The following is a 64194-nucleotide window of genomic DNA, read 5'->3' as shown; positions in this document are numbered from 1 at the left end:
TAAATAAGTACGCTCAAGTGCTACGATCATGTGAAGGCTGTGCGAAATATCGCAAGTCACCTACGAGTCGGAACCACCTAATGTGGTTTGTACGACAGGTTGGTACCTATCTTGGATCCAAGGTGAGCGTGCTGTGCGGGAGGTGAACGATCACGTGAAGGCTGTACCTGGCCTCCGGCAGAGCACTAACACCGGGGTGCAGGATAATGGGCACTAAATGCATCTAAACATAACCATACACACTACAATCACTATCATCAATATGCACTCAACTAAAGCTTACCTGGGCATCCGCAGTGTCATGCAATAATATGCATATCTATATTAATGCATATACTAAAATGTAATGCAATTGACATGGCATTTAAAAACGTAAATCCATTTAAAACCATTTCTGGGAAAATGGAAAACATATATACATATATATAAAAAACAAAAATGCCACTCACCTGGAGTCCGAGCTACAACTCCCTAACACAAACATCAAGGCGTCACGAACGATCGATGCCTGGAACAATTATCAAATCATGTCTTAGAATTCTTATCAATAGAAATTTAGCCTAGGAAGGTCAGGGGATGTCTCAGCCCATGCGCCGCCGCAGGTGGCGGTCAGCCGGCCTGACTCGCTAGAAAATTCAACTATTTCTAAAAATTCTCAAAATTCATAGAAATGAAGATCTCAATGAGTAGATAACTTTCATACCTGTGGCCAAGGCTAATTTGCCCCAATTTCACTAAAACTCGTTGGAAACACTATAAAAAGTGATTCTTGATTCATCCTCCTATCGACTTCGACGCTTCAACCAATGATTGGGTGTCATTCCTAAGCTCAAGGGAAGGCTAATGTTGGTAGTGATCGAAGGTTTTGCCTTTAGAAATGGTGGAATTCCGCCGATCTCCCCTATAGTGCAGCCGGTGCTATCCTTGCGAAATCAAGACAAAAAACCGTCGGGTTTGGGGTAGAAATAGAAGAAGAAGGGTCGTGGAGTCATGTGCAGGTGATAGCGATGGTCAATTTTCCGGAAAAATGCTAGAATTGGCATGGGGTGTGTAGGAATTGGGTCGGGTCGACGGGGAAAAACCGAGTCAAGAGTGATCCGGTGCTTCTCCACTCCCCCATTTCCCCTCCCTTATTCTCTCCCCTATTGGTCACTTTCTCTTTCTCTTCTTTTTGATTGGGCGTCCCACCCCTCATATCTCTCCTTTATACTTCATCTCCACAGCCCATCTTTTCTGTCATTAAATCTGGGCCACACACGTGCCTCCACCAGATTTTGCTTCAAAAATCTAGAGCATTCTAGAAAATAACTAATTTACTAAAATGCCCCTGACTTTAAACGTTAATATCTCATTCGTTATAACTCCAAATCACGATCCGTTTACGCCCATGTGTCCGTAGGGATGAGTACTATGGGAATACACCAAGAAAATGAACCTTACGTGACACGACATGGTAGTCAACAAAAGTCAACACTTTGGGGCATTTTTGTAAATTCACTTTTGAAAATTATAAAAATCATAATAATTAAGGACAGGTTGTTACATTCCAGCTTCTCTAGTCGAGCGAGCACCCATCCCCTCTTCTTCTTCTTCCAATGCTTCGGCGATGGTGGTGGTCCCTACTTTCCAGTTTAACCCAACAACTGGGGAGATGCTACATTTCGTGGAAGATGATAGTGCCCCAGTAACTTTTTTAATCTTAAGATCTTCCTTAAATTTTCTTTTCAAGTTTCTTCAATAACTCATAATCTGTGTATTGTTTTTTGCCAGTCTTCTCTAGTGCATGAGGCCACCCCCCAACCAACAACAGCCTTCGAGGAACCCGTTGCCCTTGAGATACCTATTGTTTCAGAGGTAACTAGTCTGAAGGCTCCTTAAGCTCCTACTCAAGCTAGCGTGCTTGTTTCTTCTAAGGTAGCAGCATCAACAGAGGTCATTCATCCCAAAGCTTAAGGTTCAACTCAAGTATACAAGCTTTTGCTTTTCTGCTCTTCTTTTAGTTTAGTTATAGATTGATTAAACCTTTAACACACCATCCTTTTGGTTTACAAAGGCTTCTGGCAAGGGCTCGGGCAAGGCTCCTCAACCCGCAGTGTTCAAGGTTGTCATTCCTTGGCTTCTCAAAGCTTCTAAAGTCACAAGGATGCCTGTCCCTAGGCCCAGGAATACACCTATGACAGAGGCTCCTCCAACCATCTCATTTGAGGCTGCTTCCACTACTGTTGCCTCTGGAGGCGCTGGAGTTATGCCTCCCCCCTTGGCATCCATTCCTGCCACAACTTTCTTGCCTGAACTTGTTAGGGAGTTCAGGCAAATTAAGACAAAACTAAGGTCTCCTAGGTGCCCCTCTGAGCCTCAACATCTTTGAGATCTGCACAGAGTCTTCAAGGAATGGATGCAGAAGGACTTCATAACTTCCTTTAGCCTTAAGGCACTTCAAGATGCCGAAAAAGCCATCACTGAGTTGTACAAAACTCAACAGATGTCGAAGGTTCAATGAGTCTTTCCATTCCTTCTTCAAAAATCTGAGGACTCTGAGGGATCAGTATCTTAAGGCTAAGAGGCAAGCTAACTAAGTGGAGTGTTACAAGGAGAAGCACTCCAAAACCTCTACCTCTCTGCAACAATTAGTGGAAGAGGGCTCAGCAATGGAAGATCGGATCATGGTGGTTGATGCGGAGATCCAGAAGTTGGAGGAGCAACTTTCTGCACTGAAGGCTGAATAGATGACCATCTCGAGCAAATTATATCAGAATATTGAAGAAGTGAAAAGGGTCAATCTCGAAGTGGAGGATGTTGAAGCCCAACTTGCTAATAGCAACATAGCTTTGGAAGAGCTTGGTCAAATTTTCACCATTATGCAAACCTATCATTCTAGGATAGCTGCTCTTGCCAAGGATGTAAGCTTGATAAAATAGGATTTATGTAATTCCCCCATTATGAAATGAAAAGTTCTTTACTTGCTCCAATACTTGTTTATTTACCATATTCGCAATACTTAACTACTTTTGAGCATAACAAAGACTTCTCCCACTTTTCTGAATACTTAAACCTCATTAATGTAACAATCTCTAACATCCCAAAGAGTTGGTCGATATTTCTTTAAAAACTTGGCATTGACTGGATGTCTTTGCAAACTTCCTTCTAAATCTGCCAAGTAATACTCTCCTCTATCTAACATTTTGTTGATGATAAAATGGCCTTCCCATGTGGGACTCCATTTCCCAAAACCTCTAACTTGAGCTCCCAAGGGTAGAACTGCCTTCCATACCAACTCTCCTTCCTTGAAGGCTTTCAATTTTACTTTCTTGTTGTATGCTTAGGCAACAACCCTCTTTCTTTCTTGGACCTTGTTTAAGGCTTCAATTCAGGCTTCATCCAAATCTTCAATCCCTTGACACATAGCCTAGATACTATGTAGTCTGAACTAGTTTTGAAGTCTCACAAAACTTACATTAATCTCCATAGGGAGTACATCATCTTGTCCAAATGTTAATGCATAAGGGGTGGTCCCAATTACTGCCCTCTTTGAAGTTCGGTAAGCCCAAATATTTTCTCCTAAATTCTCATGCCATCTTTCTGGGCTATCTGCCACCATCCTCTTGATAATATTCACCAAGATCTTATTGCTAGCTTCTACTTGACCATTTGATTGGGGATAATAAGGACTAGACTAGATCATCTTTATCTTGAACTTATATACAAAATCTTCTACTTCTTTTGAGATAAAAGATGGCATTCTGTTTGTAATAATTGTCTCAAGCACCCCATATCTATGTAGGATTTTGGTTTCAATGAATTTCTTTACATCAGTTGAATTGATGGTTTTCACAGCTGAAGCCTCCACCCACTTAGTAAAGTAGTTAGTTTCCACAATTATGAAGGTGTGCCTTTTGCTAGAAGCTGGATAAATTTTCCCGATGAAGTCCATTTCCCATCCTCTGAAAGGCCATGGCTTTACCACTGGATTTAAGGGTACTGAGGGTACGTGCTGTAGAGCGTCATGTCTTTGACATTCTTCACATCCTCTAGCATAAGCTTTACAATCATTCTCCATGTTGGGCCAAAAGTAGCCATACCTTTTCAGCAACCACCTCATCTTAGTTCCAACTTGATATGCTCCACAAATGCTTTTATGTACTTTAGCCCTCACCCTCATTAATTCTTCCATGCCTAAACATTTCAACAAAAGGCTATATGCAATCTTTCTTAGTAAGGTATTGTCCCACATCACAAACTTAGTTGCTTGCTGCCTAAGGAATGAGTACCTATTAAATTCCCTTTGGATCAATGATGATAATCCCTGGTCCAGCAGCATGTTAAGTGCAAGACCCATCAAAATACAACTTCCAAGGAGTGATCCATAGACTAGTTATCCTCTGTACTTCTTGCTGGATCGATTCTCCTTTGCCAGAATGATCCATAAACTAGTTATCCTCCTTACTTCTTGCTAGATCGATTCTTCTTTGCCAGAGTGATCTTTAATATGTGGGATCCAAAGGCTAGCCACTTCCAGAGTTCTTGGGATGTTGATAAGTTCTTCCTGGGATTCTTGGTGCTCAGACAAGAAGTCTGCAATTGCTTGCCCTTTTATTGCCCTATGAGGTACATACTGAAAACTGAACTTTGATAATGCTAGAATCCACTTCCCAATTCTTCCAGTCAGCATTGATTTAGACAGCATGTACTTGATCCCATCAGTTTTGGCAATGATATAGATGTGGCATGCCAACATGTAATGCCTTAATTTGCAAACAGTGAAGTATAAAGCTAAAAATAGCTTCTCAACTGGAGTATATCTTGTTTCTACCTCAGTAAGGATCCTACTGAGGTAGTATATTGCTTGCTCATTCCCACCTTTATTGTTTTGAGCCAATAAGCTTCCTATCGACTCCTCATATACAGAGAAGGATACCAATGCTACCAAAGAGGTGGCAAGAACTGTGGCAACCAAAGCTTACTCCTCGATCGAGAAAGTCAAGAAGTTGAAATCTGAGCTTGCTACTTTGAAAGGGTCTAATATTTCTGCCCCCACTTCTCTGCAGCTTGAGACCGCTCGCCAATAAATTGTGGATTTGAAGACTAGGCTTGAAGCGATCCAAGTAAAGTATGAAAGTGCAGAGAAGGAGATCGGGTGTTACATACCTTATATTCAAGACCTTGAGCGTGCCATCTCTGAGCTTTGCTCCACTACTTATGCAAAGGATGAAGAACTGATCGATGCTTACAACCAAGTGATCCACTTCAAAAAGGCAGTTGATAGGCTTGAGCCTCAAGTGTTGGAACTCCATGGTTTTTTGAAGATCAACGATAGTCTGAAGAAAGAAGTGGATGAGCTGCAAACGGTCTGTGTTTGTCTGTTCAAGGAGAATGAGCAGTTGAAATTAGGGCTGGGCAAACGGGTCCTGGACCCGCGGTTAGGGGCGGGTCCAAGTGGATCGGGACGGGTACGGGGCGGGTCCTATTTTTAAAAATCTGAAACGGGACGGGGTGGGGCGGATCCATGTTATTTGCGGGGCGGGACGGGTCGTAATTGCTGAGGAAACGGGTCCCCGACCCGAACCGTTTCCACCTTCCAAAAATTTAAGATTTAATCTGATCCGTTGATTAAAACCACGATCGCACTCAAGATCAAGAGTCTCTCTGATCAGACTCTCAGTCTCAGACAGTCAGACCTCGACAGTTCCCTTCCCCCACTCCCCAAATCTCCTCTCCTCTCTTCTCTCTCGTCTCAGAGTCAGACCTCGATCGTCTTCCGCTTTCTCTGCGTTAAGGGTGTGGTTCGAAAAGCACAGCCCCCTTCTTCTTCCCTCCAACTTCCTCCACTTCCAGATCCGCGCTTCAGAGGTACCATTTTAGCGCTTTTCTCTGTTGGGTTTTCGTTTTCCTTGTCCTTCATGTTTGTGGTTTGATTATAATGTGAGCGGGCTGGCGGTTTGTGGGATTTTTAGGGGGACTTTATAAGTTTCGCTTTGGAAAAAATGAAAGATCTGGCAGGTTTAACTCGATGTGATTCTTTTTCGTTAGCATTTTCCCCTTGTGTTTTCTGATTTGACAAGTTAAATTCAAGTGTTTGGGTTTTGTTTCAGTAAACCTTGCAGATCTGATAATTTGTAGTTTTATGGGATTTTCATTGTTCCCTGTGGCTGTAAGTTTATGTATTCTGAAGATTTTTCGTAGACTGGTGTGACTTGTAATACTGTCCTTAGTAGAACCCTGTTAATGGTGGATATTTTAGTGAACTGCCCTTTATTCTTGAAGATGAGCTTGATGTTGTCATTCATCATATCTGTTTTGGAGTGCAGAATCTGTTGCGCTTTATATCTGATGTGATGTGATGCTTAAATGCTTTAGGGATATGTTTGTTCACTCTGTATTTGCTTTTCTGTGGGAATATTTACTTTTGTTAAATTCGAAAGTACAATTGATGTTGTTTTCAGATTTACGACAACTACGAATTTGGTGATATGCGGGTTTTTAATCTTTATTCTTTCTGTTGTTGGAGCTATGACATCTCTTTGTTGCTTATATTTATACGGATGTGTCTTGGTATACTTTTATCTTGTGTAGAGAATGGAGACTTTCCTATTCACATCTGAATCCGTGAACGAGGGTCACCCCGACAAGCTGTGCGACCAGATCTCTGATGCAGTGCTAGATGCCTGCCTTGCCCAGGACCCTGATAGCTTGGTGCTCGCCTCACTGAGGTCAGGAAGAATGGTACCTGCCCCTGGTTGAGACCCGACGGCAAGACCCAAGTTACCGTTGAGTACTACAACGAAAACGGAGCTATGGTTCCAGTGCGTGTCCACACCGTCCTTATCTCCACCCAGCATGATGAGACTGTCACAAACGATGAGATTGCCGCTGACCTCAAGGAGCATGTCATTAAGCATGTTGTCCCTGAGAAGTACCTTGATGCACAATATGGAGAACATTTTGGTAAAATGTCATGAATGGTGAGTGCATGCATGTTGCTGCATGTTACTGGCCTGCAGGCCCTGCACACGATTTGAATTTTGAAATTTGAAGTACATGAGAAAAACTGCAAACGAAACCGAGAACCTTCAGTGTTATTTATTAGGCTATTTAAGGACACTTCTGAATTCTGATTGCATTTACTTGCATTGCTGCATTTCCAATACATGGACAAGTTTGCAATCTGTATTCTGTAAAATTTTTTTTTTTTTTTTCAAACAACCAAAAAAAAAAAAAAAGGGACCCGTGGACCCGGCCCGAACCGGCCCGTTTCAACCGGGCCGGGTAATGTCCGGTTCTTATATTAAAAAATGTAATCCCCGGCCCGGCCCGCCCCGTTCCCTTTGAACCTAGGTCCGGTCCGGTCCCTTCAAAATTGGGCCCGGCCCGGCCCGTGCCCAGCCCTAGTTGAAATGTGAGAAGGTTGGGTTCGAGGCTTCACTAACTCAAAGTCAAGCTGATTTCTACAAGCTAGGTTATGTCGACCATCTTTTTGGGCGGCCATCTAAGTTTGAGTTTTCTGGTAAAGACTTCGAGACCTTATCTATTTCTTCGGAAGACTTGCTCGCCTTTACTTTTGATGTTTCTATTGGTGAAGTAGTCTGAAAGGTTGGTGCCCAGGTTAGGGCAGCTGGGGGTAAAGCGTCGGATGGTGCCGTTACAAAGAGTGTCGCGGCTGCTGAAGGTATGGCGACCGAGTAGTCGTGGGATGTCCAAGCTGCTTAAGAGTAGTCTTTTAGGTAACCTTTAGGATTTTCTTTGTTTTCCTTGTTGGTTTTACTTTGCTTGAACTTCTTCGGTCTTTGCTAGTTGTTTATCAATTTTGCTAGAAAATTTAATAAACTTGTTTCCTTCGCTTTTCTCCATCTTTGCTTCTTTTGTTCATGCCCTAACCTTTAGACTTTATAGACCAGTGGCAGGCATGCTATTTTTCTATAAGCAGACAGGCCCGCGTAGCCTATGCAGTCATAGGTGTTAGTGTACAACTTTGCAAAGTTGTTAGCCGTACGGTTGGCAGCCGGACGCCTTACTTAAAGAAGCAGACAAGTCTGTATAACCACTAGGCTATTAACCTTGTCTTTCTCTAATTTTGTAGGTTGTGTAGCACATATCACAACACTTTAGGACTTGGTGTAGGTCGTTCTGCGCTTGGCAGTGGTAAAGCTTATCGACTACGTAGCATGTCAGCAGTGGATAAAGCTTCATATATGCATGCTAGCTTGTTTAACCTTTCATAAGAATGTGTGGTTGTATAAGTCTAGTGCGACTTTACTGTTCGAAAGGCAAGCCGTAGGTAGTCTTTCAGATACTGTAGGCTACCTTATGCACTTGGTAGCATCTTTAGGGTTCCAGGGCAGCCGTCTATAGGGCATACTGCGTTATGTGCCCCCTTCGTCTCTAGGGTTTGATTCCTCACGGATTATGCCAAGAGACCCAAAATCCTTCAGTTAGCTAAGCCTTGAAAAAAACCATTATGGCTACTTCTAGGAATCCTGGCGCAAGCCATCGTGCATCTAGTTATACTAGGGCAGCCTGGCTTATCCACATTTGGATATTCGGAGTGTAGAGTTTATCCTCTCGCTTTGAAAAACAGACCCATGTGGGTGTTGGGGTTTACTCTCTCACATTGAAGAGCATGGTTGGTCCCTCGGGCGATGCAATTCATGTGATGAGTCCCTTAGAAGGGCACAATCTTCTTTTGAAGTGCAGGAGTGATCAGTTGTTGTAGCCATGTAGCTGAGCCAAGTTGTAAATTACTTCTGAATTCCTCTTCAAAAATCATGTGAAATGAACGAAAACTTAGCTGTAAAATAGAGACTGCATAATAACTGAATAATCCTCGGCTTGCGAGGTGGTGCCCGTTGAACTACTTGAGTTCTTCGGGCTTTGATGTAGCGAATGGTCACACATGGTACTTCCTCAAATTGTAGGTGTTCCACTGCTTTTCGATCTCTTTGTCGTTCATGGTGGCGATGGTATAATTACCCTTGCTGCCTACTCTGCTAATCTTGTACGGACCTTCCCATATGGGATCTATCTTTTTGGAGCCTTCTCTGCGGGTAGTGATGAAGGCTTTTCTTAAGACTAGATCTCCATGTTGGAATTGCTAGATCTTGGCACTTTTGTTGTAACTGGAGAGAAGCTGCTGCTGGTAGGCTGCGATGCAGGTGATCGTTTGTTCGTGCTTTTCCTCTGCCAGATCTAAGCTTGTGGCCATCTCTTTATTGTTCTACTCAATGCTTGGCAGTAGAGTGTTGATACTTGGCACGATGACATTGGGAGGAATGATTACTTCTGAACCAAATGCCAAAGAGAAAGGAATCTCACCGGTTGCCTCTCTTTTGGTGGTGCAATATGCCCGTAGACATCCCGAGAGTTTGTTTGGCCATTTTCACTTCTTGTCGGAGAAGGATTTCTTAAGGCAATCGAGGATCATCCTGTTGGATGCTTCGGCTTACCCATTGCTTTGAGGATATCTTGGCATGGACATGTGCTGCTTAATGCCATACTTTTTGAAGAACTTTGCCAAATCTTTGCCCACGAATTGCAGGCTGTTGTCGGTGACGATGGATTGACGGATGCCAAATCGGCAAATGATGTTTCTCCATATGAAGCGCTCTATGTCCGTTTAAGTCGTGGTTGTCATGAGCTCTACTTCTACCCATTTGGTGAAGTAATCAATTACCATGATCATCATGCCTCTGCCCCTAGTAGCGAGCGGCATTGGCTCTACCAAGTCGATTGCTCACTGCATGAACAGCCAAGGACTCATCTACGTGTGTAGTTCGCTGGCAAGCATTGCTGGTATCGGCTTGTAGCTTTGGTAGCAGTTGCACTTTTGCACTAACTCTTTAGCATCTTGATGCATGGTAGGCCAGTAGCAGCCTGCATTAAGAGCCTCAGGCAACGGAGATATGGTCTGATGTAGGATCTTCAGATGAGAATGTTGTTCCACATTTAGTAGCGTGCTGCCTTTATTTGGAGCTTTCTAGACTCCAATCTTTCCATGGGGAGTGTGCCATCAACCAGGTAATAGAACTTTGCTAGTTGGGAATTATACTAACCTGTGACACCTCGGCTGCCGACTTCACCTCTATGATTGGCTCGTCTAGATACTCCATTGGAATAAAGCGTTTGAGTTGGTGGTCAAGGCCAGAGCTTAGGCCGGCTAGCGCGTCTGTGTGGGCATTGTCTGTCTGCGGAACTTGAGTAAGTGTAAGTCTAAAATGCCTCAAGTTGCTTACGTACCTTCTCTAGGTATTGCGCCATCCTTGGATGTTTTGCCATATACTCCCCAATAACTTAGCTGGTGATTAGTTGGGAATCGGAATGAATTGCGAGCTTTTACACCGCTAAGTCTTTTTCCATTCGGAGGCCTGCTAGTAGGGCCTCGTACTCTGCTTCGTTGTTGGATGCGTTGAAGCTTAGAGTGATTGACTACTCGAGCATTGAGCCATCTGGGTGACAAGGACCACGCCTGCTCCCGAGCCTTTGTAGTAGGATGTGCTGTCGACATGCAAATGCTAGAAGTCTCCGTTGAGGGGAGCATGCGCGGCTAAGGTGTGCTCGGCTACTTCTAGGGTGTCGTTAGGCCGCTCTGTTGTGTCGCCTAAGCTAGGCGTGAATTCTGCTATGAAGTTTGCCAAGGCTTAGGCCTTTATCACCGTAAGGGGTCGGAAAACTAAACCATATTAGCCAAGTTCCAACACGCATTTCATAACTCATTGAGAAGCATCTGGACCATGTAGGATTGATTGTAGAGGATATTAAGTCATGGCGATGATTGTAAGAGCTTGAAAGTATGGTCTGAGCTTCCGAGTGGCAATAACTGATGCGAAAATTAATTTTTCAATATTCGGGTATCTAGTTACCATATCTAGAAGAGCTTTAGAAGTGTAGAATACCGGCACTTAGGCGCCCAGTTCTTCTAATATGAGGGCAGAGCTCACTGCTATTTCTGCGATTGCCAAGTAGATGTATAAGTCGTTCGTTGCTTCCGGCTTGGATAGTAAGGGAGATGATGTGAAATACTTCTTAAGGGCTTGGAAAGCTCTTTCCTACTTTTCATCCCATTTGTCTCGTTGTGCCCTCTTGATCGCCTTGAAAAATGGCTTGCATCGATCGGTGGATCACGAAAAAAAGCGGTCGAGGGTGGCTGCTTGTCCAGTTAAACTTTGGATCTCCTTCAAGGTAGTTAGAGATTTCATCTCTAGGATCACTCGGATTTGTTTTTGAAGGAAATATTTGTGAAAACTAGCTCATTTGAACAACATCTATGCATGCAATTAACAATTAAAAAGCAAAATCATGCTTGTATGCACTCAAAAACAAAATTTTACCCATGAAATTCAAGGCCTAGTAATTGTGGTGAACCAAGACTCAACTCAAGAACAAAGTGAGTTAAGAAATATTATACCTTTGTTGATTCCTCTTTGCATAAGCAAAGGCTAATCACCCAAGAGATAGGGCCTTCATTCCTTACTTCTTAGCTCCATGGATTTCTAGGATGAGGATGCTAGAATGGATTCTCCAAGTTCCCAAAATAGGGAACCTCTAAGTCTTCACACTAAGAAGGGACTTAAAGAAGAGATGAGTGACCTTAGAGGATGGAAGACTACTAGCTAATCCCCTGCAAGGGGGCCGACCTCCTAGAGAGAAAAAGGGAGAGACTTTTCTTTCCAATTTCCTTAAAAGAGAACCCCTAATGAATTTTGGCTATAAATTTCTTTATATAGTCACTTCACTTGAGTATCTAAAAGAACAAAACCCTATTTTTCATCACATGGTCGGCCTACCATAGGCATTGGGCTGTTTGTGCCCTTTTAAATCTTAAGTCATTTAAGTTGTTATTCAACTTAAGTTAATGGGCTTGACATTTGAAGCCCATTGGGCCTTGAAGCCCAAAACTAACCTGAGGTATAAAACGAACTTATTCGTTTGATTAATTAACATATTAATTAATCCTAGCCATAAACAATTAAATCATTTAATTGTTCTTACTCAATTTTGTTGTTTCATCAATCTCTACCTTACACAGTGTACGATCCATTACGTTCCTTTTAGCGAAACAGTGGGCGATTGTTACTTTTAGCAATCGATTGTGAATTGAAACATACCTTCAATTCTCGCTTTAGTGATTAGACACCTTTAGGGATTTTCACAAACCATGAGTAACACCTACCCAAGCTAATCAGAAGAGGTGGAGAACCTATTCAGTTTAGGATTACAATGCAATACGGTATTTCTCTAATACAATACTCTTGACCACATTGTTTGGTTTGATAGTTTATTCATGTCTACTATCCAATGTGATTCTTTTACTTATATGATTACCTTGAATGTAATTTGGAACGACTTCCTAAATCTCATTCATACTCTGGCCAAAAATTCTTAATCATATGATAAAGTATTCTCCCTTAAACAGTTTGAAGGTTAGAGATCCCTTGTTGCGCATTCACTTGCCTCCATGGCTAAGTGGCTTAACCCCAACTATGTCGTGGACACCCTTTGGTGGAGTGACTTTGACATTGTCAAAGATTAAAGACCTCACCACAAGAACTATGATGCCTCAGGTCAAAGGACTACTTTGCATTATCATAACCATGAGTTCTCATGTGACATGAGTATGAGAACTCCTTGTTGATCGTGTTTAGTGGACTCATTCTCTATTCACCACCTATATGCTTGTCTTGGTGTCAGTCACACCATTGACTTGAGACCAGTCACTTTACCTAAGAGAAAACATAGCAGGTACTAATCTTAACAGACTGTCAATGCCCAATTGGCAATCCTATGATCAGGAACGTTTAGGATATGTATACGAAAGAAAATGGTCTCATGAATCTAACTTCTTTAGATCACATTCTCCCAATTGCATATTCCTTGGACTTATCGTTTAAGCATATAACAATTATATGAGACGGCTTAAAACAATAATCTTTGCCCTTTATATTAAACTAGATTAGTTTAACATGTGAAATGTTTGTAAAGTATCATCATATGATTGGTTTTAGGGCACATTTCCAATAGTTTGGGATGTGCCTTGATTCCTGGTTGGGTTACTATGTACCCTAAGAATCTGCCTAAAGATACTCCAAATGTGCATTTGGTGGGATTGAGCTTCATCTTGTACTTTCTAAGGATGTTAAAAGTTTCCACCAGGTTGCCGATGTGGTCTGACTACTGCTTGCTCTTCACCATGATGTCGTCGACATAGATGTGATAAAAGATAACACTCAAATTAAACTCTCTTATTGACAATTGTAGTAAGGATGTAAGTAGGGATCATTCTAGACCGGGGATTATGAGGGATTGCTAATCTACTTAAAACTGACTTTAAAACATAAAACTAGGCTTGAAAACACTTAACTAGACTTATATGACTCAAAACAAACTAAAGAGACTCAAAACAGCACAAAACATTCAAAAAGACTCAAACTAGACTCTAAAGGGTGATTTGGACGAATTCTAACTTTAACTTGACTCAAAACACTTAAAAACACAATTTGGATAGATTCTAACTAATTTGACACAACAAAGTAAAGGGGATTGGGTTTTTGATGAATTTGAAGTAAAAACAAGTAAATTGCAGAAACTAAGTAAAGGAATACGAATTTGGGTGAATTTATGGGTGATTAGCTAGCTAGAGGGTCATTCTCCACACATGACACACTTGCATACAAATTGATTTCTAGTTGCTTTTTCAATAAATCATGAACCTCAACACCCCAGATTAACCGTGACATCACTAATTAACCCTCAGATTTTCCTTAACTCATTGAATTGGACAGACAACGCATTGGCAACCAAATTATTCTTCCCAAGTTCCCTACATGAATTGCATAATAAAGACCCAAGCAAGGATCATTAAGCTTTGTGAAAATCATAAGCATTGACAAGGCATTCGAAACTATGACATCATGATACTCATGCCAGGAATTTAACTTAACACGATCGTGACCAGCGACCTTCACTACTTATAAATATAAGTTCATAACAATTATGTGAAATTCCCTTATATTCTAGCATCAAATTCATGCATGCAAACCAAGTGTGCACCCTTAATCAACATACAAGAGTAAGTTCTTAATCCAACAGTTAAGCAAATTGTATTCACGATTTATGAAATCACAACTGGAGTTAATCAATTCATATTGCAAATATAATCATGGTTTCAAAGTCTCCTCTAGGTAAAACGAGTTTAGCCTCTCATGTTCACAGCAAAACAAAGAAAATATAAATTAAACATTGAAAACAAAGATTGAATACACCTAGAAACGTTCCAATAATCCAACAATCTTGAGTGGCAAGCACGACTCCAAGGGGTCTTCTCTCATTCTTCTTTGCTACGGCACAAGGGTGAAAGGGTGTGAAATTGGGTATGGTGAATGGATGTTGCGGAATTGTGGGTGTGGAAGGGAAGAATGATGGCTGAATAGGTGAATGATTGTGTGTATATGTATATGGGTGCGGCAAAGTGTATGTATTTTAGGGCAAGGATCATGACTTTAATTCAATGTTTTAGGAAAGATTTAGACCCCAAATCCTCAAGGCAAAGTGTAATTAAAGTCAGAATCCTAGGGGAGAAAGGATAGGAAAGTTGCGGCAAGGGATGAAAATAGGAAAGGTGTTTCCCTTGCACGGCAAGGGAAAGGGAAAAGGAGAGTTGGTGCGACAAGGACCCTTTGGCTGGGATTAAGGCTTCTAGAACTAATATTTAAGTGTCCTAAATTGATTAGGAACCCCTTTGATAGCTGGAACATAAGTAGGAAAAGATTAGGATTGACTAAGTCAAAATAAGGATGTTTGACTCATGTTTCCTTCTTTGTGACTGATTCCTTTTCTTCCAAGTCTTGAATTAATTTCTTCCATCTCTTTAGCAGATTCCTAGCCTCCTTTGGTCTTCAATTTCGTCCATCCACCTTGCTCCATGCATGTGTTATCCATTCCAAGCCCAAAATTGCTCCAAAATGCTCCAAATTGCCTTTTCTTGCCACTTTAACCATTTGGACCTACAAACACACGAAAATAGCTTAAAATACTAAAATAACTAAGAACTAACAACATAAATGTAAGAAAACAAGCTAACTAAGTAGCATAAAAATGCTCCTATCAGTAGACCTCCATGGTTACTTAAATTTGCTTCTTGAACATCATGTTTACTAACCTCTTCTATGAATCTGGCCTCCAGTAGCTTGTCAATTTCTGCTTTGATGATCGTCACTCATTCGGGTGCAAAATGCCTTCTTTTTTAGATCATCGGTTTGGCAGTGGGGTCAACGTATAACTTATGGCAAACTATCTCGGGATCGATGTCAGGCATGTCGGAAGGTAACCATACAAATACGTCACAATTTTCTCAAAGGAAAGCCGTAAGTTCTTCTTTCTCAGCTGGGCTTAGATGTGAACCGATTCTAGCCATCTTTTCTGGTTGTTGAGGATCAAGAATGATGTCATCGGCGTCCTCTTCGAGTTTCCATCTTATCTCATTTGCTTGGGTACCATCTTCTTGATCCACTTGCTGTAATTGCTATTGGGTAGCTTCTTTGTCCTTTTAGACCTCAGTAGCCTCTATGGTGGTAAAGGTCTTCTTCTTTGATTCCTTCAATACTTGCACAGTGCATTGTGGAGATGCGGCCTAGTTAGACTTGATTTCTCTGACTCCTCCTCCTGGGATACGGAATCGAATTTTTTTATACTTGATGGAAGTGACGACATCCAGCTTGATCAACCAAGGTCTCCCAAGAATCCCATTGTAGGGAGATGGGTCGCTTATGATTGTGAATGTCTACTTTGAGACAGCTTATGATTGTGAATGTCTACTTTGAGACAACTAGCGGTGTTTTCACATCAAGTGTGATGTGGCCGATGGTAGTCGAGGTGTGCCCGTTGAATCCGGTGAGTACCTTTGCTCGGCGTATGATTGTGTTTTCCAGGCCCATCTTCTGAATTACTGAGAGTTGAAGTAGGTTGATTGCACTTCCATTATCAACCATCATTATGTTGACTATAGCATGGGCTAGTTGGATAAATATTACTAGTGCATCGTCGTGTGGGAAGTCGACGCCTTCTGCATCCTACTCGGTGAAGCCAACAATGGGTCCAAGTTGGGTGTCGACTGCTTGGACCTATGAGACTAGTAGAGCCTGCTAGATCTTCCTCTTTTTGGAGTTGTTGGTGGTCCCTAAGTGTTCAGATTCGGCGAAGATGACATTGATCCGAATCGTCTTGGTTGGTGGCTCTTCGTTGTCGTCTGCGTTCCTTCTAAGCTGCACAGCTGGCTTGTCCAAGTATCTGTTGACCTTGCCTTTTTTCACGAGCTTTTCCAGGTAGTTTTTCCAAGTGTAGCAGTCGTCGGTTGTGTGACCGGGTCCTCGGTGGAATACGCAATACTTGGTATGATCGAACTTAGAAGTAACTCTCTTTGCTTGTTTCGGCAGCTTGAACCATGGCTCGTTCTTGATGTTGCAAAAGATTTGGTGGATCGAGATTGAGAACTTAGAGTAGTTCCTGGTTGTTGGGCCTTCCTTGGTCGTGGGTCGGTCCCTACGCTTGGCCTTTTACCTGCTTTTGATGGACTATTTCCCATCCTCCTTCGTTTGAGCCACTGTCGACTCTTTTCGAGGCTACTTGGGTGTCATGTCTACTTGTCGAGCCTCGTCCCAAAGTGCATGCTTCTTTGCTAGAGCGAAAAGTTTGCCAGAGTTAGATCTTCTTTCATGATTAATTCTTCGAACAGTGGGTGGTCTGCTAGGAGTCATTGTTGGAAGGCTGCAGTTGCTATCGAGTCGTCGCATCTGACTATCTTCGCCTTCTCTACTTTGAACCTCTCCACATAGTCGCAGAACGACTCCTTTAGATTCTTCTTCACATTGAGCAAATGGTCAGACTTCTTCTTAATCGAGCGGTAGGATGAGTATTCTTTAGTGAAAACCAAGGAAAGATCGTCAAAACTCCGGATGGATCGTGGCAGTAAGGTATGGAACCAATCTTGCGCTTCGCCTCGCAAAGTGGTGGCAAATATCTTGCACATAAGAGCATCATTGTTCCAGTAAAGGACCATTGTGCTTCAGTAGTGCTTCAAGTGCCTTTTCGAATCTCCATCTCCTTTGAAAGATGTGAAATGTGGCATGCTAAACTTGAGTGGAGGCTCTGCCTGCTCGATCTCGTCTGTGAGAGGTAACCTGCTCATGTTGGTCATGTCCCATTGTAGTGCTTCATTGGCCACTTCGTTGCATTGGAACTCACACAATCGCTTGTTTAAGAGTCTTTCTACCTCTTCCTAAATTTGCCTTTGTTGGGATAGCGGAGCTCTCGGCTGCCTCCGGTCTTGACCTGCTGGTCTAGGCTGCTCTTCTACATGCTCGGCTCATTTATGCTGCGGTGGTGGTGCATGTGGTTCGTTCTTAGCAGGCGAGAGAATTATTCGTTAGCTGTCGGTTGAACTTGAACCAGATTGAGTGACTGCTTCTCTCCGTCCGTCATGCTACCTACTCCAATGTGATGTGGAGGATGTTCCTTGCGGGCCTAGCCTCGAATGAACGCTTTGCCTGGAAGGCTGCTCATGTTGATTATCAAAGTGTGGCCCCAACCATGAGTGTATGCTCGTCCATGGGCCTAGTCGAGAGTGCACGCTCATTTGCAGGCTAAGACGAGAGTATACGCAATCTCGAGGGCCCAATCGGGAGTGTACATTGCCCGAACGCTTGATTCGTGGTTGGTAGAGTGGCTGCTTGCCGGGATACTGCTGGAGAGGCTCCTTATTTGCCCTTGTCCTACTTCAAGACACCTCGTGTGAGGCACGTTGGATGTCGGTGCACTGTAAGAGCTGATTCACCAAGGTCGTTTGCCGTGCAAGGGGGCTTGTCAAATCTATGACTTGTCGAGAATAGTGTTGTTCGCCATTTGGATTGGAAGAGCTTAGAAGAACCTTCAATGAATGTGGGGGCTTTGGCTGAAGAACCTCCGATGCCAAAGTTAGAGTTTTGAGGGAAAAGTGTTTGAAGAATTTAGAGAATTTTGCAAGAGGATTCAACTTAAGGTTTTAGAGAAAATGAAGTGGTATTTATAGGGTATGGTCGGCTCTATTAGGAGAATGAGGATCAGCCATATGAGGTATTTTTTGGTTTTAATTACAATCAATTAGCTAAATAATAAATCAATTAGTTAGCTAATTAATATAATTTGAAAGAAATAATTTGAGAATTACCTTGTGGGGAGGATTTGATGAAGATGGATGAAATAGGTTTTGAATAAATAACTATTTTGATCACTTTTGACCTTGATTGAGTGATGAATGTTTGCTGCTAGCGCGTAGAAGCTTCGTTGTGCCTCGAGGATAATTTTGTCTTTTCACCATAGAATCCACGTGTCGCTTCTATATTTTTCTTGATTATTTTTGGCTCCACAATTGCTGACGTGGACTTTTTGTACATAAAATCCATGGTAAAATTTGGGTCGAAAGGGTTTGTATATTTATTGTTGAATTTAATTTTCGGTTTAGTAATGGGCCCATTGAACCGGCTATAAAATGGCTAATTTTCCAAGTGTTGAGCATTCATTCATGTCTAGTCACTAGTCGAGTATTTATCAAATATAATAAAAAATTAACCCTTAATTTCAAAAATGTCACTTTTTATAAAATCTTTCAAATGTATTCAAAATTCCACCTAAATAGATACAAATACTCTCAAATTTAACAATAAAATAAATTAAAGGTTTTTTAGCCAAAATGATTTGTGACATTGACATAACTCCTTAATCTGGTTCTTAACAATTAATGATAATCAATAGTAGTGTTCTTGAATTTGTCTATTGTGAATTATTTTAGTTTTTCTTTGAAATTGTCCATCGTGAGCAATTTAGTTTTTTCATGAAATATCTATCAATTGCTCTGTTAGTGTGATGATGTGGTGCCACGTGGGTCTCACAAATACAATCATATAACGACATGTGGATTAACTTTAGAAACTATTTTTATATTTAAATCTAAAAATGATATTAGTAAGAAAAAAGGCTTTGTAGGCATGATTGAAATTCTGCTGCTCCCACTTGCGGTAATCACGACAACACTCAATGTCGGTGAGGAGGGGGTTGAAGGGGATAGGGTTGTGGTGGTGGAGTGTAGAAGCGAAGGTGAAGTTGGACCAGAGCTTGAAGCGACAGTAGCTAAAAAGCTTTTAATTTATTTAATTATTAAATTTAACGGTATTTGTGTTTATTTAAGCGAAATTTTAGATATATAATATTTGAAGGTTTTTATAAAAAAGTTACATTTTTGAAATTAAGCATTAATTTTTTGCTATATTTGATAAATTCTTTCGAGGCGGAAAGGAGCAGCAGGGAACAGAGAGGGAGAGAGAGAGGTGTCTGATTGTCTCCGTCAACTTGCCACCGGCGTTGAAGAATTCTCCACTTTCCGATCGACGGCGGTGATCGATCTGTAAATGCCATGAAAGAATTCGTAAAACCTTTCCATGTATTCCGTTTTCGGATAATTACAATTCCTTGTATTATCTATTTTGATTAAATTCTCTCTCTCTCTCTCGTCTCTGCTCCCCCCACTCTCCCATTACCTGCATTATCTGCCATAATACGACGACGTCGCAGTTGCACCTTCTGGCTTCCCTCAGTCTCCGCCGCGACTTTGCCTTTACAGCCAAGAAAGAAAGGTAAGCTTCACTTCACTCCCCGCATTTCAATTTCTTGGTATTGTCGTGAATTTTAATTTTGATTATCTGTTTGGCTTCCTGGAGAATCATAAGATAATAAATCAACAAAACCACAGCAAAACACTTGAATTGATTACGTCACACTCGTTTGTTACTGTTAGGGTTTTGATTTCCTTTTGTTTAATTTTTTGTTTAATCAACCGTCATTGGCCGTGCCAGACTGCCAGTGCCAATCATCTCTTTCGGGTTTTGTTGATTTTCATGTTTGTTTATTTAGGTCAGCGCCAGGAGGGAAGCGGTATAATGCTTCGTTTTAGTAATATACATCAAATGTAAATTACCTGAGTTAATATTATACTGCATTCAGATTTCAGAGGCTAGACTCAATATAGTTTAGATGGAGGACAAGGAAAAGTTGCACAATGAATCCAATACCAAACAGCACGAGTCCAAGGAGGATCAAACTGGGCAGCTACCTCAATTGGAAACCAACGATCAAGTTATGAGACATGTTACTGTGATCAACCCGCCTACTCATGAGGCAAATGTTGCTGATGTTAAAGTCAATGAGGCTCTTCTTAGTGATGTGCCCATACAACACAAGGACAATGCCAGCAATGCCAGTGTTAGGAATCAGCTCAAAACTGTAGATAAACAAGTGGGAGTAGGGGAGTTGAAGAATGGGTTGAACGATACCGAGGTATCCTACTTTGAGCATATATACTTATCCAGATATAATGTTTTGCTTCTGAATGACTTGACTCAAATGAGTATTCTGAGTTACGCAAAATTTCTCGATTGGATTTTTTTCTTTTCCCTTCAAGTTTCCTGTTTCCTTTTCTACAACAATTATTTTCTTTTCTAATTTGCAGATGGTTGAGGCTGAGGAATCTGGGGATGGGACACCATCGCAGCAAGCAGCATTTACGAAGGAGGTGGAAAGTTTCTATAGGGAGAATGCCTTAGAGTTTAAGGCCCCAAAGTTTTATGGAGAGCCGCTGAATTGCCTTAAGTAAGTTTCTGGTGATAATTATTTTCAGTATTGAATCATGTTTGTATTTTGCGTATAAAAAGGAGTTGTGTGTGTCTGAAGGCTGAAATCAGGTGTTGACTAGTTTCTGCAATCTTTCTGTGGGATGTAGGTTATGGAGAGCTGTTACTAGATTGGGTGGCTATGACGTGGTATGTATACTTCTTGTTGCATGTTGGAATAATTAAACTTAAAGCTCAGCATAATCTTACATCTGTTGGCAATCGTCGATTTCTGTTATGCATGTACACAGCATTGCAAAGAATGGTTGCACTCAAGTAGAATTTGATTCAAAGTTTCACAGGCTTTGCTGGTTTATAAGTTTTAAGTGTTTTTACCAAACCATGCCAAGCTCAATAAAGTTATGTTTGTCCTATCACTAATGCATTCTCTGGTGTCAAATGCTGGGATCATATGATGGATGCATGGTTTTTCAATAAATAGTTTTTGTTACTTCCAAATTGACCTGATTGGTTATACTAGAGTTGGTGGCAGTTGAAATATAGAATGCTCATTCATGGAGTCTAAGAGAAAATTTGGTAAATATATACAGTGCTTTTGGTAAATTTTGGTAACTTATTTTTATTTTTCTATCACGGTTGATGAAAGAAGCATAGAAAAAAGAGAACACAATAATGGTTCCTATCTAATACATTTTTGGGGCGTTTTTATATCATTCTCTTGTTGTTTCCACTCGTATTTGACTCAACTTTAACGATATACCTGGAGAAGAAAAAATGAAAGAAACAGGAAAAACAAGATGATGATATTTGATGGAACTTTGAGACAAATAGAACAATTCTTCAAGGGTATAAAGTTCCTATTGGGTATACAAAGTTTTGAAATTACTAGGGGATTTCTATTTGTCTTTAACCTACTCTAACCAATAAGTTGGATTTGTGTTAGAGGTTTTCTATCCCAAACACTTGGCTGTCAAAAGCATAAGTTTTGAACTACCTTTGTTGTAAGCTTAACTTCTATGTCTTAATCCATTAGATTGTAGAATGTGTTATTGTAATTAGTATTGCTGGATGTTAAAGCCATTAACCATCCAAGAATAGTATTGATTTGAATGGTTATCACATTTGGAGCAAAAATTTATGAAAGCTTCAAGTCTGATCTTGTGTTCTCAGTTTCAATAGGCGTAATAAGTATTCAGCGAAAATGAGTGAGTTATTTACATTGGCATTCCATATAGTAAGTTTCCCAAAATACCCTAAAATAGGAGGAAATCTTAATAATTAGACCTAATACCATAGAAAACTTCCTAATTTTCTATAAATTTAGCCAAATATACAGTCAACTCCTAAATTATTTCTAACACTTGAAAGCAAATAAAATAAGGGTGGTCTTTTTCACACGCCCTAAAATAAGGCTAATTGTTAGGCTTTTGCTTATGGATAGAATGAAGAGTAAACTCCCGAATTGCCCCTTGAACTATCACCCAAGTTGAAAATTTCAAAAAATGAAGGACCTGAAACTCTTAAAAACAGCCAATTTTTCTCCTTGGCCATTTGATTTCATTCATCTTATGTCAAACTGAAGGGTTTTTATTTTTTATTTTTTTATTTTTGTGTCTTCTCCTGTCCATTCCCAGCACCCACCCATAAAAAGGGTCCACGACTCCACGCAGACATAAAAAAATATTAGAGAAAATGTTAGAGAAAAAAAGAGAAGAAGAGAAAATGTTGTTTAAAAAAAATAATCAGAGAAAAAAATTGGGTTGCTGCAATGGAATGGGGATCTGGGTTGTGGATAGGTATGGGACAGCAGGGTAGTGGGGAACGGCAGGGGACAAGGAAGCTGGTGGTCAGTAAACGGTGTCCAAAATCTTGATTCAATTGTCTTGGAATCACTCCAATGCAAGTTAGGCAACCCATGCTGCACACACAAGCAGGGATGGAGCATTGTTCAGACCAAAATTTTCATGCATCCTTTAATGCGATTTAATAGATATTTATTAATAGAAGTTTTCTTGTGTTTGTGTGATCCTAATTGTGAATCTAGGATGGTGTGTGGTGTGAGGTGAAGTGGTTTGGTGGCAGGAAGTTTGTGTTGAGCTGTTTCTAAGTGCTAGTTTTAAACTTTTAGCAGAACTGAGTTGGAGTTCTTGAGTAAAAATCTTATCCAAGTTGTACCTACTCCTTACCCTTGTTTCATCTTTATGTCAATGATGGATATGAGTGGCACTTCCCTAATTATTTTTCAAGAAGATAGAAGATAGGTTTGAAGTTATCAATGTCTTTTCATGTTTGAAGTAAAAAAAAGAGTTTTTGAGTCACCTATCAGCAAGCCATTGGAACAGAGTTCTTTGTCTGAGTTGTGTTCTGGACACGTATGAACTTTATGCAGTGGCTTGAATGTAGTCTATTTAATGGTACTTTCCTTAATTTGTTTGGGAACTTTCCATTATTCGATGTTCTATTAATTGTGTTATTTAATTTGAATTTTATTCAATGTTTTAAAAGGCTCGCCTCAAGGCGTGCCTAGACGCCCTCTGAGGCTGGGCTTGTGGGTTGCCGCCTTTGTTTTGAGGGAGTGGGCGTAAGGCTTCACCAGAGCCGCCTAAGCGGCGGAAGGCATCGTCGGAGCTGCCTAGGCGGCAGAAGGCGCGCCTCAGGGCTTTTTTGTTTTTTTTTTAACTCACAAACCCAAAGTTTGGGTAGGGTTTTAATTGCCTCATACCTCTTCCTTGCACTATCGTCTCTCTGCCTTTTTATTTATTTTTTTATTTTTTATATAATGGATGTGAGTGCTGTTTGCGTGCATTGTTATATGTGTGCTCATTGTGCTTTATATGTATATATGTAATATAATATATAATATATATCTATATATGTGTGTATATATATTTATAATATATGAGTGTGCTCAGGGTGATTATTGGTTAATAATCTTCTGTTTTTTTTAATATAATATATTTGTACGCTTAGCGTATATATTAAAAAATTTAGGTCCTGTGAGGCTTCGCCTCACGCCTAGGCCAGGCTATCCCTCGGACACCTCGCCCACGCCTCACGCTTTTAATACACTGATTTTATATCACATTTTGATTTGGACTAACCTCTAGACTTCATGCAACTATTTTTTAAGACTGAAAAATGGGAAGAATGTTGACCAAAGAAACATAACTGACATGGAAGTGGAGTTGGACACAGACATCCTATTTGAATAGCCTTCTGTAGGAAGTTGACCATGGCCTTGAATACATAGGAAACTGTTTTTTTTATTCACATTCAGTTGTTCCTCTGTTAATCCATTATTCCATTGTAGTAAACTTTGCCTTTTCCTGCGCATGTCTAAACCCTAAACCCTATTAATAAGTAAGAGAATGTTATTATTTTATTTTATAATTATTTGCTAAAAAATTCTAGCTGCCGAAGCTTTACTATCACTAAAGCCATAATTTATAAGCTACAAGTCCTGAGGAGTATTTTGAAAATTTTCTGAACGCTTGGTCATATTTAATTTATGAATCTGGATTAAATTAGATTAATTTATGTGCTTAAGATATGTTTAAATATTTATTAATTGAATTATACTATGGCAACTGTAGGTGACTGCATCAAAGTTGTGGCGGCAAGTAGGAGAGTCCTTCCATCCCCCCAAGTATGGAACATTATGTTTACGGTTGACTTCTAGCAGTCATTTAGGACCTGCATTATTCTTACTAAAAATTCAAGACCTTGGTCACTGCTATAAAAATTTACAACCGGCTGACATTTGGGAGATGAGATGTTCTACTGTTGCAGGTTGTTGCAAGTTTTGGTTTGTAAGGTGCATATAGCCTGTGTCCTCCCCAATAATAAAGAAAATATTTATTTCTGCTTGCATTGCTTTGACATTTGTGTTTAGCTTTTTTTTTTTTTTTCCATTGGAGGCCATGGTGGATTTTGGTTTGTAACCTGCATATAGCTCATGTCCCTGAAAGAAAACGTTTCAAGACACCTGACATTATTACTGCTATATTTCTGCTATATTTCCATTCTTATCTTTTTATATTTTGGTTGCTAGCTTCATCTTATCCTATGTTGCTGGGTGTATTACATCTCTGTTTTATTTATTTTCATCTTTTAATATCTGCAAATTCAGAGTCCAATTTACTGTATCTCTTTCTCTCCCTCAGGACGTGCACAACAGTATCTTGGACATTCCGCATATTTTATGAGAAGGTAATGCCTTTTTCCAGGGATAAGATAAACATTAACTGTTCATGATATCGGCAACTACAAATCTTGCTCCCTTGGTAGAAACTTGATTTTGTGGTAAACATTAACTCTTCACGATCACTAGACAACGTGTGCTTCTATTTATTTAGAAATTAGTAATGGTAACTGGGTAGCGGGTACGTGCCACAATCATAAACATGACGTGGATTTTCTAGTTAATGATTTAAAATACTTAGAATAAAGTATATTTGTTATTTCATGGACATTATGGGGATATGAGCCCACTTAAAATGAATTCTATGAGTTTGTTGCTACTAGGGCTCATTTGGAAGTGCTTTTAAAATGACTGAAAGTGCTTTTAGCAAAAATGTTTTTGGGTTATAAAATCATTTAAAGTGCTTCCTGCAAGAAGCACCGGTTATGTGCTTCTTTCAAGAAGCACTTTAAGTGCATTTTGAGGATTCACTTGCATTTTTATAGAAGATTGGTTCCAAAAACATATTGCCCAGAAGTGCTTTCAATCATTTTAAAAGTACTTCCAAATGAGCTCTCTGTTTCTCTAGTATATGGTCAAGGGTTGTTTCAGTAATGGCATCAAATTGCTAGTTGTTGCGGAAGCTTTGGATTGTTTCACGCGTCCTCTATTCCCTAAGCTTATCAACTTGTGCAGGCACTTTTGGAATATGAGAAGCATAAGAGGAAATATGGTGAGCTTCGACTTCCTGTGGGACCCATCACTCAATCTGCAAGTGTTGAGAAGGAGGTGGATTTTCCATTTGTTTACATTTTAGTTCTCGATTGCATCTGGATTTTCCACTTTTTTGGCTAGGTTAATAGGATTGTTGAATTAACTGACCATAAAAATTTCATGGTGTTGTCACTTTTGTAGTTGCCTTTCTGAATGTTCAGCATAATGTTGTGTCACAGGCTCCATAAAAGTCCACTGCTAAGGCTGCCATGCACTGATATTGCCTCACTTAACCACCTAGGCCCAATCCTCTAGGTGATATCAAGCCCAATGGACCTTAGGTGTGGGGTTTTATCTCAAAAGGCCTTAATGCAATTAGAAGTGGAACACCTATATTTAAACCTTAGATTATTGTTGTACTTCTCTGATGTGCAATTCTCTACACATCCATCTTGGCTTATATCAAGCCAACCTTTTACACCAACAATCTTCCACCCGAGAACAAGCCAAGGTAATGCCATCCTTCACAACAACCTGCACGTTTCCAAGAATGGTATGGTCGCCGCACCCACAACTCTACCTCCTTCGGCAATGATTTTTCTTTAAGCCCCACTAGGAGCCCTTGCTCCACCTAGCTCCTGGCAGACTAGGATTTCCAGAGCCCTGCTCTACTAGCCATGCTCCACCTTTTTCCACCGGTCCTCCAAGAGTAATAAGGCTGTCATGCACCGATGTTGTCCCCACTGAACCACCTAGAACAATCCCCTGGGTGGTATCGCCCAATGGACCTTAGGTGTGGGGTTTTATTTAAAAAGGCATCGGTGCAATTAGAAGTGGAACACCTATATTTAAACCTTAGATTATTGTTGTACTTCTCCGATGTGGGATTCTCTTCACATCCATCTTGGCTTGTATGGAGCCAACTTTTTAGGCCAATACATAAGGTCTCTTAACTGCATAGTGTATACAATGGACACCTGTCCCTTCCTCTTCCAGTGACACTTATATTTTTCTTTTGTGTAGGCAAGTGCTCATCAAGCTCTTGGATCAGGCAGGGCACGAAGAAATGCTGCAGCTCGTGCAATGCAGGGTTGGCATGCACAGCGTCTTGTTGGATATGGTGACGTTGCCGAGCCTATTATTAAGGTTTGTTGATTCTCTCTGTCTCGCTATAATGATTGTACTTATTAATATTATTTAAGTTTTGTATGCCTGGATTGGAAAGGTTGGACACCATTTAATACATTTCAAAATTTTCTTTTGAAATTTCTTTTACTTATAGGACAAGCACTTGAGTTCTACCCCAAAGCGTGAAAAGAGTCTTAAAAGCATTGGTATGTTCCCCTGCAAAGAAAATCCTTCTGGCCAATCAATATTTTATTGCCAATATACATTTACTGTTTACATTGTCTTGTCAGGTTCGGTTAAACACAGGCCACCAACAAACATGGAGCTTGCAACTACAAATATTGAGGCAGATAAGCAGTTAAGATTGTTACTTGCTGGTCATTCCTGTAAATATATTTATTTTGCTATGATTTCCATGTTCTTGACCAACTCTTCTTCTCCTTACTTGTTCCAGTTGAATGATTTTACTTTCATGCATTGCTAAAATGTGATGGTATGTTAACATTCATTTGAAATTTTTGGAGTCTGTTTTGATATGCTTGAATTTGGAATAAACTTTACTAAGAATAATTGTGTGCACATTGAGGCTGCATTTAATTACCCTTCTGTTTTTTTTTCCTCATCAAATCAATGCGACATGGTTTTCATTTGGTAGGATAGTCACGACTGTTGTTGATCTTGGACCTCCAGCTGATTGGGTGAAGGTCAATGTACGAGAAACTGTAAGTGTGTTTTATATTACTTTTCCTAATATGCTTCCCTATATTGTAGATTTGATTGAATTGCTGGCTATCTTTTGTTGGTCCTGACAACTTTCATCTCTACATGCTCAGAAAGATTGCTTTGAGGTATATGCTTTGGTTCCTGGTCTTCTGCGTGAGGAGGTAAACCCTTGTTACCCTCTTCCTTCCACTCTTCTATTTACCTCTCTTTTGTGCTGGTTTATATACTGTATGATAACATGGGGATTTTAGCATGATCTTGTTTAAATAGTTATGATTGGATGGCTATGATTAATCAGATGCACTGTGGTGGTTATGTTAAGATATTTTATTACCACTCTGGCATTAATTCATTCACTAGTCTTATGGCTACTAGTGTGAGATCCCACATCGTCCAGGGCTGAGGATCTTATAAGCTTTATATGTATTTTTCTATCTCTACTTAGCGTCAGGCCTTTGGGGAGCTCACTGACTTCGGGTTCCATTGGAACTACGAAGTTAAGCGAGATTGGGCTGGAGCAATCCCAGGATGGGTGGCTCACTAGGAAGTTTTGCTCGTGTGAGTTCCCAAAAACAAAATCGTGAAGGCGTGGTCGGGGTCCAAAGCGGACAATATCGTGCTACAGTAGAGTCGAGCCCAGGATGTGGTGGGGGCCCGGGCTGGGATGTGACAATTTGGTATCAGAGCCAATCCCTGGCCGGAAATATTCTGTCAAAATGTGAATAACTAAGAACCAAGCTAACTAATTTACACTTAAGGAAATAAAAGTGCAATCCCGATATTTAAGTGTGGTTACACAATAATCAAAACATAGGTAGCCAAAGTGCAGTCCAGCAGGACAAATACTAATTATACAATACTAGAGGTGGTCCTACATTAGTGATAATCTGTCAGAACCGCAGTTAATTCCCCATAAGCCATCAACAAGCACTCCTACCTAAAACTTGGAGGGGCGCAAAACAAAAAGTGTAAGTGGGCAAAAACAAAACTTTTCAAAATTATTTCACTTATCAAAGGGAATAACCCCTCGCTGTAAGACCTATATAATTTCCCAGAAAATAGAATACATACGTATGTCAAAACCATGCTCGGAATAGTAAAATCCACATATGTGCCATGTCAAATATCTTAGCATAAAATATGTAAGCCAGGTGATATAAACCAATGCAAATGATATGTCAGCCGGAGTCACTTAATATGCCCTGTACGGCTGAATCTATTGCTCATCCATCTAGTCGGAGTCACCTAATTTGACCTGCACAGCTCAACCAGTAGCTCAACAAGTATGCCTGCATACGAGTCGGAACCACCTAAAGCGGTCTGTACGACAGGACTGGGTGTAAATAAATACACTCAAGTGCTACGATCACGTGAAGACTGTGCGAATGATCGCAGGGCACTTACGAGTCGAAACCACCTATAGTGGTCTATACGACAGGACTATGCACCTAACTTGGATCCAAGGTGAGTATGATACGGGAGGTGAACATCACGTGAAGGATTGTGGCCTGACCACGGGTGGGAGCACTAACACCAGGGTGCAAGTTTATGAGCTATAACACATCTCAACATAATCATGCAACTCACATCCACAATCTATAAACTCAATTGGCACTTACCTAAGCTTCTGCAGCGTCAAACATAAATATGTGAAACTACTAAATACATATTCTAAGTACAAAATATTTGGCATGGCATTTCAAAACATAAGTCCATTTAAATGAGTTTCTGGGAAAAATACCAAACATATATATATATTGAAAGCCAAAAGCCTGCTCACTGATGTGGCAAGGTCGTAACCCCCGAGCCTCGCCTGAATGCGCTCGTCCTCTAGAAACGTCTCACCTATATATGAAACAACTATTTTAATTTTAAGCACATAACCAAAATTAGGTGATAACTTCTTATACATTGCTCAATTGGGGTATTTGAATATATCATCGTGGCCTATTTAACCCTACGAACATCCCCATATTTTTAGAATAATTTTCTAAGTTCCCACGCGCCCTCACGCGCCGGCCAAGGCACGGCCAAACGCACCACCCACGTGCAAGCACATGCCTGGCACACTGACGGATTTCCTAACGGCATTAAGGAATATTCCGTTAAATAACAGCATATACCGTTAATTTTACCTGACGCTGTTAGCATATTCTGTCAAAATTAGACGGAATATTCTCCTTCTTCTTTGATGGTTCGCCAGATTTCGACGCCGGCCACCGCTGCACTCGTCGGTTTCTGGAAAAACTTAAAACTTTCGTCGCCATTTCTCAACCAAATTTCATGAAATTTGTACCAAAATGAAGCTCTAAACGATTAGAACTAGTTCTTTACCACTTTTACATCCTAAACCCAACGGAAAATGGCCAGTAAAATCCTTGAAAAACCAGCTATTCCTGCAATCCCACAACCAAGCTCATTTCGACGTCCAAACTTGACCAAAACTACCCTAACATGCTAGAGAAGATGAATTCTTAACTTCTTAAGTCTTAAATCCAGCTAACATCTTCTCGATCACACAGAAGAAAATTCCACTCCTTACCGGAGCTCGGGCATCTTGAGTTCTACTAGTCTTTTCCTCAAACCAAAGGCATGGCTCGACTCCAAGGCTTGCAAGGAGTTCAAAAACAAACTCTATTAGCTCGATCTGTAAGAGATGAAGCTAGTAGAGAGATTGGACGTACGAATTGTACGGACGAGGAAGACTCGAGAGAGGGAGAGAGAGGTCTATACATGTGTGTGCACGTGTGTGTGTGTGTCCAGATTGGGTATCCATATAAAATCGTTAAGCCCTAATTGGGCTACCAATTCTAGGCTAAGATTCATCCAAAACAATCCCAAGTTTCAATTGGGTCAAAAGAAGTAGGAAATGAAAATATTTAGTCCATTTTCTTAGCCCAATGATATATTCACAACTCAACGCTCAAGTGTAAAATAGTCATTCCACGTTATAAAGGATAAAATATATTATATTTCGGGACGGGTTGTCACAACCTACCCCCTTAAGAAAATTTCGTCCCCGAAATTTCATACAATAATAAACAACCATTAATATCCAATAAACAAGCGTGGGTACAAATCCCTCATACGATCCTCCATCTCCCAAGTGGCTTCCTCCACCAAATGATTTCTCCACAAAACTTTCACTAAGCGTATGGTCTTATTCTTCAAAACCTTATCTTTCCAATCTAAAATCGTCACTGACTCCTCGTCATAAGTTAAATATGGATTAATTTCCAATGGTTGAGGAGGTATCACATGTGATGGATCTGAGACATAATGACGAAGCATGGAAACATGAAAAACATTGTGCACTTTAGATAACTCTGGAGGTAACCCAAGCCTGTAAGCAACTTCACTGACTTGCTCGATGATCTGATACGGTCCGATGTACCTAGGACTTAGCTTACCCTTTTTCCCGAACCGTATTACACCTTTCCACGGTAATAACTTTAAAAACACCAAATCACCAACTTTATACACCTGATCAGTGGCATGCTTGTCTGCTAGACTCTTTCGATCGTGGACCGCTTTCAGGTTAGACTTAATTACCTGAATATTCTGAGTAGTCTCATCTACAATCTAAGGGCCCACCAATACTCTTTCACCAACCTCTGACCAGCATAATGACGTACGACAACACTTAGCATAAAGTGCCTCAAAAGGTGACATACCAATGCTCGAATGATGGTTGTTATTGTAGGCGAATTCCATCAAATCTGAACATTTATGCCAAGTATTACCAAACTGCAATACTGAAGATCTTAGCATATCCTCTAATGTTTAAATAGTCCTCTTAGATTGCTTGTCTGTTTAAGGATGATGTGATATACTATAGAGTAACCTCGAACCAAGAGCCTCCTGAAATGCCACTCAGAACTTAGAAGTGAACCTAGAATCCTAATCAGAAATAATACTAACTAGAACCTCATGGTATTTAACAATCTTTTATATGAATAACTCAGCTAATCGGCTTAAAGAATATTTCTCCCTTACTGGAATGAAGTGCGTTGATTTAGTAAGCCGATCCACAATCACCCAAATACCATCATAACCATTTCGTGTACGAGGAAGTTTATATACGAAATCTATGGTGATATCTTCCTATTTCCACTGTGGTATGGGAAGTGGCTACATCAATCCAAATGGCTTTTTCCTTTCAGCTTTGACCTGTTGATAAATGGCACACCACGTACATTCGTCTCTCTTGCATAAGCATACCATCAGACTCTCGAACTCTAAGATCTTTCTTTTTCCTTCGTGATAAAATCTGAATTAACTCTTGGGTTTCTTCATCATTCATCTGAGCCTCGAGCACACGATTAATTCAAATTGGTCTGACCTGGAAACTAGCAAGCAAAGCTTCCTCCCGATCTTCCACCCCTAATTTCACTTCAGTGGATCTCAAATTTGTAAGAAGAGGGATACAACAAGCATATAAAGCATTAATTCGGCCTTGAGACTTCCTACTAAGTGCGTCTGCCACCACATTTGCACGACCAAGGTGATACTCAATCGTGCAATCATAATCACCGAGCAATTCTATCCATCTTCATTGTCGAAGATTAAGATCATTCTGAGTGAAAAGATACTGAAGACTTTTATGATCCGTAAAAATCTTACATTTTTTACCATAAAGATAATATTTCCAAATCTTCAAGACAAAGATAATGACTGCTAATTCAAGATCATTAGTAGGATAATTCATCTCATGATGCTTCAACTGTACCATGCTGCATCAACACAACCCAAGCCATTCAAGGAAGCATCACAGTAGATCTCAAAATTACTATCATCTGGGAGTGTCAAAACAGGTGCATGAGTGAGACAATACTTCAGTTGCTGGAAACTCTACTCACAATTATCGTCCCACTCAAATCTAACGTCTTTTCTTGTCAACCTCGTTAGTGGTAATGTAATAACAGAAAAATCTTTAACAAACCGTCTATAATAACCTGCTAGACCAAGGAAACTTCGTACCTCTGTGACGGTTCGTGACTGCTCCCAATTCTCAACGACTGCTACCTTTTGATCTAACCAAAATTGGCATTTGCTAAACTTAGCATACAATTGATGTTCCCTCAATTTCTTCAACACCAAAGTAAATGTCGAACATGCTCTGCTTTAGACTTAAGAGTACACCAAAATATCGTCAAGTCCATAAAAGCTACAGGTGCATTAGTTAACCCGAATGGCATCACAAGAAATTCATAATGACCATATTGAGTCCTAAAAGTCGTCTTAAGAACATCCTCATTTTTTATCTTCAACTCATAGTAACCAGACCTCAAATCAATCTTAGAAAACACACAGGTGCCTCGAAGTTGATCAAATAAATCATCTATACGCGGTAACGGATAACAATTCTTAATTGTTACCCGATTCAATTATCGATAGTCAATACATAGCCTTAAAGTCCCATCTTTCTTCCGTACAAATAAAATTGGAATTCTTGAGGACGAATTACTAGGCTGAATAAAACCCTTATCAACTAGTTCCTGTAATTGAATTTTCAATTCTCTCAATTCAGCAGGAGCCATTCGATAAGGAGTTAAAGATATAGGGTATGTACTGGAAGTAAATCAATTGTGAACTCCACGTCTCGGTCTGGCGGTAGCCCAGGTAAATCATCAGGGAAGACGTCAGAAAAATGTCTGACTACTCGCACATCCTCCACATTACTAAGAGTATTATCATTCAACACCATATGAGCCAAATATCCTTGACAACCTTTCTTTAATAATCCTTTTAGCCCTTACGGCCGAAATAATGTCGTGCCTCATTCCACTTCGTTCGTCCACAAATGTAACCTTAGGCAATCCAAGACGATGAAAAGAGACTGTCTTCCCGTAGTAATCTATATTGGCATGATAACAATGTAACCAATATGTGCCAAAATAACATCAAAATCAACAATATCCAACGGAATGAGGTTAGCGAGCATAACATCCTCCACCAACACGGGACATCCTATATACACACAGTTAACATAACATGTCTCCCCTATAGGCATTGAAAACTCTAAATCATACCCAAGAGTTGTAGGAAGAGGTGGTGTCGTCTAAGCAAATGTACGAGAAATAACAGAATGCGTAGCACCACAATCAATTAATACTCTAGCAAAATGACCAAGAATATTCAACGTACCCATGGTCAAATCTAGATTATTTTGAGCATCTTATAATGTAATGTGGTGAATACGCCCCTGTGCCTGTTGTCGTCCTCCTCAACATTTGCTAGCCTGATTACCGCGTCCCTGCACACTACGCCCTTGACCTGGTTGACTAGGCTGCCTCGATGGTCCTGCACTACTAGAAGCAACCTCCATGTGCTGGGACTATCCTCCAGGATACCATTGAGACCCACCAGCTGAATAGGGAGGATACGACGTATAACCTCCAGAATACTGAGGGTAACCACTCTGATAATATGGATCCTGTGGATACTAATATTGCCCTGCAGAATAAGGAGCTACGTCGCCCTCATAATAATAAGCACCACCGCGACCCGTCTGAGTATAACTACTAGGTCCTGAAACTTGCTGGATCGGAACTAGTGGTGGTAAGGAAGAAAACTGGGGCTTCTGCTGATTCTGTGGACAACGAATAGCCATATGCCCCATCTAACCACAAGTATAGCATTCGCTGTTGCCTTGCTTACACTTCCCAAAATGCCTATTATTACATCTGCGGCATAAGGGAGCACCTATGCTACCAGAATCCCTGTCTCAGAAAACGAGGACCTCCAGAAAATCTACCACCCCTTCTCTGCCCGATGGAACTCAAACCCTTGTTAGAAGAACTGGAACTGGCACCACTTCTCTTAAAATTGAGTCTTACGAGGTCCCTGAGACGATTGACTCTTATCTTTATCATTTTTCTTCTGTTTACAATCTTTTTCTTCTTCCGCCTCACTATCATTAGGTATGTTCTCCAAATCTTTAATTTGAAGTAAAATCTCATAAAACTCCTGGTAAGATGCTCCTAGATGATAGTGGTAATTTTGAGATCTATAGTGATGCTTCCTTGAATAGTTTGGGTTGTGTGTTGATGCAGCATGGTAGGGTGATTGCTTATGTTTCGCGACAGTTGAAGCCTCATGAGATGAATTATCCTACTCATGATCTTGAATTAGCAGCCATTATCTTTGCCTTGAAGATTTGGAGACATTATCTTTATGGTGAAAAATGTAAGATTTTTACAGTCTTTAGTATCTTTTCACTCAAGAGGAATCTTAATCTTCGACAACGAAGATGGATTGAATTGCTCAGTGATTATGATTGCACGATTGAGTATCACACTGGTCGTGCAAATGTGGTGGCATACGCACTTAGTAGGAAGTCTCAAGGCCGAATTAATGCTTTATACGCTTGTCATATCCCTCTTCTTGCAAATTTGAGATCCACTAGAGTGAAGTAAGGGGTGGAAGATCGGGAGGAAGCTTTGCTTGCTAGTTTCTAGGTCAGACCAATTTTAATTGATCTTGTGCTCGAGCCTCAGATGAATGATGAAAAAGCTCAGGAGTGAATTCAGACTTTATAACGGAGGAAAAAGAAAGATCTTAGAGTTCGGGAGTCTGATGGTATGCTTATGCAAGAAAAACGAATGTACGTGCCGAAAAATGCTGAATTAAAGAAAGAAATTCTTGATGAAGCTCATATATCGGCATATGCAATGCATTTTTGGGGTACTAAAATGTGTCATACCATTCGACCATTTTATTACTGGCCTGACATGAAAAGAGAAATTGCTGAATATGTGAGTAGGTGTGCCATTTGTCAACAGGTCAAAGCTGAAAGGAAAAAGCCATTTGGATTGATGCAGCCACTTGCCATACCACAGTGGAAATGGGAAGATATCAACATGGATTTCATGTATAAACTTCCTCGTACATGAAATGGTTATGATAGTATTTGGGTGATAGTGGATTGGTTTACTAAATCAGCGCATTTTATTCCAGTTGGGGAGAAATATTTTTTAAGCCGATTAGCTGAGTTCTTCATATCAAAGATTTTTAAATATAACGGGGTTCCAGTTAGTATTATTTCTGATTGGGATCCTAAGTTTACTTCTAAGTTCTGGGTGGCATTTTAGGAGGCTCTTGGTTCGAGGTTACTCTATAGTATATCATATCATCCTTAAACAGACGGGCAATCTGAGAAGACTATTAAGACATTAGAGGATATGCTGAGATCTTCGGTATTGCAGTTTGGTGATGCTTGGCATAAACGTTTAGATTTGATGGAATTCGCCTACAATAACAGCTACCATTTGAGCATTGGTATGTCACCATTTGAGGCACTTTATGGTAAGTCATGTTGTACGCCATTATGCTGGTTAAAGAGTATTGGTGGGCCCTGAGATTGTAGATGGGACTACTAAGAATATTTAGGTAATTAAGTCTAACCTGAAAGCGGTTCAGGAACGACAAAAGAGTCTAGCAGACAAGCATGCCACTGATCGGGTGTATAAAGTTGGTGATTGGGTGTTTTTAAAGTTATCACCGTGGAAAGGTGTAGTACGGTTCGGGAAAAATGGTAAGCTAAATCCTAGGTACATCGGACTGTATCAGATCACCAAGCGAGTCGGTGAAGTTGCTTACAGGCTTGGGCTGCCTCCAAAGTTATCTAAAGTGCACGATGTTTTTCTTGTTTCCATGCTTCGTCATTATATCTCAGATCCATCACATGTGATACCTCCTCAACCATTGGAAATTAATCCATATTTAACTTATGACGAGGAGCCAGTGATGATTTTGGATTGGAAAGACAAGGTTTTGAAGAATAAGACCGTACGCTTAGTGAAAGTTTTGTGGAGAAATCACTCGGTGGATGAAGCCACCTGGGAGACGGAGGATCGTACGAGAGATTTGTACCCATGCTTGTTTATTGGATATTAATGGTTGTATATTATTGTATGAAATTTCGGGAACGAAATTTTCCTAAGGGGGGTGGATTGTAAAATCCCACATTGCCCAGGGGTGAGGATGTTGTAACCTTTATATGTATATTCCTATCTCTACCTAGCACGAGGCCTTTTGGGAGCTCACTGGCTTCGGGTTCCTTTGGAAATCCGAAGTTACGCGAGATTGGGCTGAAGCAATCCCAGGATGGGTGACCCACTGGGAAGTTCTGTTCACGTGAGTTCCCAAAAACAAAACCGTGAGGGCATGGTCGGGGCCCAAAACCGACAATATTGTGCTACGGTAGAGTCGAGCCCGGGATGTGATGGGGGTCCGGGCTGGGATGTGACAATTTGGTATCAGAGCCAATCCCTGGCCAGAAGTGTGGCGACGAGGACGTCGGGCCCCTAAGGGGGGTGGATTGTAAGATCCCACATCGCCCAGGGGTGGGGATCTTGTAACCTTTATATGTATATTCTCATCTCTGCCTAGCACAAGGCCTTTTGGGAGCTCACTGGTTTCAGGTTCCATTGGAACTCCGAAGTTAAGCGGGATTGGGCTGGAGCAATCCCAGGATGGGTGACCCACTGGGAAGTTCTGCTTGCATGAGTTCCCAAAACCAAAATCGTGAGGGCGTGGTCGGAGCCCAAAACGGACAATATCGTGTTACGGTGGAGTTGAGCCTGAGATATGGTAGGGGCCCGGGCTGGGATGTGACAACTAGTAATGATATTCTTTATTTATTCTTTTTATTCTTTAAATCTGTTGAAAGGCAACAACTGCAATGGTGTGCAAAGGCTAGGCTTAAGTCTTTCAGAACATGGATTACTTTGATAAGAAATAAATAAAGAACGCACGTTATTAACTGTCATTGAAGCATAATAGTTGGTCCTCAAACATAAAATACTCAATTAGTCATGCATCAATTAAATCTGAAAGAAACAGTCCAAGTTGAACCCTTGCTTCTCAAATAATTACGGACTATTTCTTTAGCAAGACAACACTGTCAACAAAACATTATCAACAGATGAACAGATTGAATTACTTATGTATAAATAATCAACATCAACAACACAAGACAGTGCTAAAATTAAAGTAAGATAAAAAATTGGGTCATATATTTATTCAGTTCAGTTCAGATTAAAGTAATAGTCATTTATACATGTTTGAGGTGGCTGGAATAGAAACATAAACAAAATATAAAGGAAAAACAAAGAAGGTATATAGAAGAGAGCTGTTTAGAAGCTGAGCTAATCCTATTGGAGTGTCAAAGAGGAAAGAAAAATAAGGAGTACGGTATGGAGGTGGGTGAAATGGAGATGGGACTTTGTTGGTTTACTTCTTGTGGGAGCGAGGCATGGAGGTGGGTTTGAAAGATCTGGCATGCAATGCAAAGGGGGAAAAAATAAAGGGGAAAAACTATATGTTTTAATGCTAGGCTGGGGGAGTGAGGCATGGAGGTGGGTTTGAAATCAGCTTGCTAAAAAGAAGACAGCTGTTAGACCTCAAGATTCAGTTTTAATAAAACCAATTGTTTCATTTGAAAAGACATGAGAAATGAACCAAATTGCGTTGTAAAGTATAAAAGTTTCACAATAAAGAAGGGTGTGGGCTCATCTTTGAGAAACCGTAAACCTCAAACTTTGCAGCTGCTTACTAATCGTGCCTTTAGTCGCCTTGCTGCCATCTTGTATGCCAAATGGGAAGTTTGTTAAAGAAATGGTGCCTAGAGGCAAGTTGTGGGTGCCTTGTCTTAATGCTAGGCTCAGTATTAATCTCCATCTTTGACTGGTCCTTCGCAATGCTAGGCCTAGTATTTTAGTTGGTGCTCCATGATTGGGTTTGCTAAAGATCCAGGGGATTGGTCCGCCATCATTCCTTTTAAAATTAACTTGTCAGTAAATCAAAGTCTACAATGATGGACATCTTCAATGACTGGCTGAATTTCTGCCACAATGAATGTTACTGACACCTCCATGCCTTGAGGTATTTACACTTGATAAGCGTTTTCACCAAGACACTTTTGTAGTTGAAATGGACTGACCACCTTCTATTAGTAGAGCATGCACATGAATCTCTTCTTGGGTTTCTTCCAATTTTCCCACATAGAAAAGCAGTTAGAACTTTTTCCCCTGTCCATGCCTTGAGGTAGTTATACTTGATAAGCGTTTTCACCAAGACGCTTTTGTAGTCGAAATGGACTATCCGCCTTCTATTACTAGAGCATGCACATGAATCTCTTCTTGGGTTTCTTCCAATTTTCCTAGATAGAAACATAGTTAGCACTTTTTCCTCTATCCATTTACCCACACTTCTCCATGATGGACCCAAAATTATGTTTCTTCAGTCTTTCAAGTTTGTTTTGATGATTTGGAAACCATGGTAGTGAGCTTCTCCATCATAAGAGATGGCAAGCATCAATGTGCACTAGGATCACACCATACTTCATCTTGATAAAACTTCAAAATAGAGAATGATACAAGACAATGAATATGAACATTTACCTCAATCCATTTTGTGAACCAAGAAAGCTTGTAAAAGTGGGTAATTCTTAGTTTTAAATTTGAGCTTGTTCAAGCATTTCTAGTGATATTATGTTATTTAAACTTCCATCAATTATCACGTTGCATAACTTCCTATTGGGAATCAATCTGGTGTGTTGCTTCACCAGTCTTTGCCTTCAACATATAAAGTCTTCAATCTTCATGCTTCATTGAATCACTAGAGTTTCTCTATTATAACTCCATGTATTCATTCTAAACGGGATCTTGATCCTCTGTTTAAGAATCTTCCAAAAATTGATCTCCGTTTTCTATGCAATATTTAAGCGCGCGTGTCTGAATATAGAAGACACTAAACGCCCATTTGATAACCATTTTGTTTTTAGTTTTTGGTTTTCACTTTGTTTGCCTGGGATATGAGGAAAGTATACGGGGGAAAGGTGGGACGAAGAGGGGTGATGCAAGAGAGGGGAAGAAGTAAAGAAGAATGAATGAAAACAAAAGTTTGGAAGTGAAAACAACTGAAAGTAGTTGTTGGTTTTTGATTTTTTTAGTTTTCATTTTGTATATTTAATATTTATATATCTTCTATATCTCTCTCACCATCTTTCCTGCACTCTTCTATATGCATCATTTCTCCCATGTATCTCCCCTTTCTCTCAAACAAAACAAAAAAACAAAAAAAATGAAAACTATAAGTTATTAACAAAATGATTTATCAAATGGGATCTTTGAATTGTCCTTAAATATGCATAATATGGCATCAATTGACGTACGCTTGAAAATTTTCCTCACCATCATTTTTGACATCTAGATAGTATGTGTCTTAATCTATGGTACTCCTACCAGGTCCGAGTTCAATCAGATCCAGCTGGACGTCTTGTTATAACAGGTCAACCAGAGCAGATTAACAATCCTTGGGGTATTACACCATTTAAGAAGGTATCTAATACTTACCATTAGCTTCTAAGGTTCGTGCATGGATCAGAAATAAATATATATATTACCTGTGGGATCCCAAAAACCCAAAGATGGTTTACTCATATTTCCAAATTAGCAGAAAAGATTAAAATAATGAAGGGAAGAAAACACCAAATTGAATGGGAGATGTATTGGCACTCCAAATAGTCATCATGGACTCCTCCCTAAAAAAAAAAAAAACACACAATGGAGGGAGAAGTGCATGATGACAATTTTGGAGTGCTAATAACATTGCCAAACTGAACCACAAGAGCTTTATGACTTTGAAATGGGTAATCATATGGGATTTTCATTGGGGAGCATCACATTTTTTGTTGGTATACGAAACTGATACCTAAAATATGTTATCAAACGATTATGTATGTAAAGAGGCATGAGGTTTTATAAAACTTAATGATAAATAAAAAATAAAAATAAAACATGTTTTATTGATGCATACAGTAATATGTAAGGTACTTGCAGGCATATATATGCAGTCTTTGTACAATAATGATTTCATAGTTTCTTAAGTTATGGACATCCCTGCAAAAAGAAAATAATCATCCAAATCAGAAACTGTTTGGTCACCTTGTAGTTCAGGCTGAAAAATTATCATTAAGTTGTTTATCCAAGAATAGGAGTCGGATCCTTTCCCAATCTTGCTCGAGTTACCAAAAGTGCAGGTTGGATCTCAGGTTGGTTGGGTTTGTCCAAACCAATGCCGACTCCAACGATGGTATATTTTGGACCAAGGCTTTGATTTGGTTATTTGTGAGCATTTGTGGTCTTTAAACTCTCCTATCTGCCATGAGAGTTGGAGGGAGATAAATATGTTAAGATTTAACAATATATTACAAGTTTTTTATTTTTGTTATCACAGTTCCATTATAGTTTATGTTGCGTTTTCCAGGTTGTGAGCTTACCTGGCAAAATTGATCCGCTCCAAACATCTGCTGTGGTTAGCCTGCATGGGCGGTTATTCGTGCGTGTTCCTTTTGAACAGTGATCGCTTTGAAATTTCATCTCATGGATCAGCTGAATAATTTTTTAGGGTGTTTGCAATATTTTTCCTCTTTTTTTTCTTTTGGGGTTGTGAAATAATGTTGCAACTAGTTGGTGTTAATTCATGCTAGTTTATCAACTTCAGTGCTAATTTATTAGCTAGTTAGATTGATTTACTGCTGCTCGTCGATGTCGAGTTGCAAATAACCCATTTCAATGTGTTATAAATTCCGACTCTCCTCTAGATCTTGTTTTTTATGTATCCAACAATAGACTAAACAAATTAGAGAATAACTACAAACGCACAATTGATTCGATAACTTTTTTCTACATCTAGTTGTGGTTTCCCCAGGTAGAGGGAAACCATGGCTTCTTTGATAATTAATGGAGTATACAGTACTTTTGCAAATCCTATAACTAATCCATTTTCTCTCGGATGTCTTTGGTTGTTCTCCTTTTTTTTCTAGCCTTGCGGCACCTTATTTATATGTATAGGGTGTTGGAAAGTTTTTACACTTTCTTTTCTTTTTCTAATTATGCTTCTAGGATTCCAATTTAAATTGTACAAAGAAACTTAATTCTTTCCTAATACAATCCTAAACAAAATAGGACACTGACTTTGACAAGCAATTTGCTTCCCCACCCCCAAAAAAAGGTTTCAGTTGTTTGGGCAATGGTGTCGAAAACATGCTTTGATTGAAGAATATATAAAAAAATTTGGCGAAAACTAAGGTCCAATGTGTTTTTTTCGCTTGTAGGTGAAATGTGAGACGTCTTAAGTTTGAATCTTATAAATGGCAAATTTAATACTAATTATGACTTTAAGTGAATGGATATGGAGTTTGATAGATGTTGCAACTCTCAAATTCAAGCGTATTGAGTATGGACTCTTATGAAGTCAATAAAAGTCATTGTATTGAATAAAGACATTTTTATGAGTTCGTGGATTTTAAAAGGGTAAATTACATTTTACCCTCTCAGGTGTGAGATCGATTTCAATTTCTTACAATATCTTTAAAACATTTCACTTTCATACCTTACCTACTATTTTATTTCAATATAGTACCTCCGTTACATTTTTCATCCATAGATTGGTTAAGAGTTGACGTGGTTGCAACATTTGCGCCACGTGGCAAAAAAAAAAATTTAATATTTTTTTCAAACCTGAATCTTCTCAAAAAAAAAAAAAAAAAATTGAAACTTCGAACCCACCCCACCTTCCCCGCAACCCCTCCCCACCCCTCTTCTCCCTCCTAAGCCTCCCAACCACCTCCCCTCCTTCGACCTGGAGTTCTCCCTCCAGCTCCACCCCTACGACGCCCTCTTCAATTCCTAGCACAAGGAATACAAATCCCTCACCCTTACCAGATTCGGCCGCGACTCGGCCCGAGTGAACTCGCTCCATACCAAGCTCCAGTTGGCACTCCAGGGGATAAAAAAAGGGGATCTCGAGCCCATGCACGCCAAGATCCAACCCCAGGACCTCTCCACCCCCGTCGTCTCCGGCGTTAGCCAGGGTAGCGGCGAGTACTTCTCCTGGATCGGCGTTGAGACTCTGGCAAAATTGTTCTACATGGTGCTCGACACCGGTAGTGATGTCAACTGGCTCCAATGCGGCCCCTACTCCGATTGCTACCAGCAATCTGACCCAGTTTTCAACCTGGCCGGATCTTTCACCTACAGCCAACTCTCGGGCTCGATTAACAAAATCGCGTCGGGATGCGGACATGATAATGAGGGATTAGGTGAAGAGAGTGGAGAAGAGGGAGGTGGTTGGGAGGCTCGGCTCTGGAGGGGGAAGAAGCGTGGGGAGGGGTTGCGGGGAAGGTGGGGTAGGTTCTACGTTTTTCAGTTTTTTTTTTTTTTTTTTTTTTTTTTTTCTTTTGTTGAAGATTCCGGTTATTTTAAAAAAAATAAAAAAATTTGCCACATGGCACATAGGTGGTAGCCACGTTAGCTCTTAATGGATTAATTGATGGAAAATGTAACAGAGGTACTATATTGATATAAAATAATAGGTGAGGTATGAAAGTGAAATGTTTTAAAGATGTTGTAAGGAATTGAAATTGACCTCAAACCTGAGAGGGGTAAAATGTAATTTACCCATTTAAAAAAGTTATGGACTTTGATAAACTTCGAGGGATTTTATGATATTGCATTGTCGTATCAAATCCAACATCTTCCACTAAGATTTTGACGGATTTCTTTTTCTCACTTCTTTAATGATATACTTCACTATAATGCAATGAGGATCACTACTTCCACTTCCACCACACCATGTGGTCACTACGACTTAACGATGACCATCCCCACTACCCTATTGTCGATATTGCCATCATCATTGCCACCATCATCACCAATGTTGCTGCCACCGCCACCATTATATCATTCTCCTACCACCACCTTGTGATACTCATCATCATATAAACACCTCTTAGGCCTATCACCCCCACTCCCAGGGGAGGATCTACTAAGGGACCAAGGTGGTCCCAGGACCACCCAAGTCTGGGTGTGCGGTGGTAATGGCGGCCAATGAAGAAAGAACCAACAGGCAGCCTAAAGAAGAAAGAGAAAAACTACTACTCTTTATTTCTTAACTCTCGATTGGATGGTGTCGTTTCTTCTATTCGTTTACTGAGTATTTGCTAGGCTGTTTATTTTTGGGCCCTAGCTTATAGAAACTAATGCCAGGTCACTTTATTTATATCTTTGCCTTTCTGTTTTTCATTGCTGATCAATTTCATCTTGGTTGTCTGTGTGTTCTTCTCTTTGGTTCCTTTTTTTTTTGTGTTTTCATTTTCATTTGTTTCCTTTGTTTTCTAATTATAGAGGATAATTCTACACTTATTTTACAATAAGAGAAGGAAAAAAGTTTGAATTGTTTGCTTCGTTTTAAAACCAGTCATAAAAGTAAAAGTAAAGACATTTAATTAGGTATAAAATGCTGAAATTGAAACCTTGTGGTCCAAAAAGAAATTCTCGCTTAATTATTCAAAAGATGCAAAATTATTCACCGAACTCAAACATGCCATACAAAGAAGCAACTCGGTGTTTACCTCATTGAAGCGTTCATTCAATTTCTTAGATTTTAAGAGAAATAACGTTGTGGCTTAAAAAAAATTGAAAAAAATGGTCAAATTAATTGGACAATAATTAAAAAAAAACAAATCTCAAGATAAATCAGCACATTAAATAGCAAGTTAGGTGGCGCACATTGATTGGCCAATGGCTAAAAAAAAGAAAAGAAATTGGGGTAATTTTGAAAGGGCACGTGGGTGGGATCGGAGAAAGAGAAAGTCTCTCTTCTTCCCCCCTCTTCTTCTTCGTTAGAACCAGAACTCCATTTCCAGAAGCTGTAAAATGCAGATCTTCATTCTTCCTTTCATTTGCCAGGCCGGGTAATTATCTTTAAGGAAAAAAAAATGAGAACTCGCACGCAGCCTACGCTGTGCTAGAGTAGGGAAACCTAAAAGGCCGGAAAACTAGAAATTTCATCACTTCCAATGGGACCAGAAAGGCAAACCACTGCTTTTGGGCTTGATTTTCGGAGAGGGGAGGGGCGGTAACCACTCCTCGCCCTCACGTAGCTTCGTCTATGTATATTGGGACCACTCAATGTTAAAATCCTTGATCCGCCACTGCCCACTCCTTCACCACACCAACACCACATTAGAAACATGCACTTACAAGAATGTGGAATAAAAACATTAAAATGTTCATGAGTTAAAGATTCTTTCGCGTGTAACAATTTTAGTCATAGCCCTTAATTGGTCCATCGGTAATAAAAAAAATAGTAAAAATTATTACAAAGTTTGTTAAATTATTTTGAACTCTACAAAAGTCTAGCATTAAACTCTCAAAAATCTGTAAAAACCTAGCATTAAAAGTCTGAATTTTATGGAGTTCCTATTAGTCAATAAAAGTCTACGAAAGTTAAAAAAGTCTTATTTATTTATACAAAATTTCTTACCACGCATCAATATTTTAATTTATTTATTTGTATTACACCCGCATTTTATAATATTGTCTTATCCCACATTTTATAGACACTACAAGCACAAGCATTCTACAATGCAAACAACAACAACAAATCATTCACCAGATGGGAATGTTGGGATGTTGTCAAAGATTGTCCCATATACAAATTTGTGCCAACCAGTCTAGAAGTTGTCATGCACGGCATCCCTTTACACAGTTTGTAAGAAGCAGACTCGGCCGAACAGGAAGGCGACACATTTGAAGAACGGGAAGGGACGCTTAAAGAAGTGCCGAAGTCGACTCGTCGGTCCCTAAGGCCTCAAGGTAAAAAAGCGGCAAAGAAAAAAGGGAGTTCTTCTAAGAATGACTACACAAAATATATGGACAAACTTGCTCGCCAAGGTGAACTGAACATGGCACGGGACGCGGCAAGAGATAAGGCAAAAGCTGTGTCTCTGCAAGAAATCTTAGTAGCTACTGAGAGACGTGATGCGGCTAATGAGAGACAAAGAGAAATACTTAATCTAGAAAGCCAGATGCTTAGAGAAGAAAGCATGGCTCAAGTAGATCATGACACTATGAACAAGCCTCTAGTAGGAATGTCTCCAAATTCTAAATATTTTTGGACATCAAAAAAAAAAAAGACGTGGTGCGAAGGAGGCGTGCAAGAGACGAGGAAACAAGTCGAGGGGGTTCTAGCTACACAGATCTTAGCAACGAAGATCCTAGCACCACATATCCTAACTCCTTAGACTTTATATAATTTCTTATTTATTTCTTGTACTTTATTTTTAGTACTTTATGTAATTTCTTATTTCTTTTTAGTACTTTATGTAATTTCTTATTTATTTGTAGTACTTTATGTAATTTCTTATTTATTTTTAGTACTTGATGTAATTTCTTATTTATTTGTAGTACTTTATTATTTTATAAAAAAATTAATAATATTTTAAATGGGCTGACATGGATCTCTTCACGTGATCTAAGAAGCAATGTGGATAATTGAGTGGGGTCGGACAACCAAATTAATCCAGAGGTAGTAGGAAAGAGATCCTCTCCATATCTCTTCCACCAAAGCCCAAGGGTCAAGTGATATGGGTCCTTAAAGTTTGATCCAACGGCTAAAAACAAGGTACCATTTTAAAAGTTATAATAATTTTAGCCGTTGGATCAAATTTCAAAGGTCCGGATCACTTGATCCTTAGGCTTTGGAGGGAGAGATTTGGAAAGGATCTCTTTCTGAGGTAGTAAACTTTGTCCTCTCGCTACTTTGCGGATTTGTCTAGTCATGTGAGAAGCGGGATGCCTGAAAGCATTACAGCTTCTTACTGACAAGAGTAAATTTTAACAATGGTCTCTTAACTTTAATTTAATTGGAGCAATAGTCCTTCGACTAAAAATTCATTATCATTAGTCGCTTAACTCATCAAAACATGCAACTATGGTCCCTCAACTAAAGATACATTACCATTAGTCCCTCAACTTTAATCCAACTAGAGAAATTGTCCCTCAACTTTAATCCAATTGGAGCAATTGTCTCTCAACTTCAACGCAATTGTAGCAATGGTCATTCTAACATAACTCATTTTGACAAAATTCTGACGAAGTTGAGGAAAATGACCATAGCTACACATTTTAATGAGTTGAGAGACCCCAATTATGGCAATGGTCCTTTCAACATAACTCATTTTGACAAAATTTTGACGAAATTGATTCTAAGGACCATAGCTACATATTTTGGTGAGTTGAGGGACAATGGTAATGGATTTTTAGTTGAGGGACCGTTGCTCCAATTTGATTAAAGTTGAGGGACCACTGCTACAATTTACTATACTTACAAATCAAAAATGCATTCCAAAGAAAATAATATAAAGGACAAATCAAAATAATTGTGTAGGAGGATCATAAAATTCTGAATCTTGGATTTGGTAACTTTTACTTCATAAAAACCACCTTCTTTTCAATTTCAAAACATCCATTGCAAAAACCGAAAAAAAAAAATTATGTGGATTTCAATTTTCACATATGAAACTAGACCTGGCATTCGTGTCGTGTTTCTCGTGTTCGTATCGTTTTCGTGTCATACCCGATAGCTTAACGGGTCGTGTCGTGTAATACCCGTTAAAGTAAACGGGTAATATGACCCGACCCGAAATCAACCCGTTAATATTTTCAGGTAATATGACCCGACCCGTTACCCGTTAAGAAAAATATATTTTAAATCAATAAAAATGAAAATGAAAAATATAATTTGACCCAAAAAAATGTAAAACATAATACTAAATCAGTATATGCATACTAAATTTCGGAGTTGACCCCTTAATGAAAGTTGTAAAGCTTTTTATTACGAGTGATTACATTTTTCACACTTCTACAATAATTATTATTAATTTTATTAATTTTTCACTAAAATAAATAACATTGTTCATGAGATTTGGAGGGTTTTAAAAATCTAAACGATCATGTAACCTTGCCAATGGAACTCAAAGCTTACATGTTATTCCTTTTACAAAATCCTCAATTTTCATAGATCATCATGACATAAGATTTTGTGGTATATATCCACTTCTGTAAATATTTTAAATTGACGATCAAATTAGTTCATTGTATTCATATAGGATTAAGGAGTGTAGCTGTAAAAAATCATCAAAATCAAAGTTAAAATAACCGTTAAATCGTGATTTTTCGTTTATAACCGTCGAAACATTTTGTCTCGTTACTTGATCTCTGAATGTTTGTTTTTTGCAATTTCTGGCGTATGCGATCTCGAAGCATATATAAACACGTTTGATGGTTGGATCATTGAAATTAGTTTCATATGATGCGTATCCCATCAAAACGATACATTAACTAACACTTAAAATTTATTTATATTTTCATTAAGTATAACATAAGATTTTGTGGTATCCACTAATGTAAATATTTTAAATTGAAGATCGAATCATTCATTGTATTCATATAGGGTCAAGGAGTGTATCTATAAAAAATCATCAAAATCAGAGTTAAAATAACCGTTAAATCGTGATTTTTCATTTATAACCGTCGAAAAGTTTTGTCTCATTACTTGATCTCTGAATGTTTGTTTTTTGCAATTTTTGGCGTATGCGATCTCGAAGCATATATAAATAAGTTTGACGATTGGATCGTTGAAATTAGTTTTGTAGGATACGTATCCCATCAAAACGATAAATTCACTAACATTTAAGAGTTTATTTATACTTTCATCAAGTATAACATAAGATTTTGTGGTATCCACTAGTGTAAATATTTCAAATTGAAGATCGAATTCATTCATTGTATTCATATAGGGTCAAGAAGTGTAGCTGTAAAAAATCATCAAAATCGAAGTTAAAATAACCGTTAAATCGTGATTTTTCGTTTATAACCGTTGAAAAGTTTTGTCTCTTTACTTGATCTCTGAATCTTTGTTTTTTGCAATTTTTGGCGTATGCGATCTCGAAGCATATATAAACAAGTTTGACGGTTGGATCGTTGAAATTAGTTTCATAGTATGTGTATCCCATCAAAACAATAGATTCACTAACACTTAAGAGTTTATTTATACTTTCATCAAGTATAACATAAGATTTTGTGGTATCCACTAGTGTAAATATTTTAAATTGAAGATCGAATTCATTCATTGTATTCATATAGGGTCAAGGAGTGTAGCTATAAAAAATCATCAAAATCGGAGTTAAAATAACCGTTAAATCGTGATTTTTCATTTATAACCGTCGAAAAGTTTTGTCTCATTACTTGATCTCTGAATGTTTGTTTTTTTCAATTTTTGGTGTATGCGATCTTGAAGCATATATAAACAAGTTTGACGGTTGGATCGTTGACATTAGTTTCGTAGGAAGTGTATCCCATCAAAACGATAGATTCACTAACACTTGAGAGTTTATTTATATTTTCATCAAGTATAACATAAGATTTTGTGGTATCCACTAGTGTAAATATTTTAAATTGAAGATCGAATTCATTCATTGTATTCATATAGGGTCAAGGAGTGTAGCTGTAAAAAATCATCAAAATTAGAGTTAAAATAACCGTTAAATCATGATTTTTCGTTTATAACCGTTGAAAAGTTTTGTCTCGTTACTTGATCTCTAAATGTTTGTTTTTTGCAATTTTTGGCGTATGCGATCTCGAAGCATATATAAACAAGTTTGACGGTTAGATCGTTGAAATTAGTTTCGTAGGATGCGTATCCCGTCAAAACGATAGATTCACTAACACTTAAGAGTTTATTTATGCTTTCATTAAGTATAACATAAGATTTTGTGGTGTCCACTAGTATAAATATTTTAAATTGAAGATCGAATTCATTCATTATATTCATACAGGGTCAAGGAGTGTAGCTGTAAAAAATCATCAAAATCGGAGTTAAAATAACCGTTAAATCGTGATTTTTCGTTTATAACCGTCAAAATTTTTTGTCTCGTTACTTGATCTCTGAATGTTTGTTTTTTGCAATTTTTGGTGTATGCGATATCGAAGCATATATAAACAAGTTTGACGGTTGGATCGTTGAAATTAGTTTTGTAAGATGCGTATCCCATCAAAATGATAAATTCACTAACACTTGAGAGTTTATTTATACTTTTATCAAGTATAACATAAGATTTTGTGGTATCCACCAATGTAAATATTTTAAATTGAAGATCGAATTCATTCATTATATTCATATAGGGTCAAAGAGTATAGTTGTAAAAAATCATCAAAATCAGAGTTAAAACAACCGTTAAATCGTGATTTTTCGTTTATAACCGTTGAAAAGTTTTGTCTCGTTTCTTGATCTCTGAATATTTTTTTTTTGCAAATTTTGGCGTATGCGATCTCGAAGCATATATAAACAAGTTTGACGGTTGGATCATTGAAATTTGTTTCATAGGATGCGTATCCCATCAAAACGATACATTAACTAACACTTAGAGTTTCTTTGGGTTAAATATTAGGCGGGAAATGGATGGATATAGACTGCAAAATTTCCCAAACATTAGACGGGAAATGGATGAAACTCTTGAAATATTAGGCGGGAAATTAATTATTATAATTTTTTTATGTGTTTGGTATTTTTATATTACTTGATATTTTTATTTTTAATGTGTTTTATGATTTTTAATCTCAATATTTGCCTATAATATACTATAAAAATAAATAAATAAATAAAACTTAAAATTTAAAGTTTATATAGAATAATAATTAATAAACAATATATACATATTCATTATATCTATTGCATTTTATAGTAAGTTTTTTTTAGTAGTTTAAAAAATTAAAATCATCAAAATAGCATTTTCTTATCGTGTCGAAACAGGTTACCCGCGTGTCACTCTCGTGTAAACCTGTTAAGGACCCGTTATTAACGGGTTATTATCGTGTGACCCGATAATGACCCGATTAGTTATCGTGTTGACCCGAAACCCGTTATTTTCGTGTCGTTTACGTGTCGTGTTAACGGGTCGTGTAAGAAATTGCCAGGTCTATATGAAACTGATGATTTTCTAGCATAACTAGTAGATCAAGTTCTTTTTATTTTTTATTTTTTATGGAGAGATCAAGTGCTTTTTTTATGAGAGATCAAATGCTTAAGCTTTGATTTGAAGTAGAATCTTATGTGAGAGAGTGATTTTTTTCGCCTTCACACTCTGTTCATAATAAGATCAGAAAAGAAGGTTTGGGAAATGACTCTAAAACTAATGTAGTGGTAAGGAAAGAGGCAGTGTCTAAAGTTGCTCTTCCAAAGCTTATACACGACGTGGATGGAGAGGTACAGGGACAAGTGTAGCTCTGCTTAAAGTGACTGACAATGAGTGGTTTGGAGTGAAGAGAAATATTGATATTTAAGTGGGATTTCAAGTGACTAGTGTGCATATTCAATTCAAAATTAACATACATAAGCAACGCAAACATATTATCAAAGCTATAGTCATGCAAATCCCCTTCAAGAAGCATAGGTTCATATTTGTTGCATCTAAGAAACTTATTGAAAAACAAGTTTAAGAAGAAATGTGTTTTACCTTTGGACCTTGACTTGAGTCCAATAAGTGACCACCTCCAAGACCTCTCCTCTTGGAAGTTCTTGAGCCTAGCCTCCCTCCTTGCTTCCTCCACCTTGATGGGTTTGGAACTCCTTTGCTTCCTCCACCAAGAGAGAGAGATATTTTTGTTTTCCCTTGAGGCAAAAGCTCACACCAAAAACCCTAAGGAACCTTTTCCTATATCTTTCTATATAAAGGTGAGATAAGTAAGTTAACAATTAACTTTTACCCTCTCTCCTTTACTCACCCTAATGGTCGGCCACTGTGTGTTAGTTTGGGCTTTAGCTTTTATTAATTTAAGACATTTTTATGCTTGCATTAAAAGCCCAATTGTTTTAGGTCCACTAGACCCAAAAGTACCCAAACTTTTCTTTAAACCCAAAACGATATTTTATCGTCTCTATGATTGATTTAGACATTCTAATCAATCATAACACTTAATTAATCCAATTAATTAATTCCATCATCCATTAATTTTCTCAACACACGAGTGTATCGGTGTACAATCGTTTTAGGTTCCAATTAGTGAGGCAGTGATGTGATTGGTGTCAATCCAATTGATTAATGTTTATGCAATCACTTAGTGAATTAAAACTTACTTTTAATTCTCCTTTTGTTCTTTGATGACTGCTTATTTAATCATCTAAAAGAACCCACGAGCCATGAGTGACATCTAACCATATATCATGGCTACCCAAACTAATGTAGAATTTGGTCGAAGAACCTACTAAGTTGGAATTACAATGTAATTCGATCGTTCTCTAATACAATACTCACAATCACATTACTAGGGTATGAATACTTTATGTCAAACCCCTAGTGTGATTATACTAAGTTATATGATTCAATTGAGTCGTATAGGAACACCTTCCATCATTACGCTCAATACTTCGGCCGAAGATTCCTAAATCATATCTTAGAGTATTCTTCCTCTCATAACGAGGATTAGAGATCCCTTGTTGATCATTCACATGCCTCTGACAATAAATCACTAACCCCAACAATGCATAGAACACATCCAAGATCAGATGTCGTCACATCTCATTATCAAATGATCAGCAACGTATCCCTAAGACAACTATGATGTCTTAGTTCAAAGGATTACTTACATTATTCCAACTAGTAGAGTTACTTGCTGGACATGTGAGTAGACCTCCATGCAAGAACTCTCGTTTGATTGTGTTCAGTGAACTCATTCCCTTAATGAGCACCTACATACTTGTCTTAGTGTCACTACACAAATGGCTTGAGACTTTCCATCCTTCCTATTTGAAGGGGACATAGTATGTACTGGTCTATGTATTGTTAGTATCCCTCTGACAATCCTATGACCAAGAACCTTTTGGACATTATGGTTATGTGAAGAAGGTCTCTGCAGTCTAACATCATTAGATTACTTCTTCCATCGATCCATTGTCCATGGATTCACTATTTTGGACATATATCGTTTATTAAGGTGGTCCTAATGAGTGACTTTGCCTTTTGCTGTATTAGAGTTATCTATACATACAGACATTATCCTGAAAGGTTTCTTCCAAAGATTGACTTTCATGGCATATCTCTGACATGGAGTCATATTCTAAGTTGAGGTAGCGTATTCCTAAACCCGGAGAAGACATATGCAGTGTCCCTATATATAGGTCAGGCTCTTTCTCTTACAATGCCTCTTAATTTCTACAACACTTTTGCTTTCCCTTCAAATAATTTCGCTCTGCCATCTGTCTTCCTTTTTTCCCACCTTTTTCTCTGCACTTTAACCCCATCTTCTAGCAACACATCAGCCCTTGCAAATTGTTCCTTTAATCAATTGTTAACTATGTAATGAATGACCATTCAATTGTCCCTTTAATCAAGCCCACATAATTTGAGCATTAAAATATAATTAATTTCATGATTTACTTTTTTTCAGATCCTGGATTGTTTTTCAAATCCGTTGATTGATGTTCTCTCTATGCAAAAACCACTTGCATGGCCTTACCCACCTCCTTCTCTAGGCACCCAAACTTGTAGAGTCTTAGGCACTGAGCCCTTAGCTCACTCTTCCTGACTCCTTAGGAAACAAAATCAATTGTCCACCTACCAACTTTCACCTACCTTCCTCCTCCATCCTTTCTCTCTAAAAATCTCCATCTCAATGAAGTTGAAACCCCCCTTTCACAGAGCAACATCTGAAGAAGTGGAATCGTAGGAAACCAAAGTCCCAAACCCCATATTTCCAAAGACCCTTTACCATCGCTGCAACCGAGATCGCAAAGCTACCTTATTCAGAAGACCCTGAATTTGACGCAGCTATGTCGAAATCTAAGTAGGTGGGGAGGAAGGCCTCAACCTTTGATGAGACGTAGAGGCCGTCAAAGTTGTCGAAGGAGGAAACCCATCGACTTCGCTCGCAGTGCCATGTTAGGGTTTTCAGAGAGGTTTCTCTAGGAATTTAAAAAGAGAGAGAGAGGGCAGATGAAGACTGAAAGAATTAGGATAAAGAGTTTTGATTTGGCGATCAAATTAAAAAACCAAGTTTTAATAATTAAATATTAAAGAACTGAAATAATCTTTAATGATTGAATGTTTTTTCATGTTGTGGACTATATTTAATTGAGAGGTGCAGCATGGAAAGAAAGAGAGTGGATAATAGACTTGAGGAATTGTGTTAATTCCCCAATCATTGTGCCTTTATTTATAGTAATAAGGATGAGAGAAACTTGCTCTCCAAGTAATACAAAGTTTATTAGGAAAGATCTTCTAGATCCCAAAGGATTCCTAATTTATCTCTACTTAGAATTTACACAATCACAATATTTATTAGAACATATATCACAACATTCCCCCTTAAGTGTGCAAATACTCAAGTAGATGGCGCATTAGATCATCACGCAAATGTAGAAGTAGTTGATGAAGTTGTCTCGTCTAGTCGGCACAAGTAGAGAATACGAGGCTCAAAACAAATGGAAGAATGCATGGGTAGTAAAACTCACAAAACATCATTATGTCAAAACCCAAGGTGGGACAAAAGCCCATAGTCAAAGGAAAAAAAGTGAGAAGTTGAATTAAGCCAAAACTATACGTCTTCGAGACGCAAGTAGGACGTACACAAAGGTATGACAAACCTAGGATGGGTGCACCATCAAAAGCTAGTCAGGTAGCAAAAACCCAGTAGGAAATATGCTCCTAATCTTAGGAAAAAGAGTATATTAAGGTCAAGTGAGTATACTTCGGGATACTCCCTTTGAGTTTGATAGTACTTCCAAATGAAACTACAAGCATCGCAAGTGAGAAAGTTACACAAACTAATTCCTCGAACAAGCTTCTAGAAGGTAGACTTTGGCAGTGACTTTGTAGAGGTCAGCAAGGTTGTCTAGGATCAGACTGCTTGCCTTCAATCTTCTAATGCTCATGCTGATGTAGACACAATATGCTTGGTGTTGACTTGTTGGGATGTGTCATCATCTGGTCGATACATACAGCGTTGTCTTCATGGATCGTTATTGGGACTCAACGATGTATGAAAATCATAGGGAGTTTGAATATGCTTAATAAGAGTTCTCAACCATATCTCTCACGTGATGAGATACAGCGAATCTTTAGAACGATTCAAAGGTTTCTCAACAAAGGTCTATATCGAACCTCAAAGATATTGTAGTTTTCCTTAATACTAAAGACATAAACATTCGGGAACGTACCTTGTATGGTCAGACATATGATTTGATTCAACGAATCCCACAAGGTAGGCATCATTCTGAAGATCAATGGGGTGTGATGTATTCTGAGATGCATGAGGATAGATAAACTTAAATTTGTAGTAACAGAAAAAAAAGTCTTTAACACCAAATTTGGTGGTGGCATGTAGGCGCAGTGCTGCTTTATGCCAAAAGATTATCAGCACATAAGATGTTTGATCTAGTGCATTGAGCTAAGTACAATGAAGGCCAATTGTACTTAGATATGGTTGCCTCACATTCCAATATGAAACCTTATGCTTCATATCCTCCGTACATGTCTCATTTGCATCTAGCGTATAGACGATCAGGGTATACTCGGACGTAACACCTTCTGGGTCTAGTTTGAGCGGTAGACCAGAATACCACCAGAACTAGCTCGAAACTTCAGGTCGAGCTAATGTTGAGTTTTCCCAAGATCATTCATCTTACAATCCCACTTTAGGTGCGAGTCAGTTTTCTCAACTCTAGCAATTTCAGATTTTGTACATGCAGGGGCATATATCCCTAACTGATCAAATATTCACTTAGAAGGGTATACCACATCTGCCTAAATAGTTCTGCATCCGCAAAGTGAAGGTCTCACTAGAACCAAGAGGGTGTTCTTATGGTCTAGAACTATTTGAATTAGTACATGTAAGTCCTTTGGAAACTCCATGTAGGTTTGGTATCAGGATCCCAAAGACACTGCAACCATGTTTGTAATGCCGCATTAATCATAAGGCGTATGAGAGAAGCCTTGCGCCACAAGGCGTCATTCACACTATTTCATTCATCTCATTCGTCATAGATTGATTCTTCTAGTTGACCGATCAGTTATATGTTAACAATAATCTACGGAAAGCGGTTCGTTATCGTCGATTTTCATTTATGTCGGTAGTTACCATATAAATGAAACATCACCTATGATAATCTCATTCCAATTCCATATCTCATCCAAACTAGTATACTGGACCAAAAGCTTCAGGTCTCGGGAGTAAACCGGATTTAATCTGATGAGATGAAGAGGATTGAGACAGCAATCGAGGGGCAGATTCATTCGTGCAACTTTCCTCCACTTTTGGGAAAGGTGAATTCTTCGAACCGAGTGATTTGCCATGCTTTTGGAGTAGGACAAATTGATTGGCTAGCTGCAAATGTACGAGGGTCGGCCACAATAGTGGCATTCCTGCTTTTGGGATAAATATCCGTCGTACATTTGGTACACATCTTTGCAGGCACATTTATAGCTGGTATATGTGATCTCGTCACTTTTGCTAGATCAGAGGAAGTGTCTGGTTATACTCTGACGATCTAGATTAGGATCGAGATGAGACATAATGGGGATGTCCACGATAATTCGCGTCATTCTTGTAGGAACGTTGGCGTTCTTATCCCCCCTAACGGCGGGAAGATTGTCTCATAAAAGTGACAATTCGCAAAACGAGCAGTAAAGAGATCGTCTGTCAAAGGTTTTAAGTAACGAATATTAGAAGGAGAATCATAACTGACATAGATTTCCATCCTTTCCTGAGGACCCTTTTTTTTTTTGGTACGAAAGGGCGATACAAAATGGCACATAGACCGGACAACCAAAGATGCGTAGATGCAATATGTCGAGTTCATATTTGGCAACCAACTGACATGCCTTTCATAAGGTTGGGTCATAACGGGTTTCAGGCGGACCAACATGGTTGCTTGCAATATTGTAAGGCCCCAAGCAGAGATTGAGAACTTGGTATGTATGACTAACGATCGCGCAATCATTTGAAGGCATTTAATTAATGCTTCTACTGGGTTGTTCTATGTATGAACATGGGGTACTTGATGTTCAACTTCAAAACCCAATCGACATGCAATATCCATTGAAAGTTTTCGATGTAAATTCTCCAACTTTTCCAATCAAATAGATTTAATCAAATAATCAGGGTGGTGAGCCCTGAGCTTGTTAATCTGAGCCACTAGTATGGAGAATACAGCTTGTGGACAACAACAACATGTGTGACCAATGTGTAGAAGTATCAACCAATACTATAAAGTATCTAAATGGTCTGTTAGGTGGTTAAATCAATCCACAAATGTCCCCTTGAATCTTTTGTAGAAAAGATGGAGGGTGCTAAGGCATGATACGCTTCCAGGTATGACGTCTTTACTTCTAGTAAAAGGATACCTAAAATGGCGCATCACGGATCATCCTAGATATCCCAAATGTACATCCATAGTAAAAATTCCTTTGAAATCGTAGGCTTCGGGCTGGCCATATAGTGGACCTAAATGGGTGTAATCCACTCGTTAAGTGTTTCATCTTCTCTAGAATATGCTTCTAGCTATATTCGTAGGAAGTGCAATATGGTAATATGCCAAGGAACTTTACTCCATTTTCTGCATTGGTTTCAATATGGTAAAAATGCTCTTGAACATCCCTAAAGCTCAAACAAGGCGTTCTTTCGGAACGAAGTGAGTATAAGGCTTCCCTTTATGGTAAAATTAGTACCATTGGACAATATATGGCAGTGCCATGCCCCACAATCAGGTTGGATAAGCCTAAAAGGTTGTCAAGGGATGACTAGGTATGAAGTTAGCATAGAACTAGACTGCTAACTTCCCCACAAAACATACCTAAGCATGAGTTAATTGTATTAATCACATGTGATAATTTTTTGTTAATTAAGTCTTATTCGAGAATAATAGTGACATCCAAACACCAATCTTAAGTCCGAGAATAAAATAAATTGTTCACAAAGTAAACAAATATACAAGGGGGTTCGACCAATAAGCCTTCCATGTCAAATTTTGCTCTTCCATATGTGTTAGGTGGAGCAAAATTAGTCTCACAAATTGATTATGGGAATGATACTCCTCAAAAACATTGGTAGAGGCACATATAAGTGCATAACCAATGATCTATTTCGTCAAAATTGAATTAGATTCTGCAAGGTTGAGGTTCGGGAATACTATCCCTTATTCTTGAAGTTTTAGGTGCCAAGGATCATGCTTCGGGCGTGATACCACCTTGTGGTAAGCATGATTCTACCATATGGTGTAAAACAAACTCAAGATGGGATTATGAGAGAGAGACAGACCCAGACTTGGGTTTGGTAGGCTCTAGCCGAAGCTGGAAGGGTCTGTTCGGTAGCCTTTACCGAAGTAGAGCAATATTATTCGGTGCACCTTTACCAAAGTAGAGCATGCACGTTGGTGCACCATTAGGTAGACTCCAGTCGAAACCAGGTCTATACTGTTCGGTACTTCCCAACCGAATTGTTAGGGTACCTTTCTCTCACAAGTGTGGTAGTAATCAGATTTGAGAATTTGGTAACTTCTGTTCCCTATGCTGCTACTTCAGGAGTGATTTAGCTATAGAAGGACGAGAAAGATTTTCTTCCAGTCAAAATTCGATCGAATATAAACTTCAAAATTGTACCTATTCATGGACGTAAAGGTTTCAATCATGTTTTGCTTCGGGCAAGAATTCATCTTTGCATGATTTGAAATGGTCCATAGCAAGTCAAAGGGCCATGAAGTCCTCGGTAGTGAGGTACTTCCATTTGATATGCTTCATGCATAAGTTTTTGAATGAAGATCATAGCGGAGGCTTGTTCAGCTCTTCCACACCATAACTGGTTACAATGATTTCGAAACTAGTCGTAGTCAAGCGGGGTGTCATGTCATGTATCCACAGAAAGTAGTTTCTTATTCAAAGCTTTCAAATCAGTGAAATCGAACTTGTTAAGGTTCGATGATGCTTTGAATAGCGAAAACAAGAATGTGATTGATGTTTTAGGAAATAAAATTTCCATAAACAGCAAAGTTAGAACATGCAGGTTTTAAGGCATAGTTTGATTTAAACGTATTTAAGCATGGAGAACTTTGTGTCTCAACATGAATGTTGCGCGTAAAGAAACTTCAGGTTTCTATGGAACTTTCCCAAACTTTGGGTTCAGAAGTATGAACTTTAAGTTCATAATACCTGCAAACAAACGCAATATATACAAAAATAAGCACATAGATCTTCATGTCTAGAATTATAATTTAATTATTTTGACTTCGGGCCAAAATTAAAAGTTGGGCAAAAAAATTAAAACCCAGAAGGCCTAAAAAAAGGCAATATAATTGGTGGCCCAAGGCATTGGACCAAAGCCTTAATAGGCTTTAAAAAAAAATAGAATTGGGAAGTCTAAACCCAAAAAATTGGGCCAGAGTTAGTTCAAGCCAAGCAGTGCAAGAAGCAGGTCCAGAATGGGGCAAGATCCAATAGCCCAAAAAAGGCAGCGATCGTGTGTTCCGCGGTGCACTAAGACACACCTTAGCCTCATGGGCTGATGTCACTCAAACCAAGCCAAAGAATTGGGCCACTACATGCGAGCCCAAAGGAACGAAAAAAAAAAACTAATTTTGTTTTCAGGTCGTTGCTTGGTGTGCTCGCCGAAAAGGAAGACCAACGCTGTCACTTTTGGAGGTTGTGTTCTAGGTCGAGACCATCAGGGAAAGTCAGGTTTCAACAGAGAGCCACGCATGAGTGACGAAGAGAGTTACTCTCAATGCCGAAGAGCCAAAAACCCACAAATTTGAAATCAAGATTTCAAAATTCGGTGAGATTCGAAGGAATCTTGGCTATATCCTTCATCAATGATGATTGCAGGTCATCGGCGTTGGTCGTGGTGGTGGTGTACAGGCCCGAGCCCAAGGGGACAAGGACGATGCCATGGGTGTCACATTCTGGGTTCAACGGAGGGGTGCATGCCTTATTGGCTCATGGTTCGCGGCTCGGCATAGGGGAACTTAGCGGCTCAGTGGATTTCCACCAAAACCTTAGCATATTTTTTTTCTATTCAATTAAATTCAATTGCATATTATAATTCATAGTAATATCACAATATGAATTCATATAATTCAACAAGATTATGAATATAATGCATACACAATTTATGTAGAATCTAAAATTCGAAAAACGTAAAGTTAGGTTATCCATGTTCATGCTATCAGGGCTGTAAAAATATGAGATAAAAATTGTTGTTTTGGAAGAACCTGATTGCATGATGATATTGGTGAACTGGTTTGATGCAGAAAATTATTTCTTCAATTTCGACTTTCCATCTCCAAAGCTTGTATCATGTTTGTACCATACTTAACCAATTCCGAAACTACCGAGCACCGGTTAACATCATACTTTCAAAGACTCACTAAGGGGTTCATACTGAGGCACCCCTGCCGAAGCACAAGAATTTCCCTCCAACCAGGAGGCCAATCATAACACGACACATGTCAACATCAAAATAAAGCTCATAAAGTCCCACATCGACCGTTCTTCTATAATTAATCCCTAATGTCATTATTGTACTTAAAGTAGTCATTAGAACTCACTAATTATGATTATGCTTGAACCTATGTATTTATGTAAACCATTCACTATTAATGAGAACTCCTCTACTCCATGGACATAGCCAGACTTAAGGTGAACCACGTACATCTTATGTTTGATTCCCTGTCTTTATCTCTTTACATATTTATCCTCACTAGTAACCGAAGCAACCGAGTGAAGGTCACAAACTTGACACTTTATGTTGTTCCAAAGTCCTTACTGATTTTGTGCATCAACATTTGGCACCGTTTGTGGGAAGTGACACTTATTCCTACTCCCTTCAGCTTTGTCAAGCTGGTTTCCATCATTCATACACTCTCATTTAACCAGGCATCCTTCTCCAACATGGGGAGCGAAGGAAGCCACAACACGTAGAACGACACTTCCCTCGTGCCTAGTGTGAGGCAGCAAAGGAAGGAACGAAAGAAGTTTACTCTTCAAGCTAAAGTCGAAGAGCAGGAGGCTCAGAACAACAAGATAGCAATGAAGAATGAAATCCTCCAAGAGCAGTATGAAAAGCTCTTTGAAATGCTCCACGAGGCTAGGCATACTCAGTCACACGAACCTATTGCCCCTGTGGACATCAACCATCACCTGGGTTTCCCCCAAGATAGAGAGTCACCGACCTTCAACATGGATATTCCTGATGAGGAGAAAGCTACTCATCAATATGTTAATTAACATAAGACTTCTCTCAACCCAGCTGCTTCGACCTGGAGTAGGAGAAATAAAGGGAGGCACCTCCTTGCAGAGGGAGTAAAAAGATTGAAGGTTATTTATCACAACTATCGAGACTTCCTGAGGCAACGTCGACAAAACCCCATCCACATAAGCTCAAAGATCAAGGACCCAAGGGTTTCCGAAACATTCGGTCCTGTACCACATCTCATGCTAGCTACCAATCTAGGGAAAGAACGAAAAGTTCTGGAGGAACATGAGAATGTAGAAGACTCAAAGGGTTACCAACAGGCATGCCCTAGAGGCCAGTATGGTGAGTCCAAAGAAAAACCACCTAACCTTGGTCAAACTTCCCTACTTTCAAAAGGTGATGGAAACTTAGGAAGGAATGCTCCAATAGTACATGACTCTACACAGGACCACTTATCCTACAACTATATGAGGAAGTAAACAAGTTGAAGGCTAAACGTCAGGCCAAGATACCTGACTGGAATCAGCCAAGGCCAGGCCTTCTAACAAGAAGGATCCTTTGCACCCTACTACTAGGAAAAACTAAACACAAGCTTGGGTTACAATCGTATACTAGGAGGGAAGATCCAATTGAGCATATCCACATCTTTGAATCTACCATGGCACACCAAAGACACAATGATGAGGAACGATGTCTTATATTCCCTTCAACTCTATCTGGTGGAGTTCTTAATTTGTATTGTCATCTTCAACCTAATACTATTGATTCCCTTGCTGAGCTAAAAAGACTTTTCGTGGCTCAACACATTTTCCAAGATGATCACTTACACTCCGCTGATAAGTTATACACCATTCGTCAGAAGTCGGACGAGTCATTGCGTGAATATACTGGTCACTTCAGTCATGAGTTCTCTCGTTGCGTTGAGGCAGATGATAAAACAACACTAAGAGCCTTCACGGTAGGCATGCGTGAATGCTTCTTCAGTACATGATCAATGTTAACACTTAGAAGACTTACTCAGAGGTGATGGTATAAGCTTACAATCATGCATTTGTTGAGGCAAGGACATACCAAGGGAACCTTGCTATAATTAACCCCTATCAACAAGTAGGGAGTGAAAGTCAAGTTCTACCAAGTGAGAAGGTTTTGGCCATCCAAACATCCATTGTACCCTCTCCTACCTCACTTAGTTACTTGCTAAGTCACCAAATGTATTCGTCTCTTGGCAAGAGAAAGGATTTTTACTCTCAACAAGCTCATTACAATAAGAGGGATAAAGCTTCGTATCAAGACAACCAGGGGTGAACGTACCTTCAACTATTTTGACCATGGGGTCAAGCCTCACTATTTCAAAAGAGGGGACTTGGTGCTGAAGGAAATGCTTTTACAAAAAGGCATACGCATTACAAATATTTTGACCTTCAACCATTTGAGATCCTTTGTAACACAAGTCATTCGGCAAATATTTAATGAAGAGGAAATTCAGACAACTTCGTCTGAGTCTTTGACATTCTTAGCATTGGAACACTTGGTCTATGCTAACCTACCTCTATACTCTAACTCAAAGCTTCAACATGCATATTTGACATAAAGTAAGTGTAACTAAGTGTTACAACCAACATGGTTCACTATCCAATTCCTTCATGCATAGCAAAACATTCATAAGCATCACTCATGTTGATCAACATAAACATCATACATTTTAATACATTCATACATAAGCCAACTGGGTTTTGAAAGGGTGTCAACATGCATTTTTCCATTCAGCACTTGCTATAATGTGCCTTGGCAACTTGCCCTTATTCTCACCAACCAGGTGATGAAGAAATTCACCTTCGTATCATCAACCAAGTGATAAAAAGTACAACCTATACTCTAATATCCTTTAACAACTTGCCACTATATCCACCAACTAGGTGATGAAGGCACTCATCTCTGTATCACCAACTAGGTGATGAAGAGTACAACCAATACTCTAAGAAACAATTTTGAGTTTCGACAACTTGCCACTCTTCTTATCAACCAGGTTATGAAGGAACTCACATTTGTATCACCAACTAGTTGATGAAGAGCACAGCCAGTACTCTAATAAACAATGCTGAGATTCGGCAACTTGCCACTCTTCTTACTAATTAGGTGATGAAGGAACTCACTTCATATCACCACTGTTCTCCAAAGCTTGTATCATGTTTGTACCATACTTGGCCAATCCCGAAACTACAAAGCACCGGTCAACGTCATACCTTCAAGACCCATTTTTAGGGTTCATACTTAGGCACCCCTATCGAAGCACAAGAGTTTCCCTTTAACCAGGAGGCCAATCATAGCACGACACATGTCAATGTTAGAATAAAGCTCATAGAGTCCCACATCGACCACGGACAAAAGTTGGAGACTTTCTGATAGAGATTTTACCACACGCACAAACGGGTTAAAAACTCCTATATTACTTGCAAGAATGATAAGGTCGTTGTAGTATAAACGATTCTCGCAAGGTCGTTCTCCACAGGAATTATTAAATAATTTGAAACAAACCAAATTCCAATTAATTATTGTAAGCAGAAAATTGAGATGATTGGTTTTATAATCTACTTAAATTAAAACGAATTTAATTAATAAAAATAAACTAATCTACAATATTAAAGATGAAGGGGAAAGAAAACTGTTTTGGAAAAATCAAATTAAGAAAGCATTAGGGTTCCACCATCACCTAGCAATCCTATGTATTTTTACCAATTACTTATGATCTACACATGCCACTTTGAAGATTAGGTTTTCCTAATTTATATTCTACTTGGAACCTCCAACATAGAACGTATATCTAGCATGCAACCCGTCTGGATATTTGGATCAAATCTGATCATGAAAGACTCATTATGCTTTATGAAAACCCTTTGAAAAACCATGCAACCCTTAAGACGTGGTGTTCACCTTAAGTGAAATTACAATTATTAATCACAAGAAGCCAGCGTCAATTTCAGGGAACCTTCCGACCAAAACTGCATTAAATTACTTTTCTAAAGATCCTAATAGTGATCAGGCATTAAGACAATTAGATAGTTTTAATCATGGTGATCAATAATTCAAAGTATGCATGCAATCAATCACAAGCAATTAAATAAAAATTACATATTCATGCTAAGGCTTAAGGCTTCGCCCTAGCAAAAGGAATTAGTTGCGCATATTCATAAATGAAATCATAGAAAATATTATTAAGAATAAAAGGAATGAAAACACCTTAAACTAGAAAATCTCCAAGAACCCTAGCAATTACTCTCTGACTCCAAAGTTGCATAAAAGAAAGCGTCCCAAAGATTAAGAACGGCAAAGCAATATATTTGCTAAGCCATCACACAAACCCTAAAACATAGGTCTCTTATTCCAACTAGGAAACTAAATAATAATAAAATATCTTAGAAAATAAAACCCTAATTAAACTAGAAGAATCTGCCAAGTACTTGTCCAGCCACGTTTTAGCTTCAAATCTCCTCCAAATCCAGCCCATAATAGCTTGTTCTAAGGATCAGGATGTTCTAAACACATCTCCAGAAGGCTACGAACCCATCCGAGGTCATCTTGGGCTCCAAAAATGTCATTCAAGCCCAAAACGTCACTATTCCAGCATTGCGCATGGCTCCTTTATTTTAATGCCAGAAAATCATCGCTTGGTAGAAAAACTGATCTTTTGACATGATCAAGCTAAGTGACTCACGAACGT

The 64194-nt window shown here is 39.1% G+C and overlaps 1 protein-coding gene across 2 annotated transcripts; it reads left to right on the top strand.

Moving 5' to 3' along the window:
- The first annotated feature begins 19274 nt into the window (after nucleotides 1–19274).
- LOC103952921 (AT-rich interactive domain-containing protein 5) lies at nucleotides 19275–41071 on the top strand. 2 transcript variants are annotated; one of them, XM_048576822.1, is made up of 15 exons: nucleotides 19275–19649; nucleotides 20017–20349; nucleotides 20522–20661; nucleotides 20792–20831; nucleotides 24236–24288; nucleotides 24806–24851; nucleotides 25519–25611; nucleotides 26560–26682; nucleotides 26819–26870; nucleotides 26955–27021; nucleotides 27320–27386; nucleotides 27498–27548; nucleotides 39639–39731; nucleotides 40388–40485; nucleotides 40660–41071. In XM_048576822.1, the coding sequence occupies exons 2-15, from the start codon at nucleotides 20047–20049 to the stop codon at nucleotides 40664–40666; spliced, it is 1233 nt and encodes a 410-aa protein (XP_048432779.1). In that variant the 5' UTR covers nucleotides 19275–19649; nucleotides 20017–20046; the 3' UTR covers nucleotides 40667–41071. The 2 variants fall into 2 exon arrangements, with proteins under 2 accessions (XP_048432779.1, XP_009362900.2); XM_009364625.3 differs by lacking the exon at nucleotides 40388–40485 and having other exon boundaries at nucleotides 19277–19649.
- The last annotated feature ends 23123 nt before the right edge of the window (nucleotides 41072–64194 follow it).

Source organism: the organism of the source record quoted next, unplaced genomic scaffold (assembly GCF_019419815.1).
Source record: "Pyrus x bretschneideri cultivar Hongxiangsu unplaced genomic scaffold, Pyrus_bretschneideri_v1 Contig91, whole genome shotgun sequence".
Lineage (NCBI taxonomy): Eukaryota > Viridiplantae > Streptophyta > Magnoliopsida > Rosales > Rosaceae > Pyrus > Pyrus x bretschneideri.
Note: the sequence above shows the minus strand (reverse complement) of the source record. Positions and strands in the feature narration are given on the sequence as shown.

Coding starts and splice junctions, on each gene's coding strand:
- LOC103952921 (XM_048576822.1), top strand. CDS start 20,047: ATGGAGGACAAGGAAAAGTTGCACAATGAATCCAATACCAAACAGCAC. Junction 26,683..26,818: donor TTGCCGAGCCTATTATTAAG/GTTTGTTGATTC, acceptor TTTTACTTATAG/GACAAGCACTTGAGTTCTAC. Junction 27,387..27,497: donor AGGTCAATGTACGAGAAACT/GTAAGTGTGTTT, acceptor CTACATGCTCAG/AAAGATTGCTTTGAGGTATA.